Here is a 72,089-nt window from a genome sequence, read left to right on the forward strand (position 1 = left end):
GCCAGGCAAACAGAACCTGAAAACCGGGGCTTTTCAACAGATTGCTAATAAACAGACTTTTACAAACAGGGAAATGTTTTTACTGACAGTTGGCAATTCTGTAGGGGGAGTTCGAACCCCCATATCCCCCACCTTATCTACGCCCCTGACATGTAGATAGGAAGGGCTGAAAAATTAAGCAGGAGATCAGTAGCAAAAAAAAAAAACCCATTATTCTAAAAATGATACCAAGGCAATTGTTTATGATACGCAGTCTATATAAAACCATCCAGTCATGGTTTACATTAAAGTGGAACTTAATGGGGTTTTCTTTTCCTAAATACCTGCTTGATCTTGTTTGTTTGTGACCCTGTGAGGGCACAGTGACATGAACTTTTTGTTCACCTTTGTAATGGTGTCACCTGTAGGGGCGCCGCCCCCATAATCTATGCACCCGGCCCCTAATCTACATGCATTTGTTTATTTTTCAAAGCACATGATTAGAGCCTGAGGCTCTAATTGGCTTCAAAAAGGGTGGTCTCAGAAACAGAGCCCGAAGCCCACCCAGTTGTGTGACATTAGCGAACTAATATTCGCAATTGTCTTCCTGTTTCTCCTCTCGACCAATCAGGAAGCCGGTCCTGAGACCCGATTTGCCGGGAGTCCTAAGACCCGATTGGCCGCAAACCCTAAGTCTTGATTGGCCGGGAGGACTCGGGAAGAGACGCGGGGGAAGCCACCAAAGCCGGGACCTGGATGGGGTAAGTGTTGTGCTGGTGATGGGCAAGTGATGCAGTGATCGAGCGATGGGGGAAGCAGCGAACGATCTGGGGTGGTGGGGGATGGTTGGTTGGCTGACTGGCTGGGGGTGTGTCTGGCTGGCTGGGGGGGGGGGCCGTGGGCAGCCCCCCAAGAAAACTGAGCAACAGCTGCCACTGGGTGTCACCAGCTCCTTAGTAGAATATATACAGAATGCACTCTAGAGAGTAGGTTCTGGAAGTTAATTTGACCAAATTTCACCCAAGATGGTCTTTGGGTCCATTGCGATAGGCACGTGTAGGTTTTTTATAAATATGTTTCTATAAAAAGGGAAATGTCAGCAGTGTATGCATTACCTCCAGCAGTTGTGTCATCGCATGAGAAGCAAACAATATAAGCAGAAACCCAATCCAGCACAAGATGTACTCTCTATAGGCTGTGGGAGAAGAAGACATGGTAATACGGCCCCCAGCACTGTGTATGAGGAAATCCTATCGGTGTGCTGCGCGGCCCAGGGCGTCTAGCCACTTCTAGTCCATGAGAACAATGTTATATACAGAATTTACAGCTACATTCTACCTTCCAGGTGTAAGAAGTGAAGGAACCTCCGCCCACATCAATGTAAAGTCTTCAGGTGTTAAATGTTACAATGTAACTGGAGACTTTCCCACAACATCACATTACTTTCTATAATAAGATTCCAAACACCTAAAAATGTGATTATATATATATATATATATATATATATATATATATATATATATATATATATTTCTAATAACGATAGTATGTGACACTGGTGGGGACATTCAAGTGTAAGCTAATCTGGTACAGAGAGTGATGTGACTGGCTCAGTGATCTCTGTACAGCACTGCGGTATATGTCAGAGCTATGCAAGAGTATAATAATAGTGTGTGACTATGGGGGGACATTAGAGTGTAAGCTCATCTGGTACAGAGACTGATGTGACTGGCTCAGTGTTCTCTGTACAGCACTGCGGTATATGTCAGAACTATATAAATTTATAATAGTGTGTGACTGTAGTAGGACATTAGAGTGTAAGCTCCTCTGGTACAGAGACTGATGTGACTGGCTCAGTGATCTCTGTACAGCACTGCGGTATATGTCAGAACTATATAAATTTATAATAGTGTGTGACTGTAGTAGGACATTGTAGTGTAAGCTCCTCTGGTACAGAGACTGATGTGACTGGCTTAGTTATCTCTGTACAGCACTACGGTATATGTCAGATATATAAATGATAGGGAATAAATAGCCTTCCAGTAAATAAATATTTATGCAGAATAACATTGCTGTTTATCATCTTTCCAGCATTTCTCTGGTTAATATGTTTTTAGGGTAAGTGATTTCTGGGGTAATGTGATATTCTGTATGTGCTTTGCACAGCAGAGATGGACTTAGCATTGACAGTGGAAGGAAAAAAAACATTCCATTAGACGGGGAGGCTGCAGCCTGGCTACGCCTCTGTGTGGTTTCACAATTGATTACCTGATGAAATTTTACCTAAAATCTTTTTATTTGATGCTATTATGGACTCCGGGGGGAAGGGCAGGGCAGTCCAATTTGCCGGGGGGTCTGTTCTTGTGGACAGGCCATTGGCCGGGGCCTGGGGATCATCAAAAGAGATTTTAATTCTCACTCTGCACTATTTTGTGTCGGGTTACCAGTAATTGGACAAATGTAATTAGTTAGGAGGTTACATATTGATACAATGTATCAGGTTCACCGGCCTTTCGTTTAATGCCCACTGATTAGTTTATTTTTCCCTCCACTGGGTTGGCGGGTTCAGCCGCAGCGATGGCAGGTCAAAGCATTCGAGCGCCGTAATGCTATGTAATGCACCTGTAGGCGCGTCTATTCCCAGCGCAGGGGGAGGGGCAGCCAGCAGCAAATGGAAGGTAATCAATTGAGAGCTTCTCGCCTTGACCCGTTAAGGGAATTCATTAGCCGGATGAGGACTCGTTCCTTCTGACCGCTGTGGTTAATCGTCACCACCGCGATCGCCAAGTGTGGTGAGTTCTTTAAAAAATGTTTGAAAGCCGTTGCTTTCTGGAAGCGATCGTTGACAGCTGATAACTTTTACTACTAGACCCATAGAATGGGATGATATAGTTTCAGCAAATGATCTGCCTTTCCAATCACAAATCGCTGTGCGTTGATGAGTCCAGTGAGTTTTTCCAGCCCAAAAGCCAGGTTCTTTTATTTTTTATTTTTTGGCAAATTCACCTTGATGGGAACATTCCATTATTTTTGAAAATTGAATCCTTAAATGTAAAGATTTGAAATCTCTCATTTTTTGCTCACCTCTACAGCAGTGGCGGCCCGTCCATCAGGGGCGCCGCCCCCCTAATCCATGTACCCGGCCCCTAATTAACATGCAGGACACTGGACGCATTGATTTCAATCGTTTTTATTTTTTTATTTTATTGAAGCACATGATTAGAGCCAGAGGCTCTAATTGGCTTCAAAAAAGGGTGGGCTTGGCTTGCAGAGCACTGCGCCCTGAGCCCACCCAGTTGTGTGACAATAGCGAATTATTTCGCTATTGTCTTCCCGATTCTCCTCCCGGGCAATCAGGAAGCGGGTCTTGGCCGCCGAGGAGGAAGCCGCCGAGGAGGAGGAGGCGCAGGTTGGAGCTGCCGAGAAGAAGGAGCTGCAGGAAGGACCCGAAGTTGCCCATGACCTAGATGGGGTAAGTGCGGGACGGTCAAGTGACCGGCGGGAGGGGGGGGTTGGGGAGTTCGACTGACCCACTGAACAAATGGGGTGGGGTGGTTTGTTTTGTGGCCCCCCCAATAAATGGAGCACAAGCTACCACTACTCTACAGGTGCTTGCAAGTTTCCATGTTTAAAGTCAAAGGAGAACTGGGCTGGAGTGATGGTGAGGTGGGGTGCAGCATGCAGGCAGGTGCAATGAAAACCTGTATTGAAGTAATGTTTCCAACAAACCCGGTGGGGAGGCCACCCAGCCAGGTACACTCACAGATACAGTAGCCTGATAGGAGTAGATTCCAACTGGAATCAGAGCATCTGTTGAGAGGGGCAGAATGCAGCCTGACCGTCTAGTGCCCAGTCGGGAAGATGTCCAAAGAAGCAGAGACCCTACACTTTACCTCCTTGTCAGGAACCTTTCCCTTGTGCTAGTACTATCCCTGACTGTCCCTACTCATTGGGGTGACAGTATCCAATAGGATTGCTTCCCCAGTGACCCAGGAAACCATGGAGGAACCTTGTTCCTCCTGACTTCCTCTCCAACGTGAGTGAGCGCCACCTGCCGTGGAGAACATAGCCTGCACCTGCCTATAGGTGATCATATGAAATCAACATTTTCTGATACACATTCGCTTTAAGGTGTATGACTAAAAGGTATCAAAACTAGATACCTCATAGGGACAACGGTGGGCCATACCTGAGCAATGTGTGTCAGCATGGCGGTTGTAGCCTTCACCAGCATTTGGGAGATAGTGGTCACCCTTTAGGAGGATATCTTGAGAACAGACCTTTACAGCAAGATCACCAGGTGTTATTTTAACAAGTGGGTAGATGCTGGAGTCCGGTTTCCTCTGCAAAGTCACACAGAGGGACAAGGTGCATGAGAAGCAACCCCCTGTAAAGATGGAGGGAGCCATGTTCTACACTTGGAAACTCAGACAACCAGCATTTCCAGAAGGAGGGTCTGCATTAGCAGATCCTATATTGCTCTTATGTCAGCTGTAATTTAAGGCTGGACACAAAAACTTTAAAATATACCTAAAGGTAAAACTTTTTTTTAAAGTTTTGGACAGAGTGCAGAGGGACCCCTGTCCATTTTTATTGCTGTCTGTGTCCCCGTCAGGGAAGTTCTCCCTCTCTATTTGTCCTGTCTACCATTATCATTGAAAGCGAATGTAAAAGAAAATCCCATGGGTTGGGTTGTCCCCAGAAAAGTAATAGAGGGGAGATCTTCCAATGGGGACACAAGTTCTGGTGGCCTGGGAGTCCCTAAGCAATTCCCTTAATTTTTAGTGATTTCCTCTCACTTCCTGTTTGGCTATGGGGCAGGAAGTGAAAAAGGAAATCCCTGCAATGGTGAAAAAAAAAAAACCTGTTATATCGAAAATGAAAAAAAAAAATGAAAAAAAAAAAAAAAAAGGTTTTGCCTATAGTTCTACTTTTATTTAAATCTATTCCTATCACGTATCTGGTGAAGACTGGAATGTTGTGGAGGCCTCTCTTGCACCTCCCCCCCAACACTCCTGAAGGTGGAGGCAGAGAGCAGTGGCGCTGCTAGGTGGCAAAAAGACCAGGGGCTTCAGCCCGAAGTCCAAGACCGGCACCGGGGGGGCTTTAGTGGCGCTGGGTTTTTTGGTTGGGTGGTGGGGTTGTGTGGCGGGGGGTAAGCTCACTTGCTGCCTGACCTACCTGACATACACATACTGACCTACCTACCTGACATACACTGATCTACCCGACACATACACTGACATATACTGACCTACCTGACATACACTTACCTACCTACCTGACATACATTGACCTACCTGACTTGCACTGACCTACCTACCTGACACATACACTGACCTACCTGACACATACACTGACCTACCTGACATACGCTGACCTACCTGACACATACACTGACCTACCTGACATACACTGACCTACCTGACACATACACTGACCTACCTGACCAGGAGACAAACCTGCAGCAGCTCAGCTCAGCTGTGGTGTGCGAGGCAGCCAGAGAAGAGGAGGAGAGCCGCTCGCCCAATCGCCAAGCAGGGGATCGATGTGGGGAGGTGGCCGCATTGTAATTCCCACCTACTGGAGCCTGCAGCGCCTATGATGGACGTCACAAGTCCCACAGTCTCACCACAGGCTCCAGAAGGCGGGACCTGCTATGCGACTCGGCCACACTCGGCTATGCTCGGGATTAGAACGATCCCCGCTCTTCAGCAGGCGGCGGCGCACGGGGCTAACAGTACAACAGTGCCGACCCGAGACTCGGGGCCTTTTGGGGTCCCTCTTGGGACTTCAGCCACTGTCAGCCCCCCCTGCCGACGCCACTGGCAGAGAGCGTAAGGCAAGGAGTGGCATGAGTGCCGTAGCAGATAGCTGGTGATGTCCACTCTGTAGGTGGTCAGAGCTGGTAGTTGCAGTCCTTGGAACAGGATGCAGAAGCAGCTTGGCACCAGAGTGTGGGATGGAAGCAGAACCAGGAAATGAGCAGCAGCAAATGGCAACCAGGCGCAGAATCAGCCAGCAAAGCAGGTCCGAGAGGCAGGCCAAGCTCATTAACAGCCAGGCAACGTGGTACAGAGTCAGCAGGGCAGATCGGGTCCACTAAACAAGCCAAGGTCGGAGGACAGAGCTAGAGCAAGAGCAGAAGCAAAGTCTTAAGGCAAGCCGGGTCATACACAAGTAAGGAGGTACAGCAGATCAGGTCTCGGGAACACAGGAACAAGCTGAAGACCATTCAGCAACTGCTCATAGTGACAGACCTGTTTAACCACTTGCCAACCAGCCGCCGCAGTTTTACTACGGCAGAATGGCACGGCTTGGCGAAACGGCGTTATGTTACGTCGCTTCGCCCTGTGGCCACTAGGGGCGCCCCCCGGAGTGCCCTAGCGGTCACGAATACCGCCAGGCTCCCGCGATCGCTGTTGACACACGGAGAACTGGGATCTGTGTGTGTAAACACACAGTTACCGGTTCTCTGAGGGGAGAAGAGACAGATCGTGTGTTCATACAGAGTATGAACACCGATCTGTCATCAACCCTACACAGTCTCCTCCCCCCTTCAGTTAGAACACAAACTAGGGAACACAATTAACCCCTTGATCGCCCCCTAGTGTTAACCCCTTCTCTGCCAGTGACATTTTTACAGTAATCAATGAATTTTTATAGCACTGATTGCTGTATAAACGGGAGCAGAGAGAGACCTAGGTTATATGTTCAGTGGTCCCAAAAATGTGTCAAAATTGTCCGATGTGTCCGCCATAATGTCGCAGTCCCAATAAAAATCGCAGATCGCTGCCATTACTAGTAAAAGAAAAAATAATAATAAAAATGCCAAAAATATGGCTTTTTTTTTTTTCAAAATTGTCGCTCTTTTTTTATTTATAGCGCAAAAAATAAAAACCGCAGAAGTGATCAAATACCACCACAAGAAAGCTCTATTTGTGGTAAAAAAAAGGACGTCAATTTTATTTGGGTGCAACGTCGCACGGCCGCGCAATTGCCAGTTAAAGCGACGCAGTGCCGAATCCCAAAAAGTGCACTGGTCAGGAAGGGGGTAAAATCTCCCGGGGGGTGAAGCGGTTAAATAGGCCAATGGGCGTATGAATCTGCACTGGCCTTTTGATGCTAGAAATCAGGTTTACCTTTACAAGTCCTCAATAGCCAGAGAAGATGCAAATCCACTTTGTGAGCCCCAAATACCTCTGCATACCACAGATATCACATTGTAAAATTAGGGCTGAGATCATCATTTTATTGTACATAGACTGGTCAGAGATAGCAGAGCTGTGGGAGGGGCACAGATGGCTCCACCCACTTCAGCCTGCCTGCAGAAAACTACAGGAAGGGGGCAGAGACCAGACCAGTCACCCTGCACAAGGAGAGAGAGCAGAGCTGTGGGAGGAACCCAGCAAGCTCCACCCATTACCTGCTGCTTGCAAAAAACTACAGCAGGAGGCAGAGACAGGACCAGTCACTCTGCACAAGGAGAGAGAACAGAGCTGTGGGAGGGGCCCAGTAGGCTTCACCCACTATAGGCTGCCTGCTGAAAACTACAGGAGAGGGCGGAGCCAGAACCAGTTTCCCTGCACAAGGAGAGAGAGCAGCAGTGGACGGTCTTTATCACAGGAAGTCTCACACTGGATTACTGCACAGATCTGGAAGTAATACACAAAGCTCACTGAGATTCAAGAAGAATACACATGACCCTTGTTTTTAGACTATATTTGTTTAGCCGGAGATTGGCAAACACAAAGCACACCAAGAAGATATAAATGCCTCTTGTATTTAGACACTATTAGCTTATCCCGGAGTTCAGCTTTAAACTACAAAGTATGTGGTATTTAGTTAAGCAAATGATGATGAACCTCTATTAGGATATGTATAAAAAATTACAGTTTCATTATTGTTCGGGGTGGTGTTAAATAACACATATCTTCCCCAGAAGGCACCATCCCTTATAGCCAAGTACAGTCTACTCAATGGTCTACCTTCTGCTAACTTGACCAACGGGAGCAGAGAGAGACATAGGTTATATGTTCAATGGTCCATGGATCCTGATGAAGCTATTGATGAAACGCGTAGTTCCATGATGCTCATTTATGACTATAAGATGTGGAGCTATAACCCCTTCAAGCTATAATGTGATATGTGTTACCTTTTTGATGGAAAATTGGCATTAATGTATTTTATTTTTAATGATGTTTTTAAACTTGTAATAAAGTTTTTCTGTTTTTAATTCGTTTTTTTGATAGTCCCTATAAGGCACATTCAAAGTCCCATAACCCATGTCTCTCTCTGCTCCCGTTGGTCAGGTTGGCAGAAGATAGTCCATTGAATAGACTCACTATATGTACAGATATAGGCCTTGCACACAGGGTGTGCCAGGTGTGCCCGGGCACACCCTAATCACCCCGTGTGACACAGATTCCCCCTGTTTAGACCCCTGATGTTTTACCAAAGCCTCCTAAAAAAAAATGTAAAAAAAAAAAATTAAAAATACAGTAGTACCTTGGATTACGAGCATAATTAGAAGCATGCTTGTAATCCAAAGCACTCGTATATCAAAGCGAGTTTCCCCATAGGAATCAATGGAAACTCAGATAATTTGTTCCAGTGTCACTGCTAGTGTATGCAGTACCGCATGTGGCCAGAGAGGGGGGTGCCGGAGACACTCAAAAACACTCGGAGAAGCTCGGAGATGCTCAGAGAGGCGAGCGTCTCCGAGTGTTTCCGTGTGTCTGCGGCGCCCCCCCCCCCACCTCTGGCCACTTGCGGTTCTGCACACCCCAGAGGCTTGAATCCTGCTTGTCTTGCAAGGCAATGCTCGCAAATCGAGTCAGGATTTTTTAAACAAAACAGCTCATATTGCGAAACGCTCGTAAACCGCGTTACTCGCAATCCGAGGTTTTACTGTAATAATAAGAAAATTAAATTTAAAAAAATAATAAAAAATAAAATAATAAAAATAAAAACTACTGACACCAGCCCACTGCCTTACTGACACCTATCTCTGCCCTAATGACACCGTCCATTGCTCTACTGACACCGTCAGTATATATACACATGCACACACACACATTTGTGTTTGAGCTTTGGGGTGCACACCCTAATGCAATAGGCTGTACACACCTATGTATATAGACAATATTATACTTGAACAGAGCAAGCAGTTCTTTGAACCTGCACAGCTGGCAAGAGACTACAAGTTCCAGAATACCCAGCCACGTCTGCAAAGCCATTCTGGAATTTTAGTTCCATAAGAATCAGTGGATAGGTCAGGCTAACAGAGTGAAGAATTATGGGTAGTAATTAGGAGGGGGGCTCAGAGTTCACCCCCACTGACAGTCATTACAAATTCCTTTTACCTCCCACTACGTTGCAGCTTCCCACAATTATTTACAGATAAGCGTTTTTTTTTTTTTGCAATCCTATACAACCACTTGGCTCCAACCATCGTTACATTGTATCAAGGCAGCCCTAAAAAAAAAAAGCCGCAGTGACACCTGTCAAACGTTTTGTACTAATGTGACTTTATTGGCAGAGGACGCTCCGCTGTAAAACGAAGCGCGGTTTATATTGGCGAGGAGAGGAAATTCTACGAGCTTCTCACATCTGCTAAAATATTAGACAGTAAAGTAAAAAAAATAAAAAATTCTCCGCACAGTGCCCTTTCTTCCTGAACCCCAAACTGTATTTATAGCCCCAGGCATCTATTGGGATCCATGGGCGACATAAATTTCGGCGGTTGCGGCCGAAGCCGAGAAACTTTTCTCCTCCAAACAGGAAACCTATCTGCCGTTGTTTGGTGTATCAATCACCATTAAAGCCAAACTTCCTTTTCAAAACCACAAAAATCCACAAAACACTTAAAATGTTCAATTTCATTTTTTTTTTCTTTTTAAAGTTACACTTTTTTCTTCTTTTTTTTAAATAAATTTACAAATGTTTTTTTCTTCCAGAATGGAAAACGCCTAAACGCTGCTTGTAAGAGAAATGGTCACCATTGTCATTAAAAGATAAATATATTTAACTTTTTCTGTGACATTTTGTCTTTTCAAGCAGCCGCTCCTCTATCAAAAAAGTTGTGTTCACGAAGTGCGACTTTGATGTGACTTTACACTCTCTGACACTCAAGTAGTATCAAAGTCACATCAAAGTTGCCTCAAAATAGTCCAGGAACCTTTATGTGTTCAAAGTTGCATGTTAGGGTTAAGGGCTAGGGTTGGGGTTAAGTAATAGGGTTAGGGTTAAATGTTAGGGTTAGAGTTAGGGTTAGAGTTAAGGGTAAGGGTTAGGATTAGGGTTAGAGTAAGGGTAGAGTTAGGGTTAGAATTAGGGTTAGAGGTAGAATTAAGGATTAGGCTTAGAGTTAGAATTATGGGTTAGCGTTAGAGTAATGCCGCGTACACACGATCGGGATTTTGGTCAGAAAAAGATATGACGGCTTTTCCGACGGGATTCCGCTCAAGCTTGCATTGCATACACATGGTCACACAAAAGTTCGCTGAACTTTCGACCGTCAAGATCGCGGTGACGTACAACACTATGATGAGCCGAGAAAATTAAGTTCAATGCTTCCGAGCATGCATCGAATTGTTTCTGAGCACGCGTAGGAATTTTGCGCGTCGGAATTGCTACAGACGATCGCATTTTCGGATAGGAACTTTTTCCAACCAAAAAATTGAGAACATGCTCCCAATCTTTTGCTGGCTGGAATTCGCCCAGCAAAAGTCCGATAGTCCGACGGTCGCATTTTCCATCCAAAAGCTCTCATCGGACTTTTGCGGGCCGAATTTCCAATCGTGTGTATGCGGTATTAGGGTTAGAGTAAGAGTTAGGGTTAGAGTTAAGGGTAAGGTTTAGGGTTAGATTTGGGGTTAGAGGTAGAATTGTGGGTTAGGGTTAGAGTTAGAGTTAAGGGTTAGGATTAGGGTTAGAGCTAAAGTTAGAATTAGGGTTAGGGTTAAGATTAGAGTTTACGGTTAGAATAAGAATAATGCCCCGTACACACAGTCGGACATTGACCGGACATTCCGACAACAAAATCCATGGATTTTTTCCAACCGATGTTGGCTCAAACTTGTCTTGCATACACACGGCCGCACAAAGTTGTTGGAAAATCCGATCGTTCTGAACGTGGTGACGTAAAGCACGTACATCGGGACTATAAACTGGGGCAGTAGCCAATAGCTTTCGTTTCTTAATTTATTCTGAGCATGTGTGGCACTTTGTGTGTCGGATTTGTGTACACACGATCGGAATTTCCGACAACGGATTTTGTTGTCGGAAAATTTTATAGCAAGCTCTCAAACTTTGTGTGTCGGAAATTCCTATGGAAAATGTGTGATGGAGCCCACACACGGTCAAAATTTCCGACAACAAGGTCCTATCACACATTTTCCATTGGAAAATCCTATCGTGTGTACAGGGCATAAGGGTTAGGGTTACAGTTAATGGTTAGGGTTAGGGTTACAGTTAGGGTTAAGGGACAGGATTAGGGTTAGAGTTAGAATTAAGGGTTAGAGTTAGAATTAAGGGTTAGGGTTAGAGTTAGAATTAGTGTTAGGGTTAGAGTTATGGTTAAAGTAAGAATTATTGGTTAGAGTTAGGGTTAAGGGTTAGGATTAGGGTTAAGGGTAAGGATTAGGATTAGGGTTAGAGTTAGAATTAAGGGTTAGCGTTAGAATTAAGGGTTAGGGTTAGAGTTAGAATTAGGGTTAGGGTTAGGATTAGAGTTATGGTTGGAGTAAGAATTGAAGGGTTAGAGTTAGGGTTAAGGGTTAGGATTAGGGTTAGAGTTAGAATTAAGGGTTAGAGTTAGAATTAAGGGTTAGGGTTAGAGTTAGAATTAAGGTTTAGGGTTAGAGTTAAAGTTAAGGGTTAGGGTAGGATTAGGATTAGGGTTAGAGTTAGAATTAAGGGTTAGGGTTAGAGTTAGAGATAGAATTAAGAGTTAGAGTTAGGGTTAGCAGTAATTGTTAGAGTTAACCCTAATGATTACTGCTAACCCTAATGAGTTAGAAATAAGGGTTAGGGTTAGAGCTAGGGTTAAGGGTTAGGGTAGGGTTAGGACTAGGTTTAGAGTTAGGGTTAGAGTTAGAATTTGGGTTAGGGTTAGATTTAGGGTTTAGGGTTAGAGTTACGGGTAAAGTGTTAGGGTTAGTTAGAATTAGGGGTTAAGGGTTAGGATTAGAGTTAGAATTTTGAGTTAGGGTTAAGGGTTAGCAGTAATTGTTAGGGTTAGAACGCTAACCCTAAGAGCCGGTTCACACGGGGGCAACTTGTCAGGCGACCTAGTTGCCTGACAAGTTGCCTCCCGTTCTGTACAATGGAACTGTTCTAATCGGAGCGATGCAAGTCGCTCCGACTTAGAAAAAGGTTCCTGTACTACTTTTGGGGCGACTTGAGGCGACTTGCATAGACTTCTATACAGAAGTCGTTTTGCAAGTCGCCGTGGCAGTCGTGTGCAGGTCGCCTCAGTGAGGCGACCTGCAAGTCGTGCCGCCCCTAGTGTGAACCAACCCTAACAGTTACCACTAACTCTAACCCTTGTGATTACTCCCAGCTTCCTGCTGAAGGTGTGTTGCACCATCAGCGGGTTTTATTCATGTATTCTGGACCTGTCCCCAAATAAAAAATTTTTTGGAAGGAAGTCACTATGCTTATTTCCACTGTTATCACCATCCAGATCCCACTGACGATAGAGGCATGCCTAATGGCTCTTGTCGACCCTCTGGCTCATAGGCGTGCGGTCAGAACCCTCCCGGGATTATTAATCTATTATGCACGCAAGGCCATAGTACTCCGGTGGAAATCCTCTGCTGCACCATCCGTCATTTTTAGGAAACAGTTTATTAACTCTACCCTCCCATTGTATAAGGCCACTTACTTGTCTAAAGGTTGTGCTAAAAAATTTCACAAAATGTGGGGCATATGGGTGGAATCCCCACCTACAAATGTGGACTCTCTCGATGACTAGAATATACTCCGTATAGTAAATCACCAATTCCCAGTTAACAGGACTTTGAACTTATGTTACACCAGATAGATACGTTTCTGGGTATCTAAATTCTGAGAGAGTATTTATCTTCATAGTGAGCTAGGATCTGAAGATTAGTTGGGAAAAACATGTATGTTTCAACCTGCATAGGTGGTTCGAGCGTACCAAGTTTTTATTGGTTGTGTTTGTTTTAGTTATGTTCATTGTTTTTATGTTCGAGCCTGGGTATACCCAATTGGCTCTATTTTGTACCTCACACTTGACATATTGCAATAAAAACAATAAAAAAAACCTTATGATTACCGCTAACCCTAGCCCTTAACCCTAGCCCTTAACGCTAACCCTAACCCTAGCCCTTAACCCTAACCCTAGCCCTTAACGCTAACCCTAACCCTAGCCCTTAACCCTAACCCTAGCCCTTAAGGGTTGATTCACACTAGGACGACTTGTCAGGCGACCTAGCCGCCTGACAAGTAGCGTCCCGTTCTGTACAATGGAACCGTTCTAATCGGAGCGACGCAAGTCGCTCCGACTTAGAAAAAGGTTCCTGTACTACTTTGGGGGCAACTTGAGGTGACTTGCATAGACTTCTATATAGAAGTCGTTTTGCAAGTCGCCGCCCCTGTCGTGTCCAGGTCACCTGAGGCAGTCGCGCTGCAAGTCGTGCTGCCTCAGTGTGAACCGGGGCTTACGCTAACCCTAGCCCTTAACCCTAACCCTAGCCCTTAACCCTAACCCTAGCCCTTAACGCTAACCCTAACCCTAGCCCTTAAGCAAAGTAAAGAAAGTCATACGCTTGGGTGGGCATACACAAGTATATAATATACGTGTGTGTGTGTGTATGAGATCCCCCCTTACATCAGGGTCCCCAGAGAGGCCCCCCTTACATCAGGGTCCCCAGAGAGCCTCCTCTTACATCAGGGTCCCCAGAGAGCCTCCTCTTACATCAGGGTCCCCAGAGTATCAGGGTCCCCAGAAAACCCCCACTTACATAAGGGTCCCCAGAGAGCCCCCTCCCTTGTCTGCAGCAATTATAAAAAAAACTTCTGCTCAACTGGGGGCCAGGGGAAGCAACAGGACTGTTTAACCCCTCAGCTCAAGTGCTTACTGCTTATGGTGATCCAGACTGGACTGTGCTCTGGGCTCCATCTGCTCAGCTGGTGGCCAGGGGAGGAACATGACTAGTTAATGTTATCAGGCACAAGTTCTTATCTATATTCAGCAGTCTGATGTCCACCTCTATACCAATCTGCCGGGCAATGTAATTGCCGGGAACCGCAGCATAAGGATTACTCCGCCTGAGCCTGAAAATCATCAAATAGTCCCGGCGGAGTAATCCTTGTGCTGTGGTTCCCGACAATTACATTGCCCGGCAGATCGGTATAGAAGTGGACGTCGGGACAATGATTAAATTGTCGAAAATGCTGAATATAGATAAGAACTTGTGCCTGATAACATTAACTAGTCATGTTCCTCCCCCCGGCCACCAGTAGAGCAGATGGAGCCCAGAGCCAACCCTAGGTAAGAGACTCGGGGCTATAGCCCTAGTAGCCCCCCCTAGCAACGCCACTGCCATGAACATAACTGTCATACTTTCCTATCAGCCCCCGAAAAACTGCAAAACACATCAAAAACGCATGTTCAAAAACACAAAATGTGCTGTAAAAACACACCAACCACAACCTGCGTAGATAATCTCAGAAAACGCACCAAAACCCTGCAACAAAATAAAGTCTATAGAAAAGCGCAGCTAACCTCAATGAAAACTGCGGGGAAAATTGAGCTGCAGCCAAAGCGCAGCGAATCAGTGTGAAGCCGTCCTTGCTAGTAGTTTTGATTGACTATTGTCGAGTTGCACAAAAAAAAAGACATACGCAAATGTAATTACTAATATAACTATAATGTTAATATAGATACATACAGTACATACTGTATGTAGCCATTGAGAGCAAACAGGACTGTATCAGTTTCATATAGTACTGTTATGAAAAATATGACACTCTGACTTCAAAGAGCAGGCTGGCCATCCACATACTTTGAAGAACTTTCTGGAATCTTATGTGAGTGGCATGACGGCCACCAGTTTGATGCTGGAAATAGCAGTTATTAGCCTGTGAGCCTGTGAAGATGGAAGGAGCGGAGGTAATGACCCCCCCATTACATCCAGTGACATAATTTTCTCAGAGACAGATCAAAGGTCCATCAACAAAGATTTTGGTTATTCTAGATCATTTTTTTGAAACTCGATCTCAGCACAGTGTGAAAAGGAAAAGGAAAGGTTCCTGCCCTACTTTGGTGTGACTCCAATAGTCTAGCCCCATAGACTTCTATGTTAACTCACAGAAGTCACATCAGCATTAGATAAGAAGCCGTGCCCATGCAACTTTGATGAGATCAGTTGGGGTTTTTTTTTGCTCCTCATCTTTCCTCCTAGGTCTCCCTTGGTACCTAAAAACCCTCCCAACAAGCACAGTCCCTTCACACCCGATCGTGGTGGAAACCCGTGATCCCGCTCGTGTTTATTTTTTGTGCATGACACGTAAATATGCATCGCACATAGGGCAGCACATTCACCTAAATGGGTTGCTCTACACAGGACAAATGCCCTAAAGTAGCTAAGGAACCTTTTGGCTGGGTTCACACTGCCGCACGCAGCGTCTCCCAGCAGGGGGTCCGGTGCGTCCCTGTTCACCGTTTCAGGTCCATTCTCAGTCTGAATTTTTGGCTGAATTCGGACCCAAAAACGGATCAGAAGACGCACAGGACTTCTGTGCAATTCGCACCGGAGCCGCTCCAGAGATGTGTGAACCGGCTCCATAGAGAGCCAGTCACAAGCTGCTGACGCGCCAATTGGATGCGGGGAAACCCGCATCCAGTTCGCAATAGTGTGAACCTGGACTTTAAGTCGTGGAACATCGCGCCTTTTTTCGGTGCATGTTTGTAGTGTGTTTGTAGCATTTGTGTTTCGTTGCATTTCTGAATGCACAGCAATCAGCACAGAAAATGCGCATTTTGGACGCACTTGCGTTGCCATAATGGCATGCTAACCGCAATTGGAGTGTCATTGATAATTATCTGTATTCACATCTAGGTATTTCTGAATGTACAGCAACCCGCACAAAAAAAAACCGTGCTGCGTGTTTCGGAAATGCTCTTTAAATGTGCATCATGCTTGTTCGTGACTGAATAGGTATTTGAGTTACTTTGGGGCAATTGCTTTTTTTTTTTTTTTTTTTTTTTTTCAGAATGGGGCAATTGTTGCACGTAGGGCAATTCAAATATATGGGCTGCCCTATGTGCGGCGCGTGTTTACGCAAGAAAATGCAGAAAAAAGTGTAAGCAGGGACGCGTGTTTCCTCGAGTGTGAATGGAATGTTCTTGGGAGGAGAGTTTTTTAGGCAAATAAAAAAAAAAGGAGGAGCACTTAGATTGCCACATCCGTAAACATGAGAAGAAGGGGATACTAAATAGTAACCAAAAAATCAGACTTTATAGGCATGGAAACAATGGGGAAAGTAACACAACTAATATTCTTCAAAATATTTATTGAAAAAAGTACATCAATTCATAGACAGTGTTCAAAAAAAGAGATACAAACATGAATCAAATGATGCAATTTGTACATTGAGCCCTTATGCATCATGCGTCTACGCGTTTCGCCGTGAGGCTTCTTCAGGACACAGGCGAGGTTCAAAGTTGTAACAAAGAAAGGACAAAAGCTAATCTCACTATCTTCAAGAGAGTGAACCTCATGTACAAATTTATAGCAGCCGGGAGGTTTCCAAAAGTGTGGAATGCTTATAACAAATGTTTAATTTTATATATATAGCTCTAGCAGGGGCACACCTATCTACTGCAAAGTCAAAGTCTCTCCTTTCTTGGATTTTAGACCCCTCTATATTCATCTGTTTATCTGGTTACTCCTACTCTTGGATATCTGACGTACACCTGCCCCTGCTAGAACTATATATATAAAATGAAACATTTGTTAAAAGCATTCCACACTTTTGGAAACCTCCCGGCTCTTATGAATTTGTACATGAGGCTCACTCTCTTGAAGATAGTGAGATTCACTTTTGTCCTTTCTTTGTTACAATTTTGAACCTCGTCTGTGTCCTGAAGAAGCCTCACGGCGAAATGCGTAGACGAATGACGCATAAGGGCTCAATGTACAAATTGTATCATTTGATTCATGTTTTTATCCCTTGTTTGAACACTGTCCATGAATTGATGTACTTTTCTCAAAAAATATTTTGAACAATATTAGTTGTGTTACTTTCCCCATTGTTTCCATGCCTATAAATTCCGAGAGTTTTTAGGCAGCAAGGATGACCTGGGAGGACATGTTAGGGTTAAAAAAAAAAAAAAAACACTGATCTCATCAAAGTCTCATAGCAATTGCTTCTTATCTAATGCTGATGCAACTTCTGTGAGTAAAGTGGCATTGAACACAAGCACTACATAGTCGCACTGGAAATCGCATGAAAATCACATTAGTGTGAACCGATATAACAATCATTTTAAGTGTGTGGCACAAGATAGATGGAAATAAACACGAAGGAGACATTACCCATATTAGGCTATAGCCCCAAAACGACTTGGTAATGCATAGGGATAAAAGTGGCCAAACATTCCGGGAAACAAGCCCTGAGCCCTAGTGAGAGTCCGGCATCATAGCCATGCAAGGGTCTTCAAGCCCATCATCCCCAAACTTTATCAATTTTTTTTTTGACAGCCCCTATTAGTAAAGGTGTCCTTATACATCAGTAGATTACAATTCACCAGTTGTTTCAAAAAACTGAATGGCAGGAGCAGAGCCAGGACTGTGGGGAGGGGGGCAAGCGGGCAGCTGACCTGGGCGCTGTATTGAGGGGGGGTGCTCTGCTGAGTTGGCCGCTCGCCCCACTCCTTACTGACAGGGGTGATTGCAGTGTCACTCCTGTCAGAAGGAGCAGTGGCCAATAGCTACTGCTGGAGGGAGGATTCGGCTTTCTCATCCCTCCAGCCTGCATGGGGCGGAAAAGAGCCAGCGTTGAGACAGAACTCTCTTCAGTCTCAGCTCCACGCTGCTGAGGAAGGAGGGTGAACTTTTTTCCTTTTTCTTCTGACCCCCTGTCATATGACTTGTCACATGACTGGAGAGAGGAAGGACATGCTCTGAGTACCAATCTCCCAGTACAAGTGGGAAAGGGGAGGGGAAAACAACATAGGGACATCTGATGTAAAGGGGGGCTCTATCGGGGACACCAGATGTAAAGGAGGACTCTATTGGGAACACCTGATGTAAAGGAGGACTCTATTGGGAACACCTGATGTAAAATGGAGGTTCTATCGGGGACATCAGATGTAAAGGAGGACTCTATTGGGAACACCTGATGTAAAGTGGGGGTTCTATCGGGGACACAAGATGTAAAGGAGGACTCTATTGGGAACACCTGATTTAAAGGGGGACTCTATTGGGGACACCTGATTGTAAGCTCAATGAGCAGGGCTCTCCTATTCCTTCTGTATTGAACTGTATTGTAATTGTACTGTCCCCCTTTATATTGTAAAGCGATGCGTAAACTTTTGGCTCTTTATTAATCCTATATAATAATAATAAAAGGGGACTCTATTGGGAAGACCCGATGTAAAAGGGGACTCTACTGGGGACACCTGATGTAAAGAGGGACTCTATTGGGGACACCTGATGTAAGGGGGCACTCTAATGGGGTGCCTGATGTAAAGAGGGACTCTATTGGGGGACACTTAATGTAAAGGGGGACTCTACTGGGGACTCCACCTGGTGGGGGGGTGATGCAATTCACCATCTTCAGGATGGGCGCTGGATGACCTTGTCCCGGCACTGGTTAGGAGCAATATTCTTCCGACACATGGAAACTGCTTTTCTAGGGAGAAAACAATAGAAGCACTAGAAGCATCCTTCAAGCTGTAGTAGGTGTTAGGTCCTCAACGAGGCCCAAGAGGCAGATATTGGGGGACAGGGTGTTTAAGGTTTGATGAGTCTTCATTTGTTGACGACTTTGACAATCTCCATCCAGTAGCGAGCAATGGCAGGGCAAGTCCAAAATATGTGAAAGAAGTCTTCCACTGGATGATCACATCTCCAGCAGACCAGGGAGATCAGAGGGTTTATCCTAAAGCCTATAAGGGGTAAAATATGAATGGTGAATCCCATATCTGGAATACCTGTGTTAGCCATTTTTTGTTGGAGAGAGGAAATATCCAGGATGCAACCATAAACAGATGATTGTAAAGTGTCCACGTCAGCTTCTTCAGGTGTTCAGAATGGAGCAACAGTTCAAGATAAAATCAAGCAAGATTTAGAGGGCACTGAGAAAATTGGCATGGGAAATCTCCAAATATCTGAAATTTTAGAAGGGTTGGATGTTGTACTTGGAACAAAGAAAGAAAAAAAAGGAAATGGCATTAAAGTGCCATTTTTTTTTTTACAATTTCCTGAGATGGTTTTGATTTTAAATTTGGCCCAACAATGTGAGTCCAGTAGTGTGTAGAAATGGGGCAATGTTGGGTTGTTCCATAATAGTGTTTTAGGGGAAACAGTAGTCTGAGATGAGGACCTCAGACAGAGTCCCGTTTTCCAGGCTTTAAGGGTGGTTGAAATAGATAGGGTGAGGGGATAGGGGGCCTTAGGACCTTGGAATGATAATGCTTGAAGAGCCTCCAGAAAATGTAGGACAGCGGCTTCGAGCATAGTGGAGGGATTAAGGACATCTGGGTGCAGCCACCGGTATACTGATACCAACTGAGTTGCAAGGAAATATTTATGACAGTCCGGGAGGGCCAGACCACCATGTGTGGAGTGGGATGGCCTCATCGGGGTGGTAAGTTTGCATCCCGGGTTCTGAGGGCCCTAAAAAAAGGGGGAAAGTCATTGTTTTAAGTAACTCAGTGAAAAAGGTTTTAGGAGTCCACTGTGGAAAATTACATAACAAATAGCTAAATTTAGGCAGAATTTTCATTTTGACTAAATTAATACAGCCTAAAAAAAGGACAGTGGCAGATTTCTCCATGCCTACAGCTTAGCCTTTACATTATGCAATACAGCCAAATTAAGAGTATTAAAATGAGAAGCAATGTGTGAAATGGTCTGTGGCACCCGGTACCGTTTTTTAGAGCCGGTGGTCGGCTAGCTTGTAAAAGCAATCCTAGTGGCTACCTAGCCGCTGGATTGCTTTTACAAGCAGTGGGAGGGGACAACCCCCCCCTCTTGCAGTCTTCTGTGGCTTTCTTGGGCTCTCCCGTCTCCAACGGGATACCGAACGACCAGCTGGCGCTTCTGCCCGCTGATCGGAGAGCCAAATAAAGCCTAAAGCCATCACAAGGGATGTTTACATTTCTTGTGACAGTAATAAAAGTGATTAAAAAAACAACACAATTTTAAAGCGATAGTGTAAAAATAAAAATAAAAAATGTCCCTCCATGCTTGTGTGCAAAGATGAACGCACGTGTCGGTCCTGCAAGATGCACCCAGCGATCGTCCCACACATGTGAGGTATCACCGTGAACGTCAGATCATGGGCAGTAATTCTAGCGTGACATGTTTGGTATCTTTTTACTCGGCGTAACATCATCTTTTGCTTTTATATTTTACCATTGTGTTATGTTGTTTTGCATTAAAATTCAAAATAATTTGCATTTTACCTGAAAAAGTGCATTAGAAAAACTGATGCGCATAACCGTGTGATATAAAAAAAGGCCTAAGCTGTGTAAGGGGCCCCAGAATTTTTGATGGCTGCCCTGTGGATAGGCCAGACATCAGCTTTAATTTAGAGTTCTTTGTATTCGCTCATTTTTTATATATGGTTACTTTCAGTTACAAAAGAAAACCTTAACCGTGGCTAAAGAGGCTCCATTTAAAGCCCATTGTACCCTTAAAAAGCACTTCCTCATTGACTCCAGTCATCCAATGACACCAGGCTTTAACTGTTAATGGCATGTAATGGACTGCTATGTGACGCTACAATGGTATGGGTAGGGACATTTTACTCTACTTATCCAGCCAGTTTTGAAAATCTGAGTATAATTTAAGCTTTTAATAATTCATATAATGAATTGATGTTCACATTGAGGCTTGGCTTAAGGCTTTGCAGGTACTTCCTGGTCTGTAGGTACAGGGACTGGGGCTTGGTTGCCTCTCGGAATGACCAGCCTGTGGCTCAGAGCGAGGCTTGGTTACACAACCTGTTTATATACAGTGATGGCACATCATGGCGCCCGTGCCTCAGACGACGTCATGTGTAACGAAACGCGTAGGGAAGAGCAACGTACTGACGTCATTGCGTGTTCCCGAAACTGCGGGTTGCCTTTGCTGTGTGCTGACCAGAGAGAATTTTAAATGCTGTGCTTATTTTATCGATGTAACTGCAACATTGGAGCGAGGCTTGGTTACACAACCTGTTTATATACAGCGATGGCGCCCGTGCCCCGGACGACGTCATGTGTAACGAAACGTGCAGGTCAGAGCGACGTGCTGACGTCATTGCGTGTTCCCGGAAGTGCAGGTTGTCATTGCTGTATGCTGACCGGTGAGAATTTTAAATGCTGTGCTTATTTCATTGATGCAACTGCAACATTAACTTTTTATTAAAGCTAACTAAAGGGTTTTAGACTATGCAGAGCTTTTTCTTTCATATCCTTATGGTGATTCTATGAGGATGATGCCAAGATGACCACCATAGTCTAAACACCTTTCATTAAAGGAATCCTTTAGGAACACTTTGGGGAAAACCCTGGCCAGGTTATTTGGCCACATGCCCTGCTGACTTCTCTTTAATTAGAGGGTCCTATGAAGTTGGTAAGCCTGTACTTTTTTACTAAGGTGGTGGTGTCTCGGCTTGGATGCTGCAATGGTGTTGACGGATGTTCACAGTACACATGATTGTTTTTGAACATTTATGAAGAGGGTCCTAAATTTTGCACACCAAATGCACGCTAACTTTGTACAATATTTATTTTCTGGCTTTGGACTTTACTTTGTGTGGCTATCCCTTAATAGGGAATATTGTATGAACTCTTTTATCATTTCTACGAGTGTCACTGTTTTTAGTGCAGCTCTTTTGACATTTAATTTACACCAAATTGGTGACAGATCCATTAAAATGAACCAATTTTTGCCTGGATTTTTACAGGAGATTAAAAAATCCCGATGTCACATATCCCTGGGCACAATGCCATATGATCAAAGCCATATGATCCCACGCCAGTGCCAATGAACAAAGCCAGGTGACCATAATGCCAGTTTTGTTCATCCCAACTGCAGATCCCAATTTTTACTGGGCTTAGCCACGTGATACCACACTGGCAACAAAAGCAACAAACTGGCCCATATGGACAAAAAAAAATCTCATGCTGCGTTTCCTTCCTCCCCCCACCCCACTGCAGAGAAGGAGTTAAATCATGTTTGAAGGAACCCGTGATTTTCTGTGTTCCAGTGAAACCACGGCACATTTTTCCAGCCCTCGGCCTTTGTGCGAAATTCCCCAGCGAGCACAGGGTTGGCAGCTCCCGGATCCCAGAAAGCTTCTAGGTCTTGACCGTCGGCCAACATCGCGTCAAGGCAGAGGAGATTAAGGCTGCGAGGAGCCACCTGCTCAGTCCACTCTTAGTCCCTAATATAAACACACTTTGTTGAGGTCCTCCACGGTTTGTAGTGCGTATCAATTTCAACTTTGAATAAGTGGTAGCATTTAAGTATTGAGTAACAGAAGGAAGTGCTTAGCTGCAGCACCCTGGAATGGATACAATGTCGGTGTGCTCTTTTATAGAAATGAGTAACATCTTTTATTGTCCCACCAGCGGGTTCTCTGCCCACTCAAACATCGAGGTGTTTCGCTCGGCCAGCCCGTTCCTGTCTCTCCTCTCCCAAATGTGATTTTAATGACCCTAATAGCATCTCATTTATTTCACGTCTCTTTAATAGACTGCAGCCGCCTCCAAGATGAACCCTGCTAAGTACGACTTTACTTCCAAAACTGGTAACGTAATATCATTTTTATAAATGCGACAATTCTCTCTGTGAAGAAGACACTTGCTTGTTCCAGCGTTTCCAACTGCCAGCTTCATGATGGAGGATGAAAAAAAAAAATAGGACCTGCTTTGTGGACCACTTCGGCTCCTCAACATTTCATAGTGGTCAATGGTGGGGGGCGGAGCAAGATACAACACGCTTCCCACTGTCTCCTAATCATTTTAAAGCAGTGCGGTCACACAGATCAAATTATTTTGGGTATTGAGGTTCATCCAAAGTCAGAACTTTTTAGTTTTGGGATAGGTTAGGCTTGGTCAACATCTACAGGTGCGAGAGTGCGTGCATGTATGCGGGGGCCAGGTGATTGGTACCCGAGACGGAATAAAAGGTACACAGAGACCAAGGGAGGTGGCACAATTATTATTTGGTAAAGCAGAAGTAACAACTAACACACGGAAGGCAGAGCAAGGAGCTCACTTACAGGTCCAAACACTATGGCAATGGAGCCTTGATATTAGAGCCAACCCGGTGTGGGCGATTAGCTTCAAGTAGAGAGTTCTCAGAGAGGTAATCCAGCCATGTGCAAGGTTAAGGGCTTCCTGCCCATGTTTATTCCCTCAGTAAAACAGCAACAGACAAGGATTCCCACACAGGGGTAGAAAACATAGTCTCAAAAGTCCTTCAAACAGAATGTAAGCCTCCTGGCTAATAAATAGACCTCACTGATGATGATTGATGATATTTGATCACTAGTGTTATGCAAACACCTGAATTTGCAGGGTGTTCGGCGGGTGTCCTGCCGAACGCCCTGCGCAGTGCATTTTGCGCCCTGATTCAATCAGGGAGCAGTAAAAGCTGGTTGTTAAGGAGTGGGCTGGGAATCCGGCCGCGGCGTCCTTAACAACTGATGAGTCATCAGCTGTCAATGAGCTTTCCCGCTGACAGCTAAATAAGAAAAAAAAATTGACGGTAAAGAAATGGCGTAGGGTCCCCTCCCCAGTCCATACCAGACCCTTCAGTGGGGCCTCCCCCCTTGTGAAATCGGTGACCCAGCATGCACCGGTCCGTGAAATCACAAGGGGGTGGTGTCACCAGGTGACATCGCCAGGTGGCCCCGCCCTCACCTATATAAGAGCTGTCAAAGGGCAGAAGAGGCATTCGGTGGTCGACCATTAATGAAGATGGATCTTTTTTTGGGGGGTTTTCGAGTGCGGCGGGCGGTGTAATTGACAATGGGTTTACATCAGGGGACACTTTTTTTTTTTTAATAAAGCAATTTTCAAAAAACTGTCTCTGTGTTTTTATTACTTTTTGACACTTTTTTGGTGAATGGGCAAGGGTACTATGTACCCCATACTCCTTTAAATGGGGGGGGGCAGGATGTGGGGGCCTCCTTCTTAAAGGGGACTTCCAGATTCCGATAAGTCCCCTGCCTGCAGACCCCCACAACCACAGCCCAGGGTTGTGGTAAAGAGACCCTTCATCAACATGGGGACAAGGTGCTTTGGGGTGAGGGGGTGGTAGAGACCCCCTGCCCCAAAGCACCCCCCATGTTGAGGTCATGTGGCCTGGTATGGTTCAGGAGGGGGTGGCGCTCGCTCATCCCCCTCCTTTCCTGACCTGCCAGGGTGCATGCTCGGATAAGGGTCTGGTATGGATTTTGGGAGGACCCCACACCATTTAAAATAAAAAAAAAGTTACCTTTAAAATCCATAACAGTAGGCATTTTAAAATGGGGATGAGAAAGGACCCTATATGCTCTAGATGTAATAGAGACCAGGGTGACCTGATCCACCCACCATGGAGATCTCCCGAGCTACACCTCTACTGGAGTAAAGTCCTGCATACTCTTAACAGAGTATTTCAGGTTACTATTAGTCAGGATCCCAGACCCTGCCTTTTGGGCATATTGGATGACCTCCAAGTAGAGGAGGTTACCAAACAGGCCTAGCAAGAGCGTTGTTCCAGGCTAGAAAACTAATCCTTAGACATTGGAAATCTATTGAACCCTCTCCTGGAAGGAATGGGTGGTAACCATGGGAGATATGATCTGTTTAGAAAAATACATTTTCTTTTACATATATCATTGTGACAATGTTGGACTCGTCACAAATAATGTGGTGGATTTGTGTTAATGTCTCTGGAATAGTTCAATAACTTGTCATTGACAATTTTTTCTTTTCAATAAAAACGTTATTCAAAAAAAAAATAAAATTCATACCAGACCATTATGGACTGTGTGGGACCCCACGCCTTTATTTCTCTCAATAGCCCGGTGACGGCAATTACAACTGCAAGTCAATTTAAATGTGATTTGACTTGTTTTTTTTTTATTCATTTTTGCTATAGCAGGTCCTATAAACGGTGCAAATGATCCACTTTATGGGCAGACTAAGGGGACCCCCAAGGCACTATATTTGAAGGAATTTTTCATTTTTATTGTTGAACTTTAAGCATCATTAAAATCACTGCTCCTGAAAAAAATGATTGTTTTTTAAAAAAAATTTGCATTGATACATGTCCCCTAGGGCAGTACCCGGACCCCCTTTTATGGCCAATTACTTGCATATAAGCCTTCAAAATAGGGACTTTTGATTTCTCATGTTCGGCTCCCATAGGCTTTAATGGTGTTTGCCGTTGAGGTTAGACATTTTCCCCTGTTTGGGAGTTCTGCTGTGAACCAAACGGGGGGGGGGGAGGGGGAGGGTGTTCGGCCCATCTCTATTGATTATCACTGTTTTTTTTTTATTCTTTGCACTATAAATGAAAAAAAAGACCAAACTATTTGGAGAAACAAAATTTGAACGGCTGTAGAGAAGACAGGGCTACAGGTAAACAGATGCATCTTATGTAGGAGGATTTTTTTGTCATTTCGGTGTATCACCTGAGGCCAGTCACTTCACTGGGTATATGGAAGAGTGCAAGGAGACAATTCCCCAAGAGGAGTCTCCAGAGCAATGAAGGGGAGCTGGGGAAAAATGAAATCTCGGTACCCTGAACAGATTAGACATCAGATAAAACAAAATAAATTAATTGATACATAATTAAAATATAATGAAGTATCCAGGTACAAAAACTACAAAGATATAAAATATACACATTTTACATTACACTGGTACTCAAATACACTCCCTGATAGAAAGTAGGAGTTACATTTCCTCGGTGTACGATCATCCGCTACATCAGTGGTTCTCAACCCTACTAGTCCCGTGACCCCTTGATAACATTTCCCAAGCTGTGGGGACCCCTAATAATAAAACTTATTTTCGTAGCATCGGTTATCGGTACCCAAGGCCAGACAAGTAACTTGCGCCCGTAACCCACGGACATTACGAGTCCCTTCCACTCGTACAGTATTAAAACCCCTTATAGTACATTTTAGGATGTACCACGCTTTCTCTTTGTTCTCCTTTCTTTCCCTTTTATCTCTCTCTATCCTAACTTCTTGTTTTTTTTTACCCCACCCCTTTCTCATATTCTTTCTCTCCCTTTTTCTTTGTTCCTTCCCCTCTTTTCCTCTCCCTTCCATGTATTCTCTATTTTTATTCCTTCTCTTACTCCTTGATGGGGGGGGGGTGGGATGAGTGGTGGTGCTGGTGGGGAGTTGAGATGAGTGGCAGTGCTGGTGGGGAGTTGGGATGAGTGGCAGTGCTGGCGGGGAGTTGGGATGAGTGGGAGTGCTGGCGGGGAGTTGGTAAGAGTGGCAGTGCTGGCGGGGAGTTGGGATGAGTGGCAGTGCTAGCGGGAGTTGGGATGAGTGGCGGTGCTGGCGGGGAGTTGGGATGAGTGGCAGTGCTTGCGGAGAGTTGGGGTGAGTGGCAGTGCTGGTGGAGAGTTGGGATGAGTGGCAGTGCTGGGGGGAGATGGGATGAGTGGCAGTGGTGGCGGGGAGTTGGGAAGAGTGAAAGTGCTGGCAGGGAGTTGGGATGAGTGGCAGTGCTGTGGGGAGTTGGGATGAGTGGCAGTGCTGGCGGTTAGTTGGTATGAGTGGCAGTGCTGGGGGGAGTTGGGATGAGTGGCAGTGCTGGTGGGGAGTTGGGATGAGTGGCAGTGCTGGCGGGGAGTTGAGATGAGTGGAAGTGCTGGCGGGGAGTTGGGATGAGTGGCAGTGCTGGGGGGAGTTGGGATGAGTGGCAGTGGTGGCGGGGAGTTGGGAAGAGTGGAAGTGCTGGCGGAGAGTTGGGATGAGTGGCAGTGCTGGCAGGGAGTTGGGATGAGTGGTGGTGCTGGTGGCTAGTTGGGATGAGTGGCAGTGCTGGCGGGGAGTTGGAATGAGTGGCAGTGCTGGCGGGAAGTTGGGATGAGTGGTGGTGCTGGTGGGGAGTTAGGATGGGTGGCAGTGCTGGTGGGGAGTTGGGATGAGTGGCAGTGCTGGGGGGAGTTGGGATGAGTGGCAGTGCTGGGGGGAGTTCTGATCGGCCAACTTAGGTGCTCTTGATCAAGGTCATCTGCTGATCTGAGAACTGTAGTGGGGACTTTTAATGGCAACTATAATCACAGGTAGTATTACCTACTGTGTCTCCAACTTTGTGGTGTCTCGTAGCAGTGACACCTATGCCGAAATCAGGAGATAGGGTCTCCTCCAGCCCCTCCCACTTCACATTCCTCACCAGTCAGCTGATCTCTAGTCTCTGCCCCCCAGCCATGCCGTGAACTGAATGGGTGGCTGCGAAGAGGCTGAGTGGGCGGGCACAGGCTCCAGGGACAGCCCTGCTGGGCGGCCGCAAAAAAGGCTGGGAGAGCGGTGCGGGCTTCAGGAACAGCCCAGGATTCGTTGACCCCTGGCAAATCATCATTCGACCCCCAGGTTGAGAACCACTGCTCTACATGTTTCGTGGCTATAAACCGCTTCTTCAGGAGGAACACGAGATAAAATCTACAGATAAGGTGAAGTTTACATGTTAAGCACCCATAATTAATGCTTATACCCCCTATCAATACCTTTGATTTACCTAATTGGAGTTTTCCCTGCTATGCTGGGTATATGGAAGGGTTTGCAACCACTATAAAGTGTTTATATGTAAACCCCCCTTTCAGATCTAAACAGCTCTATCTATTAGAGGCCAAAGGAAACTGTTGGTATGGACAAGTGTTGTCGCCGGTGTAATTTAAGTGAAGACATCTCCATATATACAAAAACAACCGCTGCTCATGTACAGTGCAGCTCCTTGCACCCTCAACAGCATGCAAAGATGTTTTATATTAAAATCCAGTTTAGCAAGCACTGATTTTACATTTCAGCAGGTGGGCAGGCTTATGCTAAGAGTTTTTATAGGTTATTACATTTAATCTCGTTTAAACATCCCCTACAATTGTTCAATGACATGGCCTTAATGGAGATTTTTTTTTACTTTTTCTTTTGGAGAGCTTCATTAAACCCCGTTGTGCGAGTTATTGCAAATGATGCAGACCAATGTGTCAGCCCACCATATCCGTCCCCTTCACTTCCCGAACCTGAGTTACTGGAACATGAGAAACACATGAGACGTCTTCCTCCTTCCTCCCGGCTGTGAAACAATAACTACAGAAAGGAATTAATACAATCCCTCACAGTAGCCTTGCTGCCAATCATGTCCCGTTCCATCACCGCACCGGAAGGGGGGGAAAATAACACAGAGCAAATTTTACTCCGATAACATCTGAAGTAATACACCAGGAATAAAAAAAAAAAACACCATCTGTGATTAGACCACAAAAAATGGACAAACTAAAGTCCTTTCTCTTTTCTTTATTTTTTAAATTTTTTTCTTACAAGTCATATTCTCTGTTCCCTCTCCATGCCAGCTGAAATCTGATGGTTCGTGCCACTGTCATCTAGAGCAGTGGTTCTCAACCCTGTCCTCAAGTACCCCCAACAGGCCATGTTTTGGGAATTTCTTTTAGATAAAATAGCTGTCCAAAATACCAAGCCATCGACTCTGATTTAAAGCACCTGTGCAAGATAAAGGAAAACCTGCAAACATGGCCCGTTGGGGGTCCTTGAGGACAGGTTTGAGAACCACTGATCTAGAGCCCAGGGAGAACATGCCAAACTGTACCCCCCCCCCCAAGATGTATGAGATTTTGCTCCGGAGCTTTTTACATTGTTCACCATGGCCACTGGCTCACTGTCCAAACTGGTTGCTAGCCGTGGCCCGCCTGGCGTCTAGCAGCCAGTGACATCACGAGGAGGAGAGATGCAGAGGCCCCAGCATTCAGAGCAGAGGAGGATTTAACCTCTTCCTCCTCCACGCCTACTGCTTAGCTCCACCCACCTCCTCCCTGCATCTTCTCAAGTCCAGCCTGCAGCATGGAGAAGATACATCTGTGGCACTGACTGCTGCAGTGCACAATGGGAGAGACAAGTATGAGCAAAAATCCCCTCCCAATCTACATGCATACCCCCTAAGCATAAATTCCCTCTCCTCCCAGTTCAAATCCCCCCGCTGAAATCCCCCTCCCAGAATATAAATCTTTGCCCTCCCATCCCCAAAATCCCCCCTGCACAAATTTACCCCTCCTAACATACATCGGGAGCGAGCATGTACCAGTGCCCCTGTAGCAAGCGGCTTGCTATTGGAGCCACTGGTCAAAGTGGGAGGAGCCAGGAGCACCAGCGGGGAACCCGAGAAGAAGAGGATCGGGGCTGCCCTGTGCAAAACCACTACACAGAGCAGGCAAGTATAACATGTTTGTTATTTTAAAAAAGCCGAAACTTTAATATCACTTTAAGCAGCCAGTGAAGTCAGCATTCTAATCCTGTTTATTTGTGTGAGATCAGTCTTACAAGGATGTAGACAATGAGACGATAATGAGGTCCTCAAACTGTGTGGAAGGAAGTTGTACTGAACACAGCGCCACCCTCATTCCTTCAAAATTCCTAAGTCAGTAACAAAGACGGTCAGATTTAAATCTCATGTCTGCAAAGAGCTGCCAGAGAAGAAGGTGACACAGCCAATAAATCACAATCTAGTTAAAAGCAGATTTGACAGAACCCAGGCCACCTAAGTCAATACGCTTTAAGATGGTCATAAAACTCCACTAGCAGCAGGGTGAGCAAAATATTTCTAATTAGGTCCTGTCGTGAATGGCCATGTTGAGGAGTAATGCACATCTGTTTTTCTAAAACTCCCAGAGCCAGACTTCACATATAATCCATAATTCCTGCAGTGATGGAGTTACTTACATAAAAAGTGTTCACCTGAATGTTTAAGAAGATAGGTAAAAACCAAACAGGCCTATCTTACAAGGTCCAGAAGACCTCCTAAGAGAATTATAATTGCTATATCGTATTTGGTCTCTAATGAATTGAAGTTTCATTCTGTTAAATATTATGTTTGTTGTCAGATTGAAAAACCTTGCCATATGGAAATCTGAATGTATTTAGGATAGTTGGCATTAAAGAGAAGCTCCAATCTCCCTGAAAAAAAATTAAATGTCAGCAGCTACAAATACTGAAGCTGCTGACTTTTAATATAAGAACAGTCCCCTGCCACTGGATCCAGCGATGTCCTCACCCGAGCCGATTCTTCAGTTCTTCAGGCATCTTGAATAAGATAAACCGGCAGTGAAGCCTTGCAGCTTGACAGCTGGCTTCCAAATGCGCATGTGCGAGCCATGCTGTGCTTTGTGATTGATCCTGCAGTCTTTTGGGACCTGCGACTGTCCCAGAAGGATGTGTGAGAAGGAGGGGGCCAAACTTCAAAAATTAAATCTGGGGGACCTCTCCTGTGGGTGGGGAGCAGAGGCACCTTGAGGGCTCAACGATTAAGCTGCCTATGGAGCAAAAGATATCTGAGGGATCTCTCCTGCAGATAGAGAGCATGGGCCCCTTGAGGTCTCAATGATTAAGCCCATTAGGGGGCAAAACACATATGAGGGACCTCTCCTGCAGGTGAAGAGCAGAGGTCCCTTGAGGCCTCAACGATTAAGCCCACTCGGGGAAACATGCATCTGATAGGATCTCTCCTGTGCATGAAGAGCAGAGGCCCTTTGAGATCTCAATAATTAAGCCCACTAGGGGGGCAAAACGCATCTGAGGGATCTCTCCTGCGAGTGGAGAGCAAAGGCCCCAATTATTAATGTGGTTGTAAACCTAGTTACACCACTTGTACCTACAGGCAGGGATTTTTTTTTCTGCCGGAACGTGCCGAAATGTAGTTCCGCCAACTCCGGCAGCCCTCTCCTCTGCAGTCTGTCACATAAAACAGAAGCCGGTAGAGGAAGTTTTCTATACCATTCACTTCCTCCACCAGCTTCTCTATGCTAGGCATCCAGGGAATTTGCTCCACAGCTGACTGATCGGAACCCTCAACTTTTGGTATTAATGGGGATTTCAGAGGCAGCTATCCCCTCCTGCTGTCTGTCATATCTGTGTGGCACGAAGACAAATGAAGCTCTGAAACTCCTCCTTGGTTCTGTGTACACTGATTTGACAAGCGGAGCTGCACAGAGTTGACTGCACAGTAAGCTGAGGGAAAAAACCTGCACGGTCTAGGAGATATTTACCATATATGCTTGCACCTATGACATCGGGCCCTCCATGCCGTTTCTTCACTAGCAAGTGCCGTGACTGACGGCTCCCACGACTCCAGCCAGTCACAGACTAGCCCATTATGCTTTTACTTTGCAGGGGAAAGCAGGGGAAATAAGAGGAAGTAAATTCCTCTTTAAGCCCACTAGGGGACAAAACGCATCCTAAGGATCTCTCCACCAGGTACCCGCTCCCTCCAAAAAAATAATGTGCCAAATGTAGGGGGGGGTGGTGTAGGAGGAAAAGCGGAGATTCCCCTTTAGGGTAAAGTTCCACTTTAAGGGTGCGTCTACTGGTGCAAATTAAGATACTCCAGCACACCTTCCAATACACAACTCAAACACTTTGATTGGGTGGAAGTTAGCTCTATGTGAAACTAGCAGCTACAGCCTTCATTTGACATTGAAATCACCATGGGTATTCAGGGTCACATTTTCTCTTGAAAACATGAGATTGGACTTACTCTGCAAAAAAATCACACTCTGCGTGGAAAAAAAGACCAGATCAACTTCACTTACAGTAGATATTTTTCATTTTAAATTCCTTTTTTTTTAAATTGTTGCTCATTAGGGATGGGCCGAACACCCCCCGGTTTGGTTTGCACCAGAACATAACGAATAGGCAAAAAATTTGGCAGAACACACGAACACCGTTAAAGTCTATGGGACACGAACACAAATAATCAAAAGTGCTCATTTTAAAGGCTTATATGCAAGTTATTGTCATAAAAAGTGTTTGGGGACCCGGGTTCTGCCCCAGGAGACATGTATCAATGCAAATTTTTTTTTTTTAAACGGCCGTTTTTTCGGGAGCAGTGATTTTTTTAATGCTTAACGTCAAACAATAAAAATTAAATATTCCTTTAAGTATCCTGCTTGGGGGGGTGTCTATAGTATGCCTGTAAAGTGGCGCATTTTCCCATGTTTAGAACAGTACCACAGCTAAATGACATTTCTAAAGGAAAAATTGTCATGTAAAACTCATTGTGGCTGAAATGAATAGTCGGGTCTCGGCAATATAGATAAAAATCATTGAAAAAAAGAGCATGGAATCCCCCCAGTCCATTACCAGGCCCTTTGGGTCTGGTATGAGTATTAAGGGGAATCCCGAACCAAAATTAAAAAAAAATTGTGGTGGGGGGGGTCCCCCTAAAATCTATACCAGGCCCTTCAGGTCTGATATGGAAATAAATGGGAACCCTGTGCCAAAATTTTAAAAAAAAATGGTGTAGGGGTCCCCCTCAAAATCCATACCAGACCCTTCAGGTCTGGTATGGATTCTATGGGGAACCCTGTGCCAACATTTTTTTAAAAATGGCGTAGGGGTCCCCCTCAAAATCCATACCAGACCCTTATCTGAGCACGCAACCTGGCAGGCCGCAGGAAAAAAGGGGGGGACAAGAGAGCGCCCCCTCTCCTGAACTGTACCAGGCCACATGCCCTCAACATGGGGAGGGTGCTTTGGGGTAGCCCCCCAAAGCACCTTGTCCCCATGTTGATGGGGACAAGGGCCTCATCCCCCCAACCCTTGCCCAGTGGTTGTGGGGTATGCGGGCACCCCCCAGGCACGATATTTAAAGGAAAATTCATTTTTATTGTTTCACTTTAAGCATTAAAAAAATCACTGCTCCCGAAAAAACGGCCGTTTAAAAAAAATGTTTTCATTGATACATGTCCCCTGGGGCAGGACCCTGGTCCCCAAACACTTTTTATGACAATAAGTTGCATATAAGCCTTTAAAATGAACACTTTTGATTTTTCATGTTAATGTTCCATAGGCTTTCGAATTTGCCCCGAACACCGCATATTGTTCGCTGTTCGCAGAACATCCGAACAATCAAAGTTCAGCCCAAACTTATGCTCGGGCCAAACCGTTCGCCCATCCCTATTGCTCATGTTTATAATACATTTCTGTCATTATTTTGTTGCAATGTTTGTCTTTCTTATCATTAAAACAGTATTTAAGATCTCTCACTATTTCCCAACAGAGATTTATATGACTCCCTTTGGACAATTTACCCCTCATTGGTGCCAAGAATCATCCACGATTGCCTGACTTTAACTTTCTCTCCTGATCCCCATCCTTCCCTATGCTCCTTCCTCCCTCATTTCCTACAGTTTTCCTTCCTGAACTTTTTTTTCTCAGCTCTTCTCTACTCTTCCTGTCTCTCCTTTCTCTGTGGGGTATACATTCTATATTCCAAGAAATTAGACTGCACGGTGGTCCCCTGATGTGGGTTCCCTGATGTGGAAATTAGAAAAGAAAGGAAATAACTTTTTGCCTCTGTGAATAAGCTACTTGTAGTGTAAACTCTGTTTCATCCCTGTCTGGTCGTGGCAGCAAGAGATGCAGAAGGTTCTTTAAAGGTCAGAACTGCAACAGCAGAAGCAGTGACAAACAAAAAAATGCCTAAAAAAACGCTCTAATGCTTCTATTACTGATACCAGTCAACATGACACGTAATGAACTGATGCAGATCATAGAAAACAGCTTGTCAAGCTACGATATGCTACAGGAAAAATTAAAACATTGCACATAGGAAACTGACTCACTGTGTCCAAAATGAAACCAGGTAATGTAAGATTGCTTCAGCTTTGATCATCACCCCCAGGAGAAGTCTCTAATACGTGCTTTGCCCCCTAGGCCTCAAAGATTAAGTCCACTAGGTAGTAAAATGCTCCAGAGGGACCTCTCCTGCAGTTGGAGAGCAGAGGCCCCTTGAGGCCTCACTGATTAAACCCATTAGGGGGTGAAATGCATCTGAAGGATCTCTCCTGCAGGTGGAGAGCAGAGGCCCCTTGAGGCCTCAATGATTAAGCCCACTAGGGGGCAAAACATGTCTGAGGGATCTCTCCTGCAGGTGGAGAGCAGAGGCCCCTTGAGGCCTCAATGATTAAGCCCACTAGGGGGCAAAACATGTCTGAGGGATCTCTCCTGCAGGTGGAGAGCAGAGGCCCCTTGAGTAGGGCAGCCACCTCATGCCTTTAAACCCAAACACATATGAATTACACAGGTTCTGAGGCTAATTAAATGCAGATAAAGCAACAAGTGAGTTTAATTACCACCTTAATCAGCCACAGAACCTGTGTAATTAACATGTGTGCATGTTTAAAGGGATGAGGTGGCAATTCTACCCTTGAGGTCTTATTGATTAAGCCCACTAGGGAATGAAATGCTTCTAAGGGACCTCCCTGCAGGTGGAGAGCAGAGGCCCCTTGAGGCCTCTAAAAATTAAGCCCACTAAGGGGCAAAACATGTCTGAAGGATCTCTGCTGCAGGTGGAGAGCAGAGGCCCCTTGAGGTCTCAATGATTAAACACAATGGGGTAAAAGGCGTTTGAGGGCCCCCTTCCACAGGTGGAGGGCAGAGGCACTTTGAGGGCTCAACGATTAAGCCTACTAGGAGGCAAAACACATCTGAAGGATGTCTCCTGCAGGTGGAGAGCAGAGGTCCCTTGAGGTCTCAATGATTAAACCCACTAGGGGGAAAAACATGTCTGAGGGGCCTCTCCTGTGGGTGGAGAGCAGAGGCCCCTTGAAGCCTCAACGATTAAGTCCACTAGGGGTCAAAACACATATGAGGGATCTCTCCTGCAGGTGTAGAGCAGAGGCCCCTTGAGGCCACAACGAATAAGCACACTAGGGGGCACAACACGTCTGAGGGACCTCTCCTGCATGTGGAGAGCAGAGGCCCCTTCAAACCTCAAACATTAAATCAACTAGAAGGTGAAATGCATCTGAGAAACTTCTCTTGCGGGTGTGGAGCAGTTTTGGTTTAGTTTTGGTCATAGTGAGTCAACGTCCTACGTGCGATTGGTTACCATTTCTCTGTAGCAGATGCAGTGAACTGTGCATGTTCCAATTCTGACACATGGTGGCGGCTCCCACGTGTGTGTAAAAAGGTTGACTGCTCAGTTAACCTGCCCCGTGACAATCACTTTCAGTCTTCTGGCTCTTAGATTGTTGTCCCAAAGCAGGAAAATCTCTACACAGAAGAGGCTGAGTGTGTAATCGTCACAGACAGCACTGCAGATTGCATATCAAACAATCAATGTTATCCCCTGAATGGCTCCCTTTAAATGTGGATCTTTAAAGCAGCATCAGCGTTGGGCCAAGTGCCCAAATGGCTTAAAAAAAAATGGAGTAGGTCCATCCGGCATGCTCATAAAGATCCGTGGATAACACAGATTTGAACTGAAGGGCCATGATGACAGGTGAGCTTCCAGAGAGAATTCCTTGCTACATATTACAGCATAACACAGGAACTGTTGTGGAGATTCCATCTGATAAGACCCATGTAGCCCCGCGTATGTCAGAGAGGAATGACGCCATCGCCCAAGAATGACATTACGCCCTTCCGCTGGTGGCTCCCGCTGCATCAGTTGTTTTTTCTTTATTGTGGACAGCGATAAAGGCAATTCTTTAGTATGGGGCCCATGGAGTGTTCAGAATAAGAGATCAGCTATAGGGTAAACTCATGGCTTAGAAAAGGAAACAAATTGTTTCATTTTGTAGAATAAGTCCATGGCAAGTCTTCAGAGTTGACTTAACAGCTTTTATATATATTTTTTACATGTATACATGTTCAGTAATGAGTCAGCGCAACACTTATTACCTCTTGGAGGGATCACAGTACTCCTCCTGACAATGCCTTCATCTGCTTTTCCCTCCAGGACGGAGCCACCTTTATTCCCACCATCTACTTCCAGGATTGAGATGTCAGCCTAGAAATGATACAATCATGTAATACTGGTGTCTGTGCAGTTCTTGGCTGTGTTCAAATGTCTGACACAGAACAGCCCCTTTTGCAGTCTCTTACCTTGCGACTGGTTACAAAGTTACAACGTTGCACCCTCCCATCTTGTGACTTACTACAAAGTTATAATGTTGGAATCTCTCACCTTGTGACTTGCTACAAAGTTACAATGTTGCAGCCCCTCACCTTGTGACTCTCTACAAAGTTACAATGTTGTATCCTCTCACCTTGTGACTCTCTACAAAGTTACAATGTTGTATCCTCTCACCTTGTGACTCTCTACAAATTTACAATGTTGCAGCCTCTCACCTTGTGACTCTCTACAAAGTTACAATGTTGCAGCCTCTCACCTTGTGATTTACTACAAAGTTACAATCTTGCAGCCTGATCACAGGGGAAGAAAAGACTGAGGAAATGCTTCCTCCTGCCTGCAGTAGATTGATGGCATCATCTCAGCCCAGGGACAGTCACTGACTGATGCTCAAGAACTCTTCTTTAATGATAACAGATGGAGCTTTTCTGATAAATTAGACTTTCGCAAAATGTGACCGCATGTCAGGAATTTGACACAAAGTTACAATGTTGCAATCTGATCATGGTGGAGGGGAAAACTGAGGGAATGCTTTATTTTGCTTGCAGCAGACTGATGACACCATCTCAGCCTAGGCGCAGTCACTGACTGGAGCACAGAAATGGCTTTTCAATGTTAAAAACTATGCTGATCAATGTGAAATGTTAGGAATCTGTTACAAAGTTACAATGTTGGGGGAGAGGAGACTGAGGAAATGCTTCCCCCTGCCTGCAGCACAAATGACAGTCTTCCTGGTGCATTATGAGCACAAGAGACAGACACTCTGCCAGGGACATGATGAGCACGAGATGCACTTTGCCAAGGACATATCAACCATAACATACACACTGCCAGGGCCATGGTCAGTGCAAGAGACACCCTATCAGTGTGACTGAATGGTGAGCTGCAATATCGCTGGGACTGGTGAGCTGCTGCTGTAGGGATTTACTATCTGCTGCTGGAGAGACTGAGCCGTTTAGGAACTCACCATACAGCCATCTTGTAGCCTTATTGGTCCCTGCATGCTTGACTGGGACTATTCTCACCAATGGTAAAACAGAGCCCCAACAATAGCTGGCTGAAGAGGTAGGGCTAAAGACTGTCCCTTTAAAGCTGGTACACAGAGACTGTGATGGGAGTCACTTTGGGCAGGGGGCTCGTGGAACCCAGAATCCCTTGTTCCAGCTCCTCATGCACCTCCTATGTCTAAGTCACCCTGTGTCTCTAATAGGGGCACAGGGTGACCGAGAAATCCAGTCTGATCTGTACTAATGGGACTCACTGTACAACCACACTGGAATGTTGTATGTATATATATATATATATATATATTAGGGATGAGCTTCGAGTTCGAGTCGAACTCATGTTCTACTCGAACATTGGCTGTTCGCAAGTTCGCCGAACAGCGAACAATTTGGGGTGTTCGCGGCAAATTCGAATGCCGCGGAACACCCTTTAAAAGTCTATGGGAGAAATCAAAAGTGCTAATTTTAAAGGCTTATATGCAAGTTATTGTCATAAAAAGTGTTTGGGGACCCGGGTCCTGCCCCAGGGGACATGGATCAATGCAAAAAAAAGTTTTAAAAACGGACGTTTTTTCAGGAACAGTGATTTTATTAATGCTTAAAGTCAAACAATAAAAGTGTAAAATCCCTTTAAATTTCGTACCTGGGGGGTGTCTATAGTATGCCTGTAAAGGGGCGCATGTTTCCTGTGTTTAGAACAGTCTGACAGCAAAATGACATTTGGAAGGAAAAAACTCATTTAAAACTACCCGCGGCTATTGCATTGCCGACAATACACATAGAAGTTCATTGATAAAAACGGCATGGGAATTCCCCACAGGGCAACCCCGAACCAAAATAAAAAAAAAAAAAATGATGTGGGGGTCCCCCTAAATTCCATACCAGGCCCTTCAGGTCTGGTATGGATATTAAGGGGAACCCCAGCCAAAATTAAAAAAAAAAATTGATGTGGGGTTCCCCCTGAATTCCATACCAGACCCTTCAGGTCTGGTATGGATTTTAAGGGGAACCCCGCGCCAAAAAAAAAAAAAAAAACGGCGTGGGGTCCCCCCAAAAATCCATACCAGACCCTTATCCGAGCACGCAACCTGGCAGGCCGCAGGAAAAGAGGGGGGGACGAGAGTGCGGCCCCCCCCCTCCTGAACCGTACCAGGCCACATGCCCTCAACATTGGGAGGGTGCTTTGGGGTAGCCCCCCAAAACACCTTGTCCCCATGTTGATGAAGACAAGGGCCTCATCCCCACAACCCTGGCCGGTGGTTGTGGGGGTCTGCGGGCGGGGGGCTTATCGGAATCTGGAAGCCCCCTTTAACAAGGGGACCCCCAGATCCCGGCCCCCCCCTGTGTGAAATGGTAAGGGGGTACTTACCCCTACCATTTCACTAAAAAACTGTCAAAAATGTTAAAAATGACAAGAGACAGTTTTTGACAATTCCTTTATTTAAATGCTTCTTCTTTCTTCCTTCATCTTCTTCTTCTTCTGGTTCTTCTGGCTCTTCTGGTTCTTCCTCCGGCGTTCTCGTCCAGCATCTTCTCCGCGGCGTCTTCTATCTTCTTCTCCTCGGGCCGCTCCGCACCCATGGCATGAGGGGGGAGGCTCCCGCTCTTCTCTTCATCTTCTTCTTCATCTTCTTCTCCATCTTCTTCTTCTTCTTCTCTTCTTCCTTCTTCTCTTCTTCATGTCTTCTCCGGGCCGCTCCGCAGCCATGCTGTGGCATGGAGGGAGGCTCCCGCTGTGTGACGGCGTCTCTTCGTCTGACGGTTCTTAAATAACGGGGGGCGGGGCCATCCGGTGACCCCGCCCCCCTCTGACGCACGGTGACTTGAGGGACTTCCCTGTGACGTCACGGGGAATGCCACAGGGAAGTCCCGTCATGTCACCGTGCGTCAGAGGGGGGCGGGGTCACCGGGTGGCCCCGCCCCCCTGTTATTTAAGAACCGTCAGACGAAGAGACGCCGTCACACAGCGGGAGCCTCCCTCCATGCCACAGCATGGCTGCGGAGCGGCCCGGAGAAGACATGAAGAAGAGAAGAAGGAAGAAGAGAAGAAGAAGAAGAAGATGAAGAAGAAGATGAAGAAGAGAAGAAGATGAAGAGAAGAGCGGGAGCCTCCCCCCTCATGCCATGGGTGCGGAGCGGCCCGAGGAGAAGAAGATAGAAGACGCCGCGGAGAAGATGCTGGACGAGAACGCCGGAGGAAGAACCAGAAGAGCCAGAAGAACCAGAAGAAGAAGAAGATGAAGGAAGAAAGAAGAAGCATTTAAATAAAGGAATTGTCAAAAACTGTCTCTTGTCATTTTTAACATTTTTGACAGTTTTTTAGTGAAATGGTAGGGGTAAGTACCCCCTTACCATTTCACACAGGGGGGGGGGCGGGATCTGGGGGTCCCCTTGTTAAAGGGGGCTTCCAGATTCCGATAAGCCCCCCGCCCGCAGACCCCCACAACCACCGGCCAGGGTTGTGGGGATGAGGCCCTTGTCTTCATCAACATGGGGACAAGGTGTTTTGGGGGGCTACCCCAAAGCACCCTCCCAATGTTGAGGGCATGTGGCCTGGTACGGTTCAGGAGGGGGGGGGGGCGCACTCTCGTCCCCCCCTCTTTTCCTGCGGCCTGCCAGGTTGCGTGCTCGGATAAGGGTCTGGTATGGATTTTTAGGGGGACCCCACGCCGTTTTTTTTTTTTTTTTTGGCGCGGGGTTCCCCTTAAAATCCATACCAGACCTGAAGGGTCTGGTATGGAATTTAGGGGGAACCCCACGTCAATTTTTTTTTAAAATTTTGGCCGGGGTTCCCCTTAATATCCATACCAGACCTGAAGGGCCTTGTATGGAATTTAGGGGGACTCCCACATCATTTTTTTTTTTTAATTTTGGTTCGGGGTTGCCCTGTGGGGAATTCCCATGCCGTTTTTATTAATGAACTTCTATGTGTATTGTCGGCAATGCAATAGCCGCGGTAGTTTTAAATGTGTTTTTTCCTTCAAAATGTCACTTTGCTGTCAGACTGTTCTAAACACGGGAAACATGCGCCCCTTTACAGGCATACTATAGACACCCCCCAGGTATGAAATTTAAAGGGATATTACACTTTTATTGTTTGACTTTAAGCATTATTAAAATCACTGCTCCTGAAAAAACGGCCGTTTTTAAAACTTTTTTTTGCATTGATTCATGTCCCCTGGGGGAGGACCCGGGTCCCCAAACACTTTTATTGACAATAACTTGCATATTAGCCTTTAAAATTAGCACTTTTGATTATTCATGTTCGTGTCCCATAGACTTTAACGGCGTTTGCGTGTTCGAACGAATTTTTTTCCTGTTCGCATGTTCTGGTGCGAACCGAACAGGGGGGTGTTCGGCTCATCCCTAATATATATATATATATATATCTATATCTATAAATATATACAGTATATAGATATATATATATAGATCGATCTATCTATCTATCTATCTATCTATCTATCTATCTATCTATCTATCTATCTATCTATCTATCTATCTTGTCTAGTTTTGTTGTGTACTCTTTGATGGGTCATTTGGGGGTGGGGGGTGTGGTTGTATGCCATTGATCTATTGTGTCTTTCTGCCTTGGGAGTAAAGTATATTATGGGATGTATGTCTATGTGGGGGCGGGGGGGTAATTCCTCCAGCAGCCCCTCCCTGCTGATAAGACTGTTTATTGATGAGAAGTTTGAATACACCTGACCTGTGTGTCTATTGTTTACCCCACCCTGAATGCAAAGGGAGGGGTTGTCCCTAAGTGTTACCTCTCTGTACATGTGTTTCAATAAACAGTTCATGTTGAGCAACCAAACGAGTACTGCCTTGTTATTGGTTGTCAGTGGTTTGGAATATCTGATATCTATATTCAGACTGGGGTGAAGCAGTATATGACGAAAGCACTCAAGCAGAGTGGGGGACGTTTCATTACAGAGACCTTCACCTATTGCTTATGCTAAGAGGTACCCCTTAGGGGACACTGACTCCAGACTACTCTGCCAGGGCTATGAGCATAAGAGATACTCAACCAGGAATAGGATTATAACAAGCAATAATCTGCCAGGAATATGACAAGCGCAAGTGATAATCTACCAGGGACATGATGAGAACAAGAGATACTCTTCCATGAACATGATGAACACAATAGATACTCTGCCAGGGCTATGAGCACCAGCGATAACTCTTCCAGAGACTTGATGAGCAAAAGCAATAATCTGCCATGGACATAATGAGAGCAAGTGACATTGTGCTAGGGCAGGGGTGTCAAACTCAATTTCATTGCGGGCTGCATCGGAATTATGGTTGCCCTCAAAGGGCCAGTTGTATCTGTGGACAAGATGTCCAGAGCACCACAACCCCCTTACATGAGATGTCAAGAGCCCCCCCCACCATTAGAAGTCAAGAGTTCCGCACCCTTCCATACATCACAGTGCACCCCCCTTACCTTGTGCTGCTGCTGCTGTCGGAAAGAAGCTGGGGATGGAGCTGGGAAGCAGAAAGTGCACGGTCTGGAGGAGGACCAGGGGAGGGTTGGAGCGAGCTGAATGGTGAGACCAAGGGAGGCGGAGATGAGGGGGTGTTGCGGCTAGATCTGTAGGAGGCACAGCATCTGTAGACGAACTTCTGTCCTCTTCTCTGCTGCCAACTGCTGAGACAAGGTGGGGGCAGAAACAAGGGGGTTTCCACAGCTGCAAGAGAGGTGCAAGGGCCAGATGAAATGGCCTGGAGGGCTGGATTCGGCCCGTGGGCCTTGTGTTTGCCACATGTGTGCTAGGGATATGATGAATACACAAGACATTCTTCCAGGAACACGTTCAACACAAAGGACATTCTGCCAGTGAAATGATGAACACAAAAGACAGTCTACAAGGAACATGGTGAGTGCAGAAGACATTCTGCCAGGGATATGATGAGCACAGAAAGCACTCTTCTGGGGACACGATGGGAAGACTTTGCCAGGGACATATGAACCATAACATACACACTGCTAGGACCATGGTCAGTGCAAGAGAAATTCTGCCAAGGACATCAGCGGTGGTCTCAGCGGGGAGCATTGATAGCTTCAAGAAACTATTAGATAATCACCTGAATGACCGCAACATACAGGGATATACAATGTAATACTGACATATAATCACACACATAGGTTGGACTTGATGGACTTGTGTCTTTTTTCAACCTCACCGGTTGCTTTGGTATAAATGGTTAAGGTGGAAGATTGGCGTCATATGGGGGCTTTTAATGGAAAAAAACCCTTCTAATTAATTACTTATATATAAAAAATAAAATGAAAACTACAAAACTGAGCCCTCCTCCTAGTCCAGCGTAATAAAACATCTTCCCCAAAGGGATGGGACAGCGGCCACAAGGACTGACACCATTAAGTCTTGTTTTCAGCAATGCTATTTCGCTGAATTATGTAGCCAATATCATGTTTTCCGTGTCATTAAAGGCCTTTTCAGGGACCGGGTACAAAAAAAAAACAAAAACTCCTGCTACCCAACCAGCAGCAAAATATTATTCTACACCTAGTTAATCCTTTGTCATTATATCCATGTTTAACATGTTCAGGATCTCCGCTGAAAGAAAATGTTATATGGAGCATCGTCACGGGAGTGCGAAGCTTGACCCCCGGGGACGCCTGACGCCACGTCCTTTTTTACGAAACACAGCTGCGCGCTCTTAAGTCAGGGGGAAGCCGTCATATCGGAATTATGCGGCTGGGAAACCGTGCAGAATTTCACAGGTTTTGGGTTGAATTCACAGACTAATGAGTGTTTTTTTTTTTTTTTTTACACTTGGTTAAAGTTTACGGTTTGCCATGGAAACACAACAATGGATAAGAAGTTTGGAGCCCACCTAGAATGTCTACCCCCCCACCCCCCCATGTATAGACCACTCAGCAGTCAGAGAAAACAGCAAATCTAGCAGACACAGATTTAAATTTGACTTTATTTTGCAATCGGCTATTTTATAAAGACAAAAATTTGATTTATTTCTGAAAATTAAGACCTGACCTAACTTGTTTCCTTAAAGCTGAAGTTTCGGTATAAGCTAATGTACACAGTTACATTGGTCCAGCTTGGACCAATGTATGTATGTATGGTCCATGCTTGTGGGATCCCCATGGAAGTTGGAAATCAAGCTACTTCACACCGCTACTACGCCGCTACTACACACCGCTACTACACACTGCTACTACACACCGCTACTACACACTGTTACTACACCACTACTACACACCGCTACTACGCCACTACTACTCACCGCTACTACACACTGCTACTACACACCGCTACTACACACTGCTACTACACACCGCTACTACACACTGCTATTACACCACTACTACACACCGCTACTACACCACTACTACACACTGCTACTACACCACTACTACACACCGCTACTACACACCGCTACTACATACAGCTACTACACCGCTAGTACTGAGACTGCTACTAGCTTTTGCATCCTGTGCCAAGCCACTGACCTGCTGCATTTTGAACACAGGAGACTGCTCACTGGGCATCAGTGGCGGCTGGAGGTAAATTTTTTTTGGGGGGGGGGGCATCGATCAGGTAACCCGCACCCTCACGGTTCGGTCGGTCAGTTAGGAGCCCGGCACTTACCCCATCTATGTCAGGCAGCGCTTCCCGATGGGCAATGGCTTCCCTTCCCCCCTGCTCTCCTCCTTGGCATTGTGACAAAAATATAAGCGTAGGATAGTTTTGCCTTAACTAGATGTGGTGTGATCGTTAGAAGTAGTGTAAATGTAGATGTAGTTTAATTCTGGGTTATTAAAAATATAGTATTCTATGTCAGTCATGCACATATGTTCTTTCATTAGCATTTGAAAAGGACAGAGATAGTTTTTTCTAGGATCGTAGTGACACCTAGATGCCAATAAAAGTTCCCATTAGAGTAAACATAGATTGCCACCTTCCTGAGGCTCAAAGAAACTGCTAGTCATCTTGGCTACACAGATCTGCAGGGGGCATTCACAAGGCTCCGGACAGTCTATAAGCTTTGATTAATATCAAGAGATCTAAGGAACCTATTTTATCTCTCATAAAAGCTAAAATATTAACGGCAGAGAGATGAAAATAATTCCTTTTGATCGTACACCTGATGGGTTACGTGTACATGTGACTCTGTATGTTTATCAGGTGTGGAATCCTGGAGAACCACACAAAACCGTTATATGGCGCCTGATTGCGGCAGGCAGGCAGTGATTGGTACTGTTGCGATCGGCATGATGCGCTGGTATCGGAAATCCTATCCATGACCCAGCAATCAGCGCCGTTCTGGGCCAATTTGACTCTGGTCATTTCAGAACACAAAACATTTGTGGGCTGAGACAGGAACACCCCCCAGGGTTGATTGGCCAAGGGCTAAAGTCCAGCCCGTATCCATATTTCAATAAATTGGGTAGCCTGAGATATGGACATCGTTCTTCCACGAAGCCAGTTCGAAACTGGGGAGTTCCCACATGTTCCAGTATGCTTCTACTAACGGATAGATTTTCTTGGTAAAGTTTATTTCTGTTTTTATCCCTTTTTATTTTCATAGCAAATTGCCAATTGGTGTGTCTTTCTGCATTTTTTGTATTTTTTTTGGTAAATCTTTTTTCTTTGTATATCTTATATGCACTGCCCACTTTCGGGATATTAAATGATAAAATTAATAAGTGACTTCTGTGTACTAAGCTAGGACTCATATCTCTGGAGAGGTTGTTGTATTTTAGTGCCTAAGTACTCGGTTTAATTTACATGCCAATCGGTATGCAATTGCACCGTGTGTTGGCAGATTGCATGCAGATTGTAAGCTAACAGATCTGCCAGACAGAGATCTGTGTGTGTGGTGGCTCAGCAGACCAGTCTGCGGACAAACTGTTGGGTGGTGGCAGGCTAGCGTTTATTGTGTGTCTGGTGTGTGGGTGTGGGGACAGTGGGAAGAGTGATTAACACCGGGGTTCAAGCTTGCAGGATAGCTGGAGGAATCCTAGAAGTGTGTAGTAATTGCTAGATTGCTCCCCAACCCTTAGAGTACACCAGATTGTATGTAAGATTTGTATCTGCCTGTGTGTGGTCAGCTAGCTGGATTGGAGTGGAGTCTCCCTCTAGTGGTGGCCAAAGGTAGTGCAGGCTGTGAAAATACTACAGCCAGTCTTACATGCGCAGTATAAGTTCCCCCTTATTCCCTTAGTTCCTCATATACCCCGGTCACGGAACGCACGTCGCGATTAGTTAGTAGCCGTGGGCGTGCAAATTCGTGACAGGCATCACTGTGGGTTCTCCTTCCCCTCTATGGTGGGCAGTGCTTCCTTACTTGGGCCTCTTCCCCTTCCCCTCTATGGTGGGCAGCGCTTCCTGACTAGGAGACCCCTGTTCTCCTCCTCGGCATCACTGCGGCTTTCGTCGTGCATCTCCTCCCTCCTCCTCCTCCTAGGCCAATTGGAATGCTTCTCCTTTCAGGCCAATCGGGAAACGTGTCTCAGAGCCACGCTTCCTGATTGGCAGAGAGGCGATTCAGTGTGAAAATAGTGAATATTCATTTGCTATTCTAACACACCTGGATGGTTTCTGAGCGCAATGCTCTGCTCTCGGAATCCATCCTATTTTGAAGCCTATTAGTGCCTCTGGCTCTAATCAAGGTGCTTAAAAAAACACCCCCCGCCGCTGTAATTCATGCCCCCCGTGACCTGAAAGGGGCCGGATGCATGGATAGGGGGTGGTGGAGGCAAGGATGGGGGAGGCGGCACCTGTGCGCCCTTAATGGAAGGGGCCACCCCTGCTTGGCATGGAGATTCAGAGAACACTTTGAATGTAAATGAATTCAAAGCGTTCTCTGATTTGATGAGGCAGAGATCATGATGTCATCATTCCACCTTGTCCAATCAGAGAATGCTTTGCATTCATTGAGAAAATGCCAAGGGTTCTCTGAATGGTGCCAGGACCTGGAAGCAAGTGGCAATCACTGTAGCTTACTGTCCCTATGCAGCCGTGGATGCCTCCACTTATAGCATGCCTCCATAGGTGTGCGCAGCCTATTGTATTAGGGTGTGCACCTCAAAGCTCCAACACATATGCATTTGTGACATATTAACCGGCCTCTTCCCCACTCATCACCCTAGAACTATGGGGGTGAGCAGGTGAGCACACAAGGGGACCTGGGCAGCAGAAAGAAAAGGAACTGGGACAAGAGGGGTGGCATACATTGGTACCAATCCCCTGTATTTTCCTCCCGTGGCAGCTGAATATTGGCGAGAGGAAGAGGAGGAGAAGCCTACTTTCAGCTGCTGCAGAAGAAAATACAGATCGGTCCATTAATTTCCACTCCAGCTGCCTATCCTGTCCAGGTTCTGGGGGTTGGCAAGTAAGGATCGCAGCTTACCTGTCACCTGCTCAAAATTGATGGGTTGCCATTGCCAACTCTAGGATTAGGGTGTGCCCAGGCACACCTGGCACACCCCTTGCACACACCTATGCATGCCTCTCTGAGCCTGTCAGCTTCCTTACTGAGCTGATTGGTACAACGAGGAGGCTCGGCTCCGGTGGGAGAGCATTGCGCAGGAGATGTCCTGACGCTCCCCCACCATTCTGCTACCTGGCCACGTTCTTCCTGCGTTAGCACCTGCACACTGCAAACCCCAGGAGCTGTTCACCTGTCCGCTGCTGGAGCCAAAAAAAACATTTCGTATTTTCAATCTTTTGTCTGTTCGTAATTTCTTATTTTCATTCGTGTGTTCGTAATTTCATTTCTTCGTCTGTTTGTAATTTCGTTTGTTCGTGTTCTCAAATCGTTCTTTGGAATGGGCAGTGTGTTAGTGAGTGATGTATCCTACTTATTATCTTTAGCCAATCGGCTTATCCCTTTTGTGTCGGAGTCGCACGGCATTCCTGAATCTTTTTAGATTCGGTTGAGGAGGAGACGGAGTCGGGTCCGGTGACTGAGGGAGTGGACTGGGAGTAAGTACAGGAGGACTTATTGGAAAAGCAAGCCTAGGATTATCATTCTTTATTTCTTACGAAAATACGAATCAATGAAAAAGTAACAATTACTAAATTACGAGTAGTGTACCGAATAAACGAAAATTATTATCTAACAATATTAACAATTTCGAATCAGAGAAAATTAGACTAACGGAATTACGAATCATTTCGTGTCAACGAAAATATATCTGTGACGAAAATACGAACTAGTCCCAATATGAAAACTCGCGTCTTACGAAATTACGAAAACGGAAACGTAAATAAACGAAACAAAACAAAACAATTTTTTTTTTGTTGTGCACATGTCTAGTTGGAAGTTTCGGCTGCACAGCTCACCGTAGCTCACCGAATTTCCAGCAGCTGTACTGATTTGCAATCGATGTATCCGAGTGCGGGTCAGTGTTGGCCAAAACGGACACAGAAGGTGGGAGACGCGTTTTGCGTTTTTTTTCTGCCTACCTTACAACAAGCCACTGCGGAGACATGTACACCGTTATTATGATGTCTCATTTATTGCTAAGAAATTCTGTTGTGCCTGATGGTCCTCCAATATGAAGCCTATTCCCAGGTTGCAACATTTAACGCCATGCAGATATTACCCGCTGCCACCTCTGAGAAATAACAGTGTCATTAACACATTACTCTAATGCTGTTTTAAATATTACATTAGCCTTTTTTTTTTTTTTTTTTTTTAAGTAAACATTGGTCTCTCTCTTCGGGAAGTGTCTGAGGTGCCGCCATCAGCTTATTGTGGCTCAGATGTTTTGACGTAATCCAATTAAAACGTTCCAAACTTCATTTTCGCTGAAACACAATCAATTGTAACTCATTTTCTAAATCGCGCTGCTCGCCCTAATTGCGGGGCCCGCGCCTCTGATGGCGACGCGGGTAAGTAAATTAGGCCCCCCGCCCCTGTTGTATGAGCAGCTTGCTACTCACAAATGACAAGCCTGAAGGTAACTGATGAGCGCGCCACGCTTGATTCGATCATAAAAACACAAAACACATTTTGCTTCCTTAATAAAAGAAAAAAATATAATGAAGTCAAATTAAAACATAAAAAAAAAAAAACTCATCAGTATGGCAGAATGACAGAGCTTTTGTCTTTGGATGTGTTGGAAGCAATAATAATAATAATACTAATATGAGGAAAAAAAATAAATGTGGAAAATTAGGTTAAAGGGAAGGAAATTAGTTTTTATCTGCAGCTGTGCAATAATGTGTTCATTTACCGAGAAGAACCCCAAAAAATATATATAAAATTAAAAGTCAACCAGTGAGGATGTTATGCAGAATTTATGTAAAATACGAGAGGGAAAATAAATGTGTCTGTTTTCGAGTTGAGTTGATCTCATTTGATTCCTCTAACTCAGGGGGTCTCCAAACTTTCTAAGCAAAGGGCCAGTTTACTGTCCTTTAGATTTTAAGGGGCCGGACTGTGGTCATCGTGAGTAGAAAATGTCCCAGCATCAGTGGGGAAAAATAATGCCCCATTATTGATGTCAGTGGGAAGAACGTGCCCCATCATTAGTGTTATTAGGCTCCATTGTTGGCGTGCTTGGGAAGAATTGTGCCCCATCATTGGGAGGAATTGTACCCCTTCATAGGCATTAGTTGAGGGGGGGGGGGAAATAAGGCCCAATTGTTGGTATAAGTGGATTAAATAGTGCCCCAAGGGCCAGATAAAAGCATGCAAAGGGCCACATCTGGCCCCCGGGCCGCAGTTTGGAGACCACTGATCCAACTTAAAGTGATTGTAAAACTATAAAATAAAATTATGTGGCGCTATTCCATCAATCAGTAACAGAACAATGTATGGTGAAGTGGGCAGAGTACACTCCACCTCATGTAGTATATGCCAGGAAAGAGTGAATAATAGCCTAGAAATAAATGTCACCATATAAAAGTCGATCAAAAAGAGATGCAATTCTGCGATAAGAAAAATTAAATACAAGAATATAGGCAATTAAATACAAAGTGACTCAGTGCTTAATGAAATAAAACGGTCACCCCTCAATAGGTGAAAAAATATATATAACTGTGGGTATGAAAAAATGACTTCCCAAATAAATGCTCACAACCAAAATTCATACACAAGTATAAGCAATTAGATGCAAAGTGACTCAGTGCTTAGTGTAATAAAACGGTCACCCCTCATTAGGTGAAAAAATATTAACTGTGGGTGTGAAAAAAATATCTTCCCAAATTAAATGCTCGCAACCAAAATTCATATACAAGTGATAACCAGTGACTCAGAAATCATCACTGAAAATAAATAAATTCTAATGCTAATAGAAAATAAATAAAGTCACTCTTCAACGTGAGCTGCGAATAAAAAGTGATAATGTGACATATAATGCAGAAAAAATCTTAAGATCAGCAAAAAACTTTATGTGCATACAATGCAAAATAATAAATAATTATGACCAAATGAATAGTGTAATCATGCCATAATAAATAAAGTATTAAATACAGTGATTAAGTAATGAATTTATACTAAAATGATCAAAAAATAGGCAATAAAGGACAGCTAATCCCACCACAGAGATGCTGTCCCAAATGGTGACAATAGTGCAATATAGTCCATACAAAGGTGCAGTAGTGATGGGTGATTTCCACAAAGAGTCTTTAGACACAGTGCAAAAAAGTGTGCAGTGACTGGTAATTTTTCTTCTATGCACGTTTTAGTGCATCTCCCAGGTGTTTCCCCCAGCCTCTCACCTCCAACAGCGGCCCCCAATGGGCCTAGTAGGGCGGGTGGATATTTCTAGGAGAGGATGTGTTTCCTGCAGCGTGTCTTTAAACATCCAATAGGTCTGTCTCTCTGCAGCTCATCCCACAGCTCTCAGCACTCTCAGCGGTCCCAGCGGTTATTAAGAACAAAGAAAAGGTCTCATGGTGTAGTATTAAAAGCCCATTTATTAAAAAACGTAGTAACTTACATTGAAATTGACAGCAAACAGTAAATGTGAGGGAAGCTTCCGGGTTCGGCCGTCCCCGAGAAGCGTCGGCACCTGACTCCTCCTACCCTGACGCGTTGCGTCACAGCACGTGACTTTATCAAAGGGATCCCTTTGATAAAGTCACGTGCTGAGACGCAACGCGTCAGGGTAGGAGGAGTCAGGTGCCGACGCTTCTCGGGGTGAAAAAACACAAGGGTTTACAACCCCTTTAAAGAGGTTGTAAACCCACTTTTTGGACTTCTACCTATAGGTAAGTGTAGAATAATATAGAATAATATAGGTAATATAGGTAATAATATAGGAATAATATAGGTAAGTGTAGAATAAGGCTTACCTATAGGTAGTGTAAATATCTCCTAAACGTGCTCCGTTTAGGAGATATTTCACTTGTAGTCCGCCCAAAATTCCAACGGTGCATGCGCGGGGAAGAAACGAAACGAAGTGCCATTTCTTCCCTAGCCTGTGCCATTAATCACGGCTCCCGTGCGCATGTGCGGGAGTGACGTCACGCCGCTCCGGCGAATCACAGAGCCGGAGTCCGCGGCCCGGAAGGAAGAGGGGCCAGAAGATGGACGCTGCCTACACAGGGGACATCGCTGGATTCTTTTGCAGGTAAGTGGCACATAATGGTTCTAGTATGCAATGCATACTAGCCCATTATGCTCTTCATTTGCAGGCTTTGCAGCGAGCAAAAGAGGAAGTAAGTGTGTTTCTGCAAAACTGAAAACGCGCTAAAAAATGCATTGGTGTGACCCAGGCTTCAGAGTACCGGTAATCAGACATCAGTATATCACTTCCTGCTATTATTACAGACAGTTCACAGCCCTCTCCTGCTTTTCTCTCCAGACAGGTGGTGCCACGCTTGCTCAGTCATCACCCAGTGTCACCAACCACTACCCGGACTGCTGGCTCAAAGACGATACAATCATTTACAAATGTTTGATACAGATCAACCTCTCTGCTTGTCTACAAAGTTACAATGTTGTAGCCTGTGACCTTGAAAAGAAAAGATTGAGAAAATGTTTCCTCCTGGCTGCAGCAGATTGATGACATCATCTCAGCGACTGAAACTTGCTACAAAGTTACAATGTTCAAGGAAGTGAATTGAAACCTTGCAGCTCTGGGCTTACTTTCAACTCCAGTAACAACCCAGTTGATGGACAAAAAGTAGTGCAGAGACCTTTTTCATGAGTCACGGCTCCATTTCCGGCAATGGGGTGCGACTTGTCATGCGATTTGGAACGGTCAAATCGCATGACAAGTCACGCCGGTGTGAATGGGGGCTGCGTTAACGTTATATTAAAGTCTTGCTTTTTTTTGTTTAAAAATAACAAACATGTCATACTTACCTGTTCTGCGTTAGGCTGGGTTCACACTGATGCAAATTGGATGTGGGTTTCCCTTGCATCCAATTCGCAGGAGAGTGTGAGCCGCTCTCAATGGAGCCGGTTCTCACACCTCTGGGGTGGCTGCGGTCCACATTGGAAAAAGGTCCTGTGCGTCTTTGGCTCCGTTTCAGGTCCGAATTCAGTCAAAAACATTCAGATCTGATTCGCCCCTGAAACGGAGAACAGGGATGCACCGGACCCCCTGAGGGGAATCATGGCCGCAGCTACTGTGAACTCAGCCTAATGGTTTTGCACAGAGCAGCCCAGATCCTCCTCTTCTCGGGGTCCCCCGCCAGCGATCCTGGCCCCTCCCTCCTGCCGAGTGCCCCCACAGAAAGCAGCTTGCTATGGGGGACACCCGAGCCGAGCCACTACTCTGTGTGTCCATTCAGACATGGAGCCGCTGTTGGACCCGCCCCCTCTGTCTCCTCATTGGCTCAGCCAATCAGGAGGGCCGTGGCTCTTGTGCAACATTTCTGAATTGAGATAGGGCTCAGGTAAGTATTAGGGGGGCTGAGGGGGGCTGCTGCACACTGAAGTTTTTTTTTTATCTTATTGCATAGAATCCATTAAAGTGTTTTTAAAGCCTTAAGGTTTGCATTCATTAAGGTAAAAAAACATTCTATGCTGCAGCTCCCCCCCCCCTCGACTCCCCCTTTTTCTTACCTGAACCCGATCTGATACAGCGATGTGTACAAGTGCTTCAGCTCCAGCCGCTGTCACTCTCCTCATTGTACAGATTGATAGCAGCAGGAGCCATTGGCTCCCACTGCTGTCAATCAAATCCTGTGACACAGGGGGGGAGGCGGGGCCGAGTCCTGCTGTCTGTGTCAATGGACGCAGCAGCAGGACTCAGGAGCGAGCTTGCATGGGTGCCCCCTTTCCATGGGGGCACCTGATGAAGAGGAGTGGCCTGGAGTACCAGCGGGAGACCCCAGAAGAGGAGGATCAGGGCTGCTTTGTGCAAAATCATTACACAGAGCAGGTAAGTATGACATGTTTGTTATTTTATTTATTCTTTAAAAATGAAGGTTTGCAACCACTTTAAGATAAAAAACCTTCTGCCTTTAGAACCACTTTAAACTTTAAAAGGGTTGTAAACCTTTGTGTTTTGTCACCTTAATGCATTCTATGAGGGTAGTATTGGGGGCATTAGTGGTAGGTTGACTAAAGCACATAAACCCAAGGTAAGTATAGTAACAAGTCCCAGTTGCAATCTCGGGTCACCCAATAAGAGGATAGTATGCGACCGGTCTAAACTATGTGGCATGTTCACCAATGCCAGGAGCCTGGCGGACAAGATGGGTGAACTAGAGATACTGTTGTACGAGGAGGATTTGGATTTTGTGGGGATTTCAGAGACCTGGTTCAACAGCACTCATGATTGGCTGGCAACCATTCAAGGGTATAACCTTTACCGCAAGGATAGAGAGGGTAAAAAAGGGGGAGGGGTATGCCTATATGTCAAGAATAATGTACAAGTAAATGTGAGAGATGACATCACTGAGGGAGCTAGGGAGGAGGTGGAATCCTTATGGGTAGAGCTCCAAAGGGATGAAGCTAAGGGGAAAATAATACTATGAGTATGCTATAGGCCCCCTAACCTGAGGGAGGAAGTGGAGACGGATCTCCTATCACAAATTGGATTAGCAGCAAGGATGGGAAGTGTTATCATAATGGGGGATTTTAATTATCCAGACATAGACTGGGCGGAGGGAACTGCGCATTCATTAAAGGCTCGCCAATTCCTTAATGTCTTGCAGGACAATTTTATGGGTCAGATGGTAGACACACCAACTAGAAATAAAGCATTGCTGGATCTACTGATTACCAACAATACAGACCTGATCATGGATGTGGAAATACGGGGCAATTTAGGTAACAGCGATCACAGGTCAATTAGTTTCAGTATAAATCACACAAATAGGAAACATAAAGGGAATACAAAGACACTGAATTTCAAAAGAGCCAACTTCCCTAAACTACAAACCTTGCTAAAAGGCATAAATTGGGATAAAATATTAGGAATAAAGAATACGGAGGAGAGATGGGTTTGCTTTAAGAGCATATTAAATAAAGGCATTAGCCAATGCATCCCATTGGGTAATAAATTTAAAAGAGTGAACAAAAGTCCTGGATGGCTAAACTCCAATGTAAAAATGCATATAAAAGCAAAGGAGAAGGGCTTCAAAAAATACAGGGTTGAGGGATCATCATCAGCATTCAGACTTTATAAAGAATGCAACAAGGAATGTAAGGGTGCAATTAGAATGGCTAAGATACAACATGAAAGACACATAGCGGAGGAGAGCAAAAAAAATCCCAAGAAATTTTTTAAGTATGTAAACAGTAAAAAAGGGAGGACAGACCATATTGGTCCCATAAAGAATGAGGAAGGACATCTGGTTACAAAGGATGGGGAAATGGTATTGAATTTATTCTTCTCCTCAGTCTTCACGAGTGGATCGGGGGGCTTCAGCAACCAAAACTGCAGTGTTTATCCTCATGACACAACACAGGAAGCACCTCCATGGTTAATAGAGGACAGAATTAAAATTAGACTTGAGAAACTTAACATTAATAAATCACCGGGACCAAATGGCTTGCATCCGAGGGTACTTAGGGAACTCAGTCAAGTGATTGCCAGACCGTTGAGTCATGTGGGAAGTGACGCTACGCGTCAGGGTCAGGTGTCATCACTTCCGGTCGTGTCCGAGACCGGAAGTTCTGTGCTGTTTTTCCAGATTTTAAATGTAAGGTACTACGTTTTCTTTTAATAAAATTGTGTTGAATACTACACGATGGGGATATTCCTTTATATTGCATGCCTCCACCATACTTGCCAAGTTTGAAGCCTTCCACCAGAGACCCGCCAGTGCTGTGACAATTGGAGGAGAACAATCGATTGTTGGTTCTCATCTGCTTCCAGACTGCAGGCTTGATTTGACCTGTAGGGGTCTCTAATAGAGGTGAGAGGCTGGGGGAATCGTGTGGCGCACAACGGATTGCCGATGATTGGAGGAATCTGAAACCGAGCATTTTATGCACATGCATTTTTGTTTTGTGCATGAACTGTTATATGAAGATTTGTTCCACTGACGTTGGAACCTTATTGCACTTGTTGGACTAGCACCCCCATTTTATTATTTTGCTGTTGTTTTACTTTTTTGCACTTTATGCAATTTTTTTCATTTATGCAACTTTTTTAATTTTTTTCAATTTTTGTGTTTTTTTTTCACTTTTATGCACTTTAAGAGTTCCATTGGATTTATGTATTATTATTGGATCCTTACATCATTATTATTTTGATAGTTTTTTGATGTCACATTGAAGAATTGTCACTATTCATATGTTTAGCCACATTATTTGTGCTAGTTGTTTATACTATTTCCACTTTAGTTAACATCACATATTTCTTATAACTATAATTTTTTCTCTGTGGGAACACTTTTATGTGTTTGGCGGCTTCTCTTATTTCTCTATCTTTAAGTGTTTCAGTTCACTTTGGTTTTGCGCATTAGTTACCCCCTTCTGTTCAGCACCCACCGTATTGCCATGAATGCAGCACCCACTCCATTGCCATGAATGCAGCACCCACTTCATTGCCATGAATGCCACACTCACTCCATTGCCATGAATGCCACACCCACTCCATTGCCATGAATGCCGCACACTCCATTGCCATGAATTCAGCACCCACTCCATTGCCATGAATGCAGCCCACTCCATTGCCATGAATGCAGCACCCACCGTATTGCCATAAATGTAGCACCCACTGTAATGCCATGAATGCAGCACCCACTCCATTGCCATGAATGCAGCACCCACTCCATTGCTATGAATGCCGCACCCACTGCATTGCCATTAATGTAGCACCCACTCCATTGCCATTAATGCAGCACCCACCGTATTGCCATGAATGCAGCACCCACTCCATTGCCATGAATGCAGCACCCACTCCATTGCCATGAATGCCGCACCCACTCCATTGCCATGAGTGCCGCACCCACTCCATTGCCATTAATGCAGCACCCACTCCATTGCCATTAATGCAGCACCCACCGTATTGCCATGAATGCTGCACCCACCGTATTGCCATGAATGCAGCACCCACTCCATTGATATGAATGCAGCATCCACCCTATTGCCATGAATGCAGCACCCACTCCATTGCCATTAATGCAGAACCCACATTGACATGAATGCAGACTCACCATTGCCGTCAGTGCAGCCTGATTCATGTCCATCTGCAGCCTTGGAGGAGACAGGGACGGGGCGGGACGGGCACCAACAGACATACACCCTGTTTTTATCGGCGGCCTCTTTAATTGAAAGTCCTGCCTCCTATGATGGACAGAACAGTTGTCCAATGGCATCGCAGGAGACGGGACTTCTTTTTACACAGGACGCCGTGTAAACAGGAAATACTGCTCTCCTGTATACACGGCACTCATCCCGTCCCCTCCAAGGCAGCCAGCATATCTATGTTTTGTGGCCCCCAGCGCTCTGGGATTCGTTGGGGGCCACAAAAGATATACAGTATATGTCAAAATTACCAGGCGGGCCATCTGAAACCAGCCCGCGGGCCGGACTTTGGGCATGCCTGTCCTAGGGGGTTATCTGATGTGGGGGGGAGCTGCGAGAGCCAACGAGGGAAGTCGGTGTTCGGGGCCACTCTGTGCAAAAAGAGCTGCACAGTGGAGGTAAAGTATGACATGTTTGTTTAGAAAAAGAAAAAAAAACTCGAAGCTTTACAATCGCTTTAAACTTCAAACTTTCTGCCTGTATACATTGTATCTATTTAGGTTTATTTATAAGGAAAGAAACATTCTAGCACTGAAGGTTTGAAAAGGAAACTCTCAGTCCTGAGAAGAGGTAAATCAGTCTGACATGCCATAATATTCAGCAATAACCTCCATTAATTCAGCCCATTTATTAACAGTCCCGAGAACCCTAAAACTCCCCTTTGACAGTCTTTCCTTGTGTCTAATAGCGCTTCTGACAAATGATCACATGTCCTGGCCCTCTGCCTACAAGGGGAGGAAACGGCCCCATAAATATTTGCTCAAGACATTCATAAATTTGAAGTGTTGACTTGCACAAAAAGTTTAAATACTTTAGGCCTCGAGCCTCCACTTCCTGAGCCGGTCCCTTCTCCCAAGGCCCGGCCCGGCGCTCCAGACACACTTGTCCTGAGGTGCTGAAATCTTAGATGAATTAAAGAAGATGGAGAATGATTCACAGTTCTGTAATGCGGCTCGGGTTCTGTTCAGGAGCAGACAGGTAGGACGCGTCTCTATTTTCTCTTGCGGAAGATGGAACTTCATTACAAGAGGACACACCCTTGAAGATTCTGTTTGGGTCAGATGTGACTTAGCCGGAGGTGCGATAAGCTTCGAGTTTTTGAAAACCCGATAATTAAATCTCAACATGTTTAAGGATTTTTTTTTTTTTTTTTACTGTGAAAAAAACACAATACTCTGCGCTTATGGGAACCCTTCCAGGATTTAACCACTTCCGGACCGCCCGCCGTCGTTATACGTCGGGACTTTGAAGAGGGATATCGTTGTTATGGCAGCAGCTAGCTACCATAACCCCGGTATCCTCTTCTTCAGTGGGCGGACCGCTTCAAGATAAAAGTGGTCTCTGCGACGGATTCGCTGCGAGATCACTTTTATCAGTGGCAGGAGAGGGCCACCCCCCTCCCGCCGAGCTCCGGTGCCCTCCGCTACCCTCCGCCGCTTACCGGAGCCGACAGTAGCGGCGGAGGCGATTGGATACTCTCCCTAGACTGACATGGAGACGAGTGAGGGGAAGATGGCCCCCCACCCATCTCCATATCATTGCAGGGCGGAAGCGACGTCAAAACGTCACTTCAGCCCATAGCTCTTAAAGGGCCTTTTTTTTTTTTTTTTAAATGACAAAATTTTTATTTTTATTTTTTTATTGCATTTTAGTGCAAATATGAGATCTGAGGTCTTTTTGACCCCAAATCTCATATTTAAGAGGTCCTGTCATGCTTTTTTTTTTGTTTACATTCCTTGTAATAGGAATAAAAGTGACACTTTTTTTTTTTTTTAAAGAACAGTGTAAAAATAAAAATAAAAGGTAAAATAAATAATATATATATATTTTTTTCAAACAAGCTCGCGTGCAGGTGTGAACGCATACGTGAGTAGTGCCCGCATATGAAAACGGTGTTCAAACCACACATGTGAGGTATCGCCGCGATCGGTAGAGTGAGAGCAATAATTCTAGCCCTAGACCTCAAACCATGCAACCTGTATCACCTATGGAGATTTTTAAGGGTAAAAGTTTGTCGCCATTCCACGAGCGGGCGCAACTTTGAAGCGTGACATGTTGGGTATCAATTTACTCGGAGTAACATTATCTTTCACAATATAAAAAAAAATTAGGCTAACTTTACTGTTGTCTTATTTTTTAATTCAAAAAAGTGTATTTTTTCCCAAAAAAAGTGCGCTTGTAAGACCGCTGCGCAAATACGGTGTGACAGAAAGTATTGCAATGACCGCCATTTTATTCTCTAGGGTGTTAGAAAAAATATATATATAATGTTTGGGGGGGTCTAAGTAATTTTATAGCAAAAAAACTTGTAAACAACAAATCTCAGAAAGAGGCTCGGTCCTTAAGTGCTCAAAAGCTGCCAAGCGCCCTCCTACAATCCCACAAAGGAGAATAGTGCGAACACTACAAATAAAATGGTGCAATAAGTGAATAAAATAACTAAAATGAATAAACTAGTGCAAAATGAATGAATCACAGAGCTCTTTGGATTACCACCAATAAAAACATTACATCAACTGAAAATTATAAACAGCGCTCAGGAATAAACAGTACAAAATATTACCAACCTCGTTCACACCAGTGAGATTTGTCATGTGATTTGACAGTTCCACACCATTGTCAGCAATGGAACCATTCAGATTGCCGCGACTCATGTCACAGCAACTTTTTAAAAGGCTTCTGTACTCAGTGGTGGCTGGTGCTCCATTTTTTGGGAGGGGGGGGCGCGGCAAAAAACGCCCGCCACCCCCCCTCGGTCAGACGGTCGCACCCCCTCAACCCACCCCCATCGCTCGATCGTCAGCCCACCAGCCCCGCACTTATCCCATCTAGGATTCCTCCTTGTCGGCTTCACCCTGCATCTCCTCCTTCACAGCGGCCACCCTTGCGTCTTCTCCTCCTCCTCGGCGGCCAATACGATTGCTTCTCCTCTCGGGCCAATAGGGTCTTAAGACCCGCTTCCTGATTGGCCTGAGAGGAGAAGGAGGAAGACAATAGTGAATATTAATTGTTACACAAGTGGGTGAGCACTGCGTCCCGAGCACACCCTTTTTGAAGCCCGGCTCTAATCACATGCTTGGAAAAAACAAACATTGAAATCCAATGCGTCCGACGCCCTGCATGGAGATTAGGGGCCTGGGCGCATTGGAGTTTAGGGGGGCGGTGCCCCTGCTGACCGTATAACTTGCATATACGGTGGCAAGGCAGCTTTGCTACACAAGATCAGGTGCCTAGTACGTGATTCTGCACTTACTGGTTTGGGGTGTGTATGTGTGCCACTGGTGACCCGCTCCGAGCTAATCTGCGGGTACCACAGGCTCCATGTCCGCCGGCACCCGCCAATCATTAGGCAGAGAGCCAGAGCGGTGATCTGCCTATGTAAACAAGGCAGGTTGCCGTTCTGTCAGTAGGGAAGGCATTGATCCTGAGTTCCTGCTAAGCAGGAACATTGATCAATGTCTTCCCCTAGTAAAAGCACACAGTTCACAAACCCTGGCTAGGCACACAGTTAACCCTTTGATCACCCCTGATGTTAACCCCTTCCCAGCCAATGTCATTAGTACAGTGACAGTGCATATTTTTAGCCTGTATTAGTGTCATTGGTTCCCAAAAAAAAGTGCCAAAAGTGTCAGTTAGTGACCAATTTGTCCGCCGTAATGTCGCAGTCCCGCTATAAGTCGCTGATCACCGCCATTACTAGTAAAAAAATTCAAAAAAATAGATGCTATAACTTTTGTGCAAACCAATAAATATATGCTTATTGGGTTTTTTTTTACCAAAAATATGTAGCAAAATACATATTGGCCTAAATTGATGAAGAAATTTGATTGTTTACATTTTTTATTGGATATGTTTTATAGCAGAAAGTAAAAAATTATTTTTTTTTTTCAAAATAGTACAAAAAAATAAAGGTGATCAAATGCCACCAAAAGAAACCTCTATTTGTGGGGAAAAAGGACAACATTTTATATGGGTACAGAGTCGCACGACCGTGCAATTATCAGTTAAAGTAACGCAGTGCCAGATCGCAAAAAATGGCCTGGTCATGAAGGGGGGTAAATCTTCTGGATATAAAGTGGTTAAACAAAGTCGTAAGCCGCAATGAATGCAGAGGTGCAAATCTTACTAACCTGTGGCTTTGAAATCGTGCTGAATTAGCGTGATTTCAAAGCCGCACCAGGGTGACCCAGGGCTAATCCTGTATAGAGGCAATGAACCAAAAGTCCCAATAAAGAACCAGGAAATAGGATAAGCAATCTTCTCTGTATGTGACAGGAGGAAACAGATGTGAATCCCGGCAGCCTCAAAGCTTCTCAGCAATAGGACCGCAAACCACCTTGGTGGATAATAAGGTGGGAGCTTACCAGAATCACATGACCCCCAATAAAGAGTGGTCAAACAGAGCATGTTCTATGCTCCACTGGACCTCCAACTTCTTTAAAGCACCTTGCCAGACAGTGCCCCTGATGACGTCACGTATGACAAAACATTTTGGGTGGAGCCGGAACACACACACCACTGCGCATGTATGAACTAGCTGAAGCCATCTTGTTTTTTGCCAAATGGGCCATCTATGTATTGCAAATTGTTTGTACTGTATACAACCTATCCGTTGTAAGTGCATTTTCTTCGTTATATATTGTCTACCCTACTGGTTTACACTATGGAGGGTGTTTCTCTTTTCTTCTATGAAACCATTCCTATATTGAGCTTTATTGCGCATTGACCCGTCAGATACATACATACTGTTTGGCAAGGTGTTTTGCATAACTTGCATAGTAACCCTTCCCTACTCTACTCAACACTTTACATATACCTTTACATCTGTATTATCTATCTATATCTATATCTATCTATCTTATCTCTTTCTCTCTCTCTCTCTCTCTCTCTCTCTGTCTTTTGCTCACTTTCTCTCTCTCTTTCTCTGTCTCTCTTTTTCTCTCGCTTTCTCACTCTCTTTCTCTCTCTTTCTTTCATTTTCTCTCTTTCTTTCTTTCTCTCTCTGTCTTGCCTTCTCTCTTTCTCTCTGTTTCTCTTTCTCTCTCTCTTTTTCTCCCTGTTTCTCTTTTTCTCTCTCTCACTCTCTCTCTTTGTTTCTATTCTCTCTCTGTTTCTCTCTCTTTCACTCTCTTTTATGCTCTCTCTCTCTCTGTTTTTCTTTCCCCCTCTGTTCTCTCTCTCTCTCTGCCTCTCTCTCTGTTTTTCTTTCCCCCTCTGTTCTCTCTCTCTCTCTGCCTCTCTCTCTGTCTTTCTTTCCCCCTCTGTTCTCTCTCTCTCTCTGCCTCTCTCTCTGTTTCTCTTTCTCCCTCTGTTCTCTCTCTCTGTTTCTCTCTCTGTTTCTCTCTCTCTGTGTTTCTCTCTCCCTCTGTTTCTCTTTTTCCAGTGCTCTCTCTCTCTGTTTCTCTCTCTGTTTCTCTCCCCCCTCTCTCTCTCGCTCTCTCCGTTTCTCTTTTTCTCTCTCTTTTTCTCTCTCTCACTCTCTCTCTCTTTTGTGCGTGCTCTCTCTCTCTCTCTCTGTTTCTCTTTCTCCCTCTGTTCTCTCTCTGTGTTTCTCTCCCTCTCCCTCCCTCTGTTTCTCTCTCGCTCTGTGTTTCTCTCTCTCTCAGTCTCTCTCTCTCCCCCTCTCTCTCCCTCCCTCTGTCTCTCTCTCTCTCTCCCCCTCTCTCTCTCTCTCTGTGTTTCTCTCTCTCTGTCTCTCTCTCTCCCCCTCTCTCTCTCTCTCTGTGTTTCTCTCTCTCTGTCTCTCTCCCCCTCTCTCTCCCTCCCTCTGTCTCTCTCTCTCTCCCCCTCTCTCTCCCCCTCTCTCTCTGTGTTTCTCTCTCTCTGTCTCTCTCTCTCCCCCTCTCTCTCCCTCCCTCTGTTTCTCTCTCTCTTTCTCCCTCCCTCTCTTTCTCCCTCTCTCTCTCTCTCTCTCTCTCTGTTTCCTTCTCACGTTTTCTCTCTCTGTGTTTCATTCTCCATAAACAACTTCTTTCCATAGCATGTGCTTATAGCCAATAAATAGTTTCACAGCAAAGAAAACCACATGTGACGGATTCTTTATTTTGGTGTAAAACTCTGCTGCACAGTCGCGGTGCAGACATCCACCTTGTTTCCCAATTATTTTTGCGGTGAACAAGTGCGCTATGCTGTAACTCGTAAGATGTGGGTACAATTAAGCCAAATATTTCTTTTTTACTAGAAGGAATTAGTAGAGGAAGAACAGGCGCTGGGAGGTTTGGGCAGGCTGGGAGAGCCTATGGAGCAGACAGATAAACACACCGCCAGAGCCGAGGAAGGTGCACAGATTGTATTGTAATCTTGTGGAATAACGTCTAGACGGGGGGACTCTCCCGGGGACACAGAAATAGGACAAACGTTATTCATCTTATAGGAGACTAGCTGGACATAATAGAGAGCAATGAGCAGCATAACATGATTCGCACATTGTGAGTTTTAATAAACTTTAGCTCTGGGTCCACCCTTGAGCACCAAAAGGAAATTCTTTTTATATTTGTCTATTCATTGAAAAAAAAAAAAAACGCTTACATTGCCAACTTCAGTTATTATTACAGTGGACCTATGTAATGTCTAGGCAAGAAAAAATAACAGGTTCTCTTTATTTCCCCCCAGCTGGCTCCACCCCTAACTCCACCCCATTCCCCAGCCCATGTAAACCCCACCTTTTTAATGAAGCGCCCATCCAATCCACCCTTACCAGCGCCCATCAAATGCAGCCTACCAGTGCCCATCAAATGCAGCCACACCAGCGCCCATCAATGCAGCCCACCAGCGCCCATCAAATGCAGCCTTACCAGCGCCCATCAAATGCAGCCTCACCAGTGCCCATCAATGCACCCTCACCAGTGCCCATCAAATGCAGCCACACTAGCGCCTATAAATGCAGTCTACCAGTGCCCATCAAATGCAGCCACACCAGCGCCCATCAAATGCAGCCTCACCAGCGCCCATCAAATGCAGCCCCACCAGTGCCCATCAGGGCAGCCTACCAGCGCCCATCAATGCAGCCTCACCAGTGCCCATCAAATGCAGCCACACTAGCGCCCATAAATGCAGTCTACCAGTGCCCATCAAATGCAGCCACACCAGCGCCCATCAAATGCAGCCTCACCAACGCCCATCAAATGCAGCCTACCAGTGACCATCAATGCAGCCTACCAGCGCCCATCAATGCAGCCCCACCAGTGCCCATTAAATGCAACCTCACCAGTGCCCATCAAATGCAGCCTCACCAGCGCCCATCAATGCAGCCTACTAGTGCCCATCAAATGCAGCCACACCAGCGCCCATCAATGCAGCCTCACCAGCAGTGGCGTAGCGTGGGGTGTCAGCACCCGGGGCAAGGCAAGTAATTTGCGCCCCCCCCCCTAACCTGCGGACTTTTATCACTCCCCAAGTCCCTTCAAATACAATAGTACTGACCATTACACACTACACTGACCACTATACTATACTGTCCACTACACTAAGAACTACACTGACCACTATACTGTCCACTAGACTGACCACTATACTACACTGACCACTATACTGTCCACTACACTACACTGACCACTATACTGTCCACTACACTGACCACTATACTGACCACTACACTATACTGACCACTATACTACACTGAGAACTACACTACAGTGACCATTACACTGTCCACTACACTGCACTGACCACTATACTACACTGACCACTACACTGCCCACTACACTAACCACTATACTGTCCACTACACTACACTGACCATTATACTAGACTGTCTACTACACTACACTGACCACTACACTACACTGACCACTATACAGACCACAATACTACACTGACCACTACACTACACTGTCCACTATACTACACTGACCACTACATTATACTGACCACTACATTATACTGACCACAATACTACACTGTCCACTACACTACACTAACCACTATACTGTCCACTACACTATACTGTCCACTATACTGACCACTACACTAAGAACTACACTACACTGACCACTATACTGTCCACTACAATGACCACTATACTACACTGTCTACTACACTGCACTGACCACTACACTACACTGACCACTACACTGACCACTGCACTATACTGACCACTGCACTATACTGACCACAATACTACACTGTCCTCTACACTACACTGACCACTACACTGACCACTACACTAACTACAATACTACACTGTCCACTACACTATACTGACTACTACACTGTCCACTACACTACACCACAATACTACACTGACCACTACACTATACAGACTACAATACTGCACTGACCACTACACTGTCCACAACACTACACAGACTACAATATTACACTGTCCACTATACTACACTGTCCACTACACTAAACTGTCCACTACACTCACCACTACACTACACTGACCAAAACACTACACTGACCACTACACTGTCCACTACACTACACTGACCACTACACTGACCACTCTACTACACTGTCCACTACACTACACTGACCACTACACTACACTGTCCACTACACTACACTGTCCACTACACTACACTGACCACTACACTGTCCACTACACTACACTGACCACTACACTGTCCACTACACTGTCCACTATACTACACTTACCACTACACTACACTGACCACTACACTGTCCACTACACTATACTGACCACTACACTGACCACTACACTACACTGACCACTACACTACACTGACCACTAAACTGTCCACTACACTACACTGTCCACTACACTACACTGACCACTACACTACACAACACTGACCACTATACTACACTGACCACTACACTACACTGACCACTACACTACACTGTCCACTACACTACACTAACCACTACACTGTCCACTACACTACACTGACCACTACACTGTCCACTACACAACACTGACCACTACACTACACTGACCACTATACTACACTGTCCACTACACTACACTGACCACTACACTGTCCACTACACAACACTGAACACTACACTACACAACACTGACCACTATACTACACTGACCACTACACTACATTGTCCACTACACTGACCACTACACTACACTGACCACTACACTGTCCACTACACTACACTGACCACTATACTACACTGTCCACTACACTACACTTACCACTACACTACACTGTCCACTACACTGTCCACTATACTACACTGACCACTACACTGTCCACTATACTACACTGTCCACTACACTACACTTACCACTACACAACACTGACCACTACACTGTCCACTACACTACACTGACCACTACACTGACCACTACACTGACCACTACACTACACTGTCCACTACACTGTCCACCATACTACACTGTCCACTACACTACACACTATACTACACTGTCCACCATACTACACTGTCCACTACACTACACACTATACTACACTGTCCACTACACTACACACTATACTACACTGTCCACCATACTACACTGTCCACTATACTACACTGTCCACTACACTACACTGTCCACTATACTACACTGACCACTACACTACACACTATACTGTCCTGCCTAGTCTTCCTATACTGACACTACATATACGGCGCCTGTCTCTTTCCTTCCCCCCTACCCCCTCCTCCTCACCTTCTTGTCTTGCATCGGTCTGGAGGATAGGAGGAGGAGGAGGAGAAGAAGACAGCGGCCCCGGCGGCTCACACTCTCCAGTGCTCGTCTCCCCTGCGCTCCGGCCGCCATATTCAGTGTTTCCTGGCGCACTGTGATTGGGCGTATAGGGGTCATGTGCGGAGGCGGGACTTCAGGAGCAACCGTGATCGCGGATAGGCCAGCCCCACGCCGCACATGACCCCCATACGCCCAATCACAGGGCGCCAAACACTGGACATGGCGGCGGAGCGCGGGGGACACAGGAAATTAAATTAGGAGGAGGCAGCCAGTAGTGACACTACTGACACGAAATTGCGCCCCCCTAAATGTTGCGCCCGGGGCCACGGCACCCCCCGCACCCCCCCATGCTACGCCACTGCTCACCAGCGCCCATCAAATGCATCAAATGCAGCCATCACCAGCGCCCATCCATGCAACCTAAAGGGCCCATCAATGCAGCCTCACCATTGCCCATGAAATGCAGCCTCACCAGTGCCCATCAATGCAGCCTCACCAGTGCCCATCAATGAATGTTTGCTTGCTTCCATTCATTCGGGAGACGAGACACAGACACAGTCCTCCGCCGCTGCTGCGCCTCTGACACTATGTGTGAACGGAGCAGAGGTCACCTGCTGATGCTGAGAATTAGTTGCTTGCTGTAGAGAAGAGAGTAGGAACACCAGTGGCCGGGCACCCTAGGCAGCAGGGCGCCCTAGGCGGCTGCCTAGTTTGCCAAGTGGTAATACTGGCCCTGATTCCTCCTCTGTATGGAGGAGCATGTGAGTTACTCCCCTTCCTGGAATGCAACAGCAATGCTGATTGGCCCAGTGCTCTCACATGGTGGGGGGGGGGAGACAGTCTTTAGCACAGTGTAAGCTACAGTTGGGATCTGCTTGCTATTGGAAGTGAACAAAGTGAAAGGAAAGCACGCAGGTCTTCCTAGTTGCTGATAATATGAGACTAGAAGTTGCTGGTGACAGCTCAGTCTATATGTTGGGGGCGCACCATTAAGTGCAATCCCACCAGAAAAAAAGGCTGCATATATATGTGTACCTGAAGAAAGCCCACCTCTGTGATGCAGTATATACACTATATTGTCAAAAGTATTGGGACACCTGCCTTTACATGCACATGAACTTTAATGGCATCCCAGTCTTAGTCCGAAGGGTTCAATATTGAGTTGGCCCACCCTTTGCAGCTATAACAGTTTTCATTCTTCTGGGAAGGCTGCCCATAAGGTTTAGGAGTGTGTCTATGGGAATGTTCGACCATTCTTCCAGAAGCGCAGGCACTGATGTTGGACGAGAAGGCCTGGCTCGCAGTCTCCACTCTAATTCATCCCAAAGGTGTTCTATCGGGGTTGAGGTCAGGACTCTGTGCAGGACAGTCAAGTTCCTCCATCCCAAACTCGTTCATCCATGTCTTTATGGACCTTGCTTTGTACACTGGTGTGCAGTCATGTTGGAACAGGAAGGGGTCATCCCCAAACTGTTCCCACAAAGTTGGGAGCATGAAATTGTCCAAAATGTCTTGGTATGCTGACGCATGCACCGATGAGGGCTTACCTATAGGTAAAAGTCACCAAAAAGGGTTTATAACCACTTTAACCACTTGCTTATTGGGCACTTAAACCCCCCTCCTGTCCAGGCCAATTTTCAGCTTTCAGCGCTGATGCACTTTGAATGACAATTGCGCGGTCATACTACACTGTACCCAAATTAAACTTTTATCCTTTTATTCCCACAAATGAAGCTTTCTTTTGGTGGTATTTGATCACCTCTGCAGTTTTTATTTTTTGTTAAATTTTTTTTAAAAAGACCGAATTTAACATTTTTTTTATTTGTTATACTATGTTATAAAATTTTAAAACAGGTACGCTGATGAGGCTACGCTGATGGGCACTGATAGGTGGCAGTGATAGTCACTAATGGGTGGCAGTGATGGGCACTGATGGGTGGCAATGGGCACTGATCGATTACACTGATAGGCAGAACTGGTAGGTGGCACTAATTGGCACCACTGGTGGGCATTGATAGGTGGCACTTGTGGGCATTGACAGGTGGCACTCATGGGCATTGATAGGTGGCACTGGTGGGCACTGTGGGCACTGGCAGGTGGCAATGGCAGGGGGTAGTGGTGGGCACACGTGAGGCATAATTGCCTCTTCGGGACCGATGACCCTTGCAGATAAGCCGGTGATCAGCGTTTTTTTCTCCTCACGCTATCAGCGTGAGGAGGAAAAAAAAACGATTACCGAGCTTTTGTTAACATCATGTGATCAGCTGTCACATGACGGCCCCTTACTCGGATCTGTGATCAGCCGAGTCTCAGTGACTCGGTGATCACAGGGCACACGCGGGGAGCGTGCAAAGGGGAGGCCGTCATATGACGGCCTCCCGGTAATTCAGGTCTGCGCTGTGGCCGTCATTCGGCTATAGCGCGGACGGCAAGTGGTTAAGAGTACCCATCACTGGAAATAAGGGGCCAAGCTCAACCCCTGAAAAACAACCCCGCACCATATTCCCCCCTCCAAAAAATGATTTGGACCAGTGCACAAAGCAAGGTCCATAAAGACATGGATGAGCGAGTTTGGGAAAGGGGCTAAATACATTCCAGGTGCGTCAAACCAAAGAGTGTTCAAAATTGTACATTTTGTTTTCGTAAGAAAGCAGCCATGGATTGAACAGAAAAACCTGTCAGCTGCCAGCATAGTGTAGAGAATGGCCCTTGTTCTCTGTGTGAAAACAGTGGTCTCTCTGCAGAGGTCTGACATGCCCGCTACTGAGTCAGGCCTATACCTGCTGCAGATCGCAAGCGCAGTTCATAAACTCGCACGGAAAGTGGGTTTGGGGTGTCATTAGCATTTCGCTGACACCCACTACAGATTGCAAATGCACTGCGTTTTTGAACGTGGTGCAGTGAAATGCCCACAGAAAGCGGGTTTCCTGCACCAGATTCTGGTGTGAACAGGCCCTAAGATGAAAAAACAGAGGTGGAAAAATAAAACTCAACAGAAACTTACCAAAAAAAAAAGTATTGCAGTTTTCGATACAGCGCCTGTTGCAAGCAGTGGCGGCCCCCCCCCAACCATGCGCCCGGCCCCTTTCAGATCACGGGAAGCATGGATTCCTATGGCGGGAGGGAGTGGTACTTTTTTTATGCACCTAATTAGAGCCAGAGGCTCTAATAGGCTTCAAAATAGGGTGGGCTTGGGGCGCAGAGAGTGTGCCCTGGTCCCACCCAATTGTGTGACGATAGCGAATTATTTTTTGCTATTTTCACACTAACTTTCCTCCCCAACAATCAGGAGGCAGGGCGTCAGAACTGTTTCCTGATTGGCCAAAGAGCCAGGCCAACCTATTGGATGCCTGGTGCTTAGGAAGAGGAGTAGAGGAGACACACGCTGGAGCGGAGGAGAGGAGCTGCTTGGAGAGGAGCTGCTGCCTGGCGGTAAGTGCCAGGGGGTCTGTCAGAGCTGCGCATGGGGGGGGGGTGTTGGGGGTGCTACCAGAGCCGCAAGCCCCGCAAGTGGGGCGGTCGGTGGGCACAGTGGCTGCATATGATGGGCACAGTGACTGTATTTGGTGGGCACAGTGACTGCATATGATGGGCACAGTGACTGTATTTGGTGGGCACAGTGGCTGCACATGATGGGCACAGTGGCTGTATTTGATGGGCACAGTGGCTGCACATGATGGGCACAGTGGCTACACATGATGGGCACAGTGACTGTATTTGGTGGGCACAGTGGTTGCATATGATGGGCACAGTGACTGTATTTGGTGGGCACAGTGGTTGCATATGATGGGCACAGGGGCTGTATTTGATGGCAAAGTGGCTATATTTGATGGGCACAGTAGCTGCATTTGATGGGCACAGTGGCTGCATGTGATGGGCACAGTGGCTGCATATGATGGGCACAGTGGCTGCATATGATGGGCACAGTGGCTGCATTTGATGGGCACAGTGGCTGTATTTGATGGGTACAGTGGCTGCATTTGATGGGCACAGTGGCTGCATTTGATGGGCGCAGTGAGGCTACAATTGATGTTTTTTTTTTTTTTTAAGTATTTTTTTAGAATTTTTTAGTTTGTTTGCGCCCCCCCAAAAATTTTGAGCACCAACCGCCACTGGTTGCAAGGGCCGATCCACAAACAAATTCACCCCATTTCCCTTAGACGCAGGCACGCTGGTCTAGAAACCTGCGACTGCAAAGAGCCCCGTACATGCCGCGCAAGGTCACCGACGTCTCCCAGAAGCTCCGGCTTTCTGTGTGCGGTGACACACGCCGTTTTGATTTAGCGCTTCATGTTCCCAGCAAACTAAGGGGGGGGGGCTTTTATTTGCTGTTCGCCGCATTAACAGTGACAGGCTGCGAGATTCACAGAAGCTCCTCATCCCTGCGACAGGCACATATTGAAATCATGAACGGATCACCACGAATTAGGCTGACGGGTTTAATGGGAAACACTCCCCACGTTTGGGCTCCATATGGGATCCGCACTGTTCCTCGCCCCCCCCCCTCCTCTGGCCCAGAAAGGGTTAACCGGCTCGCATGCCAAGGAGGTGAAGCGGCGAGCGCAGAACGAAACGTTTATGTGCAATCACTATTTTTATCATCACGCGCCTTTCATCACATGCGATCTCCGGGTCTGATAAACGGCAGAGCGAGTCAATCCGCCGGTGGAATGAGAGGACATTTATGACAGGAGGAGGGCGAGGAACGCTCACAGCCGGTCTATTACATATGAAGAGGGAGATTTAGAAATGCATAATAACCTGTCTATAGAGCAATACACCTTGAAGGGGTCACACCCCAGACTTCCAACTTAATAAAGACAAGGTTTTTTTTGGTCTGCTGTAATTGCATGTCTCTGGGAAATCTCCGACTTGTCATCATTTTAGTGTCGTCTGTGAAATGTCTGACTATAAACGGTATGTGTGCTTTCTATTAGGCCAGATGCTGCGGACCCCGGCATGCACCATCACCTGATGTTTTTGAGGGATGCTTCATTCAACATGTTATCTGTATATAACACAAATCCTACTTAGAAATATGCAAGCACTTGTTCACACTAGCAGTTGAGGGGCTGTAAAACCCCATGGTTGAGCTGCGTTTTTACTGCCCCCCGCCGCTCTCCCTTTTAGTTGCAGAACATTATGATGACCCACTTTTGCCGCCAACACAGCCAGCCTGACCCATCAAGGCATGAACGCCACTAGACCTCTAAAGGTATGTTGTGGTATCTGGCACCAGACTGTAGGCAGTAGATCTTTTAAAGCGGTTGTGTACCTGCAGAAAGAAAAACATACCTGTAAAGGCAAAGGCATAATGAGCTAGTATGCACCGCAAACTAGCTTATTATGAAATACTAAGAATACTAGAATACTAAATACTAAGAAATACTAAGAATGCCTTAGAAAGAGGCATTAGCATCGCATCCCAGGCACTGCCGTGGGAGCTGACATTTTCCCCTCGCCGTTTCTTCTGGGTTCGTGGCTCCGCCGCTTTGAGTGGCCGGAGCCGCGATGAAGTCACTCCCGCGCATGCGCATGGGAGTCCACTGTTCCGGCAAGGTCCGGCAGCATCCGCTGGACCTTCAGAGTGCATGCGCCGCTGACGTCAGGGGCTGCATGCAAGGTGAATATCTCCTAAAACCAAGGGGTGTACTAATTGGGGGAGGAGGGGGGTGGTCCACCCCAGGTGCCACACATTGGGGGGTGTCAGTGGCCGAGTGGCACCCGGGGTGGACCACATATGCTATATACAGAGTGCAGAATCCAGACGTGCTATATACAGGATGCCGAATCCAGGCATGTGCTATATACAGGGTGCAGATTCCAGACGTGCTATATACAGGGTGCTGAATCCAGGCATGTGCTATATATAGGGTGCAAAATCCAGGCATGTGCTATATACAGGGTGCAGAATCCAGGCATGTGCTATATACGGGGTGCAGAATCCAGGCATGTGCTATATATAGGGTGCAAATTCCAGGCATGTGCTATATATAGGGTGTAAATTCCAGGCATGTGCTATATATAGGGTGCAAATTCCAGACATGTGCTATATATAGTTTGCAGAATCCAGGCATGTGCTATATACAGGGTGCAAAATCCAGGCATGTGCTATATATAGGGTGCAGAATCCAAGCATGTGCTATGTACAGGTTGACGAATCCAGAAATGTGCTATATACAGGATGCAGAATCCAGGCATGTGCTATATACAGGGTGCAGAATCCAGTCATGTGCTATATACAGGGTGCAAAATCCAGGCATGTGCTATATACAGGGTGCAGAATCCAGGCATGTGCTATATACAGGGTGCAGAATCCAGACATGTACTATATACAGGGTGCAAAATCAAGGCATGTGCTATATACAGGGTGCAAAATCCAGGCATGTGCTATATACAGGTTGCAGAATCCAGGCATGTGCTATATACAGGGTGCAGAATCCAGGCATGTGCTATATACAGGGTGCAA

Source organism: Aquarana catesbeiana, linkage group LG12, assembly GCF_042186555.1.
Source record: "Aquarana catesbeiana isolate 2022-GZ linkage group LG12, ASM4218655v1, whole genome shotgun sequence".
Lineage (NCBI taxonomy): Eukaryota > Metazoa > Chordata > Amphibia > Anura > Ranidae > Aquarana > Aquarana catesbeiana.